This window comes from Platalea leucorodia, assembly GCF_965183815.1.
Source record: "Platalea leucorodia genome assembly, chromosome: 22".
In the NCBI taxonomy this organism is placed as follows: Eukaryota; Metazoa; Chordata; class Aves; order Pelecaniformes; family Threskiornithidae; genus Platalea; species Platalea leucorodia.
This window is the reverse complement of record NC_138844.1, coordinates 1,303,598-1,374,147: the sequence shown is the minus strand read 5'-3', so window position 1 is coordinate 1,374,147 and position 70,550 is coordinate 1,303,598. Positions and strand designations below refer to the sequence as shown.

The window sequence follows — 70,550 nt, the reverse complement described above, 5'->3', positions numbered from 1 at the left end:
GCTGTAAGATTTTTCTGATTTTTTTTTGGCCTGTAAAATGGGCATTTGGGAGGCCTATAGCCTATTCTATAGTTTTAAATTATCCTTCACATGCAGACTTGGGACTTGGACATGTTCAGTGTCTGCAAAGGTCATGACAGCTTGGACTCTGCTGTGGTTTCCTCTGTCAGTGGGAAAACAGCTGGCTGAACCACTGTCAAACCCTTGAGCTCACTAAAGCTGACGGGGCTGGCCAGTTCCTTATCCGTTGCCTTAACTGTAGGGTCTGAAGGACTTGCTAGAATCATCTCAAGAGCCTGAGAGCTGGCGTCTGATGCCCTGGTTCTCAGTGGTGTGTGTGCATGTCACATACATGCTCATCTGGCTGTACTCATGTGTTCATTCACATGTACACGTGTGTGCCTGGGGTAATGCACATGCAGGCATGACTGTGTGCAAATAGTGTGTATGTGTGTGTGTGTGTGTGTGTTTGGGCACACCTGTTCATGAGTGTGCATGTGTTTCATGCAGGTGAGTATGGATGTCCGTGACGTTGATCTGCTTATATGTAAGTGTGTGGGCATAGGGTGTGTGGATGGCTGCTTTTATGTATTATCATTTGTGTACAGAAGTGTACACATGTATCTACACAAACATATGCGTGCAGGTGCATGCACGTGTAAGCATGTGTGTTTGAGTATCTGTGCATACACATTGGTATGACGGTGTGGCTGTGCATGTGTCTGCACATGGACTTCTTTGGAAACGTGTACACAGACCTCTGTGGGTGCACACACAAAGGCTGCTCTTCAGGTGCATGTAAACGCATAGGTGTGGTTGTGCCCGTGTGCGGGACCATGTGTGTGCATGCCTGTGAGCGTGCACACCTCTGTGTGTGTGTAGGTATGCATGTGTGTGCACCCATGAGGGGGTGCATGTATGCTTTTTTTTTTTTGGTGGATGAGCCTATGAGGGTGAGTATGCAATTCCCTCCACTCATTGCATTGCATTCATTGGTCCTACTGTAATCATAGTTTATCTCGAGAGTCTAGCTCAATCTTCTCTGTGTCCTCCAGTGAAGCGGTAGTAGGCAGCAAGTACGCCTTCCCTTACTCTTCTCTTCTCCAAGATGAGCAGGCCCAGCTCTCATCCTCTCCTTGCACGTCATGACTCTGGCTACCTGACCATCTTGGTGGCCTCCACACGACTCACGCCTGTTGATCAATATCTTTCCGGGACTGCGGAGCCCCAAACCGGGTGCGCTGCTCCAGATACAGGCTCACAAGTCCCAGACAGAGGAGCAAGATCACTTCTCTGGACTTGCTGGCTACACTCTGAGTAATACAGCTCAGGATGCAGTGTACCTTCTTTGCTGCAAGAGGACACTGCTGTCTCATGTTCAGCTGGGTGCCCAGCAGGACCTCACATCTTTTTGTGCTGAGCTGCTTCCTAGGCAGCCAGCCCCCGGCCTGTACTAGTGTATGGGGTGGTTTGTGCTTGCTTGTGTTGAACTTTTTGTGGTTCTGGTCAGCCCAATTCTCCAATCTGCTCAGATCCCTCTGACTAGCAGCCCTGCCCTATATTGTATTGATGACTCCCTACAATTAGGGATCCTCCGCAAACTTGTTGAGAGTGCACTCCTCCCCACTAGTCAGGTCGTTAATGAAAATATTAAACAGTATTGGTGCCAGTATTGACGCCTGAGGGTTCCCACTGTGGTTATTGGCTGCGGCTGGGCTTTGTGCCAGTGGTCACAACTCCCTGAGCTCAGCAGGCCAGCTAATTTTCCAGCCTCCTTCTTGTCCACCTATCCAGCCCTATCCCACCTGTTTGGTGAGTAGGGTACTATAGGAAAGAGAGTCAAAAGTCGTGCTAAAACTCAAGGCACGCCACACACCCTCCGCAGTACCACTCACCTCCTTATAGAAAGCAATGAAGTCGGTCAGGCATGATTTGCCCTCAGTAGACACGTGAGCTGCTCCCAGTGGTTTTTATTGTCTTCCATGACTTTAGAAAAGGCTTCTGAGAGCTTCTTTTCAGGGACTGAGTGGAGACTGACCAGCCAGCTCCTTGAACACCCTTGGATATATCCCAGCTGGTCCCATGGACGTATCTATGTCCAATTGGTAGTAAGAGCTCCTTAATTCTTTCTTCTACTGTGGGTGCTGCGTCATTCCCAGAGAGTCTACTGGCAGGCTCAGATGATGGGCCTGAGGAGAAGCCATACCAGTAAAAACTGAGGACAAGTATCTGTAGAGCACTTCAGGCTTTTCCCTATGCCATGTTCGTTTAGTTCAGTACCTGTTTGGTCCAAGGTCTCAGCCTCTGCCTGGCACAGCACCAGGCTGATGGGCTGCAAAGGTACATCTGACATTGACTCGGACATGAGGCAGGGCTGTGTCTCACACCAGACAGCACTGACGCTGGAAGCAGATCCACTTGGGCATAGCCTGAATGAGGTTGGCAGGATTTCTCGGCCTTTGTCCCTGTCCATAAAGGAAACCCCATCCTTTTTGAACCACCTAGATCTGGGGAGAGTTGTGTCCTGAGCTGAGCCACTTCTCGGCAACAGGGCCACCAAGAGCCCCAAAGGAGTGACCCAGGCTGACATCATTTGCCTTTGCTGGACTCCTCCAGCAGGTGAGCTGAGTCCTCTGCCCACACTGCTGTGTTTTGCTCCGGAAATGCTTGGGCCTCTCATCCTGCCACGCAAAAGGTGCCTTCCCTGGGGAATGTGCCTGGCATAAAGCAGGAAATGAAAAGACAGCCATTCAGGAAGCCAGAACACAGCCCATCGCATTAGCTGGGATGCTTTGCATTCAAGATGAACTTGTCAGAAAATAATCGCGGCTGCAAGGGATGCCTCTGGCAGCCTGGGGCAGTGAAGGCCCACCATAAAAGGCAGGCCAGCTCCTCGCTCTCTCATCCACTTCTCTTGCCTCCTTCTCCTTGGGAGTCAGGTGAGTCTGAAGACCCTTCTCCTTCTCCACTTCCCTTAAAAGGAGGCCTCACCTTAATGGACCTCTCAGCTGACACCAGTTTTGTCCTATGCCAGCTCTTGAGGATGCTTGTCATGGGAGAGGGAAGTGGGGGGAAGGTTAGACATGGAGGGATGCTGGGACAGTACTGAGGTGGCTTCTGGACTCAGGAGCTAGGCAGTAGCCACATAACACCTGTTGAGTGTGAGCCACCTGAGGTGGCTGGTTTTGGGCCCTGGCAGGATGAGGCCAAGAAGCCCTCATCCATCTCTGCACAGCCTTCACCTCGTGGGCCTGCTTGTTCTTTGGCTCCCTCATGGTGTGTTGAAAGGATGCTCCTCACACATCCCCATGTTTTGCTTCCTCCCTGCCTCTCCCCCAGGTGCACCTCGGATACCAAGACATGTCCTGCTGCGACCAGTGCCTGCCCTGCCGGCCCTGCGGCCCGACCCCGCTGGCCAACAGCTGCAATGAGCCCTGTGTCAGGCAGTGCCAGAACTCCACCGTCATCATCCAGCCCTCCCCCGTGGTGGTGACCCTGCCCGGACCCATCCTCAGCTCCTTCCCGCAGAACACCGTTGTGGGATCCTCCACCTCCGCTGCCGCTGGCAGCATCCTCAGCTCTCAGGGAGTGCCCATCACCTCTGGCTGCTGTGACCTCTCCTGCATCACCAGCCGCTACTGTGGCAGCAGATGCCCCCCTTGCTAAAAGTGCTTACAACGGCCTCGGATAAGGACCCCCAGGAACTCAAAACATGATGCTGGACAGACGATCAAACTTTGTGCCGCTGTTTTAAGAGCAGCTGACCGTCTCTGGCTTGCCCTGCAAGGGCAGACTGGAAGGGACCAGCCTGGGCTCTCAGAAAACATGGCCAAGGTCTACCTTTCCTCTCTTCCACTCACCCGTCTTCTCTCTTCTCTTTGTTGTCTTGTGCTCCCCTCAAAGCGTGCTGCGAGGACCCCAGAAACCAGCCTTGAATGACCTCCTTGCCTGTCTCCCTTTGCCGGGCACGTCGACAGATGCCCTGTGGGAACCCTGCCACAGGAAAAGGGCAACAGATTCTTGGCTTCTCCTGCTCCTCCCCGCACTGGTGGCCTCCACTTGCAGTGACCTCATTTCCCTCTTTACACTCATTAAAGAATTGCTGCAACCCCGTCTTTGTCCCGTGGAGTGTCTTTCATACTGACTGCCAAGGGAGAAAGCCATTGCTTTGGGGGGAAATTAGGAGGGGGGACACAGGGGGACCCTTCATCACTCCTAGAGGCATTGGAGGGTGGGACACACTGCAGCGAGGCCTCTGAAAGAGGCACTGCCTCTTTGAAGCTGAGGAAGACATCCCGAGTTACTCCACAGCCGATGGTCGTCAGTCCTTGCCTTGCTGCGCCTCTGCTCAGAAATACTCCCTTGGCCCTGCAGCATGTCAGGAACAGGAATCCTGACAACTGCTGTCCTCCAGAGAGGAACTGTGGGCACGTTGGAGGCCCTGGGAAGGTGCAAAGAAGACTCTCCTCAGTGGCGCCCAACAACAGGACCACAGGCAATGGGCACAGGCTGAAACACACGAGGCTGTGTCTGAAACATCATGAAACACTTTTTTTTACTGTGAGTGTGACTGAGCACTGGGACAGGTTGCCCAGAGAGGCTGTGGAGTCTCCCTCCTTGGAGATATTCAAGAGCCATCAGAACATAGTTCTCGGTAACCTGCTCTAGGTGACTCTGCTTCAGAAGGGTGGTTGGAGAAGTCACTTCTAGTGGTCCCTTCCAACCTCTACCATTTGGTGATTCTCCACAAGACTTTTTACAAAATAACTTTTCCCACAGTTGCTCTGCCCTTCTGGGATAGCAGAAAAGGGGTGTTTCTAGTGCATGCCCATGATCAAAAGCCATAAAGGAGGCTTTTAAATTTTTAGTCAGTAGTCTTTTGTCATAGATTACTTCCTGCATCTTTCAAAGGGGCCTTGGTTTCTATTGTCCATATCTGCTTGTTCCTGGCGATACAACAATGTTTTATCATGGTCTTTTTAGGGTTGTCACTGTCTAGATTTACACTGTAATCCAACACGAGATCCCTCAGTGCCTCAAAATTGACCTTTTCTCTGTTTGATGCATTTAGAATGATGCCTTTAACCTCTAAATTGCACTTCTCTCTAGACTGCAAGACGCTATAGGATTTAGGGCCTGATGACACAAATGCCACGATATGCTCCTCTGACAGACACGTGCCCATCAACTCACTGAGGAGGGGGTTCCCCGTCCCCTGGATGACTCACAGATATCACGGAGCCTCTGTCAAGATAAAGGTAATGGTCTTGCAGGGCACCTGAGAGATTGTAAAGCTCTAGGTCTGAATATGTTGTGGTGAAGAAACCTATGGAAATGTTAGTATTGTACGCCAGGGTCATGTACCCTTCGGCGTGGTTCCATGAGACGGTGGCTGCATCCTCATCGATAAAAGCACAAGCTGGAGAAAAGAGGTAACTATACAACTCATCTGGTTGTCTTACAATGTTGATGTTGAGTAGGTTGTACCTCTGTCCAAATGTTCCCCACAGAGAATTTAAAAACAGTTTTGCCATTTGATGTTTCATGGAGTTTTTCTTACTGTGTTCAGGCCACAAAATGACATCTTCTTTCTGCCTGTCTGTTCAAGTTTCAATAATTTTCACGTAGCGAGTAATGCCCGATACAAATTAATAACTGTATCCTTCCAGATATTGTCTGGCTCCAAACCTCTGAACCAGCTGGTCCCACTGTGCTCCATGGAAGCCATGAGGTGGACTGCTGCTTCCTCTGCCCCTGCTGTATTTGAGGCTGGGGGCCAAAATGGACCCTTCAAACGCTCCCTCAGGACTTGGGAGGGCAGCAGGCAGCCTCCACAGTGAATCATCCTCATTGTGTTGGGAGGGAGGGATGGAAAGAGAAAGACACAGCATGTCCTCACGCATGGAAAGCCCTTGGGTGACCATCCGAGGATTGTAGGGCTGGGAGCAGCTGGGCCCCTTCCTGTCAATGTGACCCCAGGCAACCCCAGCAGTTTGCCCCAGGCCAACATCACTGCCTTGCATTGGACCCATCCAGGACTTGAGCTGCGTCTTCTGCTGACACTGAGACATTCCTGCCCCAGAAAACCTGGGGCCTCTCAAGCCCAGCACTCAGAAGAAGCCTCTGTGAGGCAACGAGTATGGCATTAGCCAGGAAATGAAAAGGGAGCATCCTGGAAAACAACCACCCTGCCTATGTCATTAGCTGGGATGCGTTCCGTTTGTCACGAGCACCTTAGAAAATTGCCACTTCCGTAGAAGCTACGTGTGGGCCTGGGGCAGGTCCGGGCCACCATAAAAGCCAGCCCAGCTCCCCACTCTCTCATCCACTTCTCTTGCCTCTTTCTCCTTGGGAACCAGGTGAGTCTGAAGCCCTTTCCTTATGTCCTTTTCTGTTCATGCAGATGTGAGGTTCTCCATCCTGTGCTAGGTCATGGTGCTGCTTCTCATGAGGGGCTGAAGACAGGTGAAGGTTTGACTCAGGGAGTGTTTGGGACTTGCCTGAGAAGGCTCTTAATTGAAGAAGTGGGCAGCAGCCTCATTGGGCCAGGTGACACTTTGCAGCACCATGCCTGGATGAGGCCCAGAAACCCTTCTGCCTCACTGCTTAGTTTCTACCTCCTGGCTCAGCAGGTGCCTTTGACACACTTGCAGTGGGGTGATGAGCTCGTGGCAGACTGCTCCTCACATGTGCCTGTGCTCTGATTCCTCTCTGCCCTCTCTCCCAGGTGCACCTCCACCCTCCAGACATGTCCTGCTACGACCAGTGCCTGCCCTGCCGGCCCTGCGGCCCGACCCCGCTGGCCAACAGCTGCAATGAGCCCTGTGTCAGGCAGTGCCAGAACTCCACCGTCGTCATCGAGCCCTCCCCCGTGGTGGTGACCCTGCCCGGACCCATCCTCAGCTCCTTCCCACAGAACACCATTGTGGGATCCTCCACCTCTGCTGCCGTTGGCAGCATCCTCAGCTCTCAGGGAGTGCCCATCACCTCTGGCTGCTGTGACCTCTCCTGCATCACCAGCCGCTACTGTGGCAGCAGATGCCCCCCCTGCTAAAGCCACTGGTGACAGCCTGGATGAGGACGCCCAGGAATGCAGGCCTAGATTCTGGACTGAGGACAGAGCTCCTGGCCATCGATTTTGGAGAGGCTGAGCATGCAGTGCTGCCCTTCCAGAGGAGGTGCAGCTGGGGCTCTCTGAAAACATGGCCAAAGTCTAATTTCCTTGCCTTCCACTCTCTCCCGTCTCTTTCTTGTCTGCTTTTCTTCTGGGCTGTAAGACCCCCCCAGAGCCAATGTGGGGGATCTGCTGACCCCTCTTCCTCCATGGTGCAGGCAGATGGATGCCCTGTGGGATATCTCCTGTGGGCAATGGGCACAGACTTTCAACAGCTGCTAGTGCTCTCCCTGCTCTCATCCCCTCCTCTAGAAGTGATCTCATCTCCTTCTTCAGAGTCATTAAACTTTTCCGCATTTCAGCCTCTGCCTCCACGTAATCCTTCTTTGGTGTCATTGTCTCTAGTTGACAAGGAAGAAAAGCATTGTCTTGGGTGGGGGGAAGTAAGGTGGGGGCACAAGTGGACATTTCATCATTCCCAAAGGAAGGAGAGGGCGGGACACAGGACAAGGAGTCCCTTCCAGTCACTGTCTCTTGGAGCTAAAGAAGACATACTCAGTTCCTCCTAAGCCAGGGGCGATCAGGCCCTGCATTCTGGCATCAGGCCTTTGACACTGTCGCCCACAACATCCTTCTGTCTAAATTGAAGAGAGGTGGCTTTGATGGGTGGACTGTTTGGTGGATGAGGAATTGGTTGGATGGTTGCATCCGGAGGGTAATGGTCAATGGCCCAATGTCCAGATGGAGACGAGTGATGAGTGGTATCCCTCAGGGGTCTGTATTGGGACCAGTACTGCTTGATATCTTCATCAATGACATAGAAAGCGGGATCGAGTGCACCCTCAGCAAGTTTGCGCACAACACCAAGCTGAGTGGTGCAGCTGACACGCCTGAGGGACAGGATGCCATCCAGAGGGACCTGGACAAGCTCGAGAAGTGGGCCCATGTGAACCTCATGAGGTTCAACACGGACAAGTGCAAGGTTCTGCACCTGGGCCGGGGCAACCCCTGGTATCAATACAGGTTGGGGGACAGAGGGATTGAGAGCAGCCTTGCAGAGAAGGACTTGAGGGTACTGGTGGATGAAAAGCTGGACACGAGCCAGCAATGTGTTCTTGCAGCCCAGAAAGCTGTTTCCCGGGCTGCATCCAAAGAAGTGTGGCCAGCAGGTTGAGGGAGGTGATTCTGCCCCTCTAGTCTTCTCTGGTGAGAACCCACCTGGAGTACTTGCATCCAGGTCTGGAGTCCTCAGCACAGGAAAGGCATGGAGCTGTTGGAGAGGGTCCAGAGGAGGGCCACAAAAATGATCAGAGGGATGGAACACCTTTCCTGTGAAGAAAGGCTGAAAGAGCTGGGGTTGCTCAGCCTGGAGAAGAGAAGGTTGCGAGGAGACCTTATTGTGGCCTTTCAGTACTTAAAGGGGACCTATAAAAAAAAAAAGGGACAAACTTTTTAGTAGGGCCTGTTGCGATAGGACAAGGGGTAATGGTTTTAAACTTAAAGAGAGTAGATTCAGTCTAGATATAAGGAACACGTTTTTCATGATGAGGGTGGTGAAACACTGGAACAGGTTACCCAGAGAGGTGGTAGATGCCCCATCCTTGGAAACATTCGAGGCCAGGCTGGATGGGGCTCTGAGCAACCTGATCTAGTTGTAGATGTCCCTGCCAATTGCAGGGGGGGATGACCTTCAGAAGTCCCTTCCATCCCAAAGCATTCTATGATTCTATGAAATCTTTCCGCATCACAGCCTCTGCCTCCACATATTCCTTTCATCGGTAGACATTGTCTCATATTGCCAAGGAAGAAAGGCATTACCTTGGCTGGCGGGGGATAAGGTGAAGGAACAAGCGAACACGGGGCAGTGGGCCCCTTCCAGTCACTGTCTCTTGGAGCTGAGGAAGACATATTCAAGCTCCTCCACAGCCAGCGGCCATCAGGCCCTGCCTTTTGGCATAGGAGCTGGGACTGGTCCCAGAACACCATTTTACTCCTAAGAAGATGACCAGGCCATCAGGGAGTGGCAAGTTCTCATGAGTTATTGCTCACCTTCCTGAGGACATCAGAGGAGATATCTAAACTCCAAAGGAGGACAGGTGGCCTCTGCCTGAGATTGAGCTGTTGGTACCACTCACTGTGGCTGCAGACCGGATGCCATCACTAGACTGGATCCAGATCCTCTCCCCTTCCTCATCGGTGAGGTGCAGAAGCAGGAAAAGCTGAGGATGCAGTATGAGCAAGGCTGAGGTCTCCCTAAAGGGGCTTAAGTCCAAGAAGCATCAGGAGAAGGGCAAAAGACAGTATCTGGGGAAGTGCAAAGGAGGGTCACAGAAGTAAAAAGCTGACCCAGGCAAGATGGGAGAAGTGTCTTGCCCCTACACAAGCAGAGCAGGGGAGGCAATTCCTTCCTGGTGATGTTCAAGGATCCTGAGCCTCCCACACTCTCCTCCACATAGCTCCTGAACTGTCAGCAAAATATTCCTGACAGCATATGCCCTGCTTGGCTGAGGCCTGTCTCTGTGCACAGAAGAGCTCCCCAAACAGTTCAGTGGAGCCTGATGTGTGCACACATGCGTTCCTGATCCTGCCAGGCTGAAAACACCAATGATGTCTGATGAACAGTTGTCCTTTGCAGACCTAAAAGGATTCAAAAGGAGGACTCCAAGTTCAGCCAGAGCTCAGGTTATCCCACACTTCTGAATTCAGCCTCCACAATCACCTGAGCAAAAATATAACTGCTGCAAGATGGATTTTCACCTGAATGCCCTCCCGTGGTCAGCCTGGACTGAGTAGAGTGGAGGAAACCGTCACAGGGCTTGTCAAATGGAAACCTTGGTTCATCCCTTGTGCTCCTTCCCACTTGGGGATTTCCACTTTCTTGGGGACTGAGGGATCCAGTTCTTGCCGAAGCTGTGTCAGCACTGCTGTCTTCTCAAGAAATGCCTACTCTGGAAAGGTCGACCCTGACGGGGTTTTGAGGAAAACCCGGAGAACACAATGAAGCTCTTTCTTTTTTTTTTTTTTTTTTTCAGAGAAAAAAAGGAACTTTTTACAAGGGACTGACTGCAAGGCTCAGGTGAGTCTCTGACTGGTTCTTTCCAGCCCTTGGGGAGGTGCAGAGTGCACAGATGAGAATGGACAAGTGCTCTCTGCACAGCAAATACTCTCTTGTCCTAGGGTATACAGTGAAACCAGTTCCAGAGCAGGGGTTCTTTCATTACTTTCTCCTTCCTCTCAAGCCACTGACACTAGCCCCTTCTGGAAGAATATAATCGCCTGCAGATCTCTGAGTGCACTGAGGAAATAGTGCACAGACACATCCCCTTCCTCCCCTGGGTTGCTGCACAGCCAAAGAAACTCGCTGCACAGCCAAAGAAACTCCCTGCACCAGGGTGTCTTGTACAGCACAGAGGTACAAGACACTGTCAGAGACCTCAACTTCCTCCAGCCGCAGGAGGCTGTATTTCTCTGTGGTGTTCAGCAATGTGGTGAGATGGCCGCTCTGCTTGGGGCCAGCTGATGCTTGCTACAAGACCAGGTGTGAGGCTTCGCCTTTCTTCTGCTGGTACCAGAACAAGCCATGCAAGTTAGAGACCTGGTAGGCACAGGTTGTTTGGAAGGCGTTTCTCTCCTCTACTGTGACTTGTCCTTCTTGCTGGGTGACAGTGGTCTGTCCCATGGTGCCTGGAAGAAAGCAAAGGTCAGCAACTGTGCAGGGAATGGCTCTGAGAGGCAAAACAAGAGGGGATGCAAAGTGTCGGAGGAGAAGGCTCCCTGGGCCTTGCTCTGCAGCCAGAGCTCCATGGATGGGAACAGCAAGGCGGTGGGTGTTTTTGGGCCTCAGCTCAGCGTGAATCCCACAGCACAATAAGGTCAATTACCTCCCACAGGGATATCCCCAGAGAGAGCCAGGTCTTCCATGCTGACTCTCATGCTACCCAGAGTCTCCAGGGAACAGCCTGCAGCGCCTGGCTCTCCTGTGCTAGTTTCATCCTACTCCTCATTCCCTGTCCTCTCAGAAGTCTCGGAGGTCATGGGAGGGCGAAGGAAGCACTGGCATTGTGGACATGCAGGAGAAATGGCTAGCCAGGGCATGCTGCACGACATGTACCAGCCAGGAGAGACACTGGGACACCCTAACACTGTGAGTGGGACGGGAGAGCTTTCATGTCCCGGCATCAGCTTTCAAAAGGCCTGTGTGCCAGGAAAATATGTAGTTCGGAGATAGAAAAGAGCTTCTGCAATGATATGTCTGAGAAACACTGGGCCCAGACAGATCACAAGAGAAAGATGGAGAGAGGTGGACAGCTGGCAAGAGAAAAGGAAGGCAAGGGGTCTAAGACGACAAGGAGAGGAGGTGTTTCTTCTCGGTCTCATCTTTTCTTCTCCATCAGTAACAGCATCTTAGAACCATAGAATGTTCTGAGTTGGAAGGGACACACAAGGATCACCGATTCCAACTCCTGTCCCTGCATAGGATAACCCCAAAATTCACACAATATGTCTGAGGGCGTTGTCCAAATGCTGCTTGAATATTGTCAGGCTTGGCGCCATGACTACCTCTCTGGGGAGCCTGTTCCAGTTCTCCACCACCCTTGGGGTGAAGAACCTTTTCCTAATATCCAACCTAAGCCTCCCCTTGAGGTTTTTACTTTCTCTATCTTGAGAAAATAGGTCCAAATCCACCCATGTAATCCGATGCCCGTAAGTCAAGAGCAGCTCCCTGCAGAGATCTGTTGAGGGGTGAGGGTCTCGTGAGAAGAAGAGGAATCATGGTTCCAGTCAAAGCCAATGCTTCCCCAGTGGTTGCCTCAGGAAGGCAGCGAGGATGAGATACCCAAGGTGCACGCTGAGACCCATCCTTCTGCATGTGTGAGAGGGAGACTCAAAAACCCCACACGTCCCCACCAAGAGCCCCGAGAGAGCAGAGCTGCTGGAAATGACTCTGCAAGGGGAACAAAGAAAGAAATGGGGAGGAGAAAATGCTTGGTCTTAGCATGCCTGAAATGCCCTTGCTGTGGTCCTCCCTCCTCCAGCAGTGACACGTGTCGTTCCTGCAGCCAACACCTTCTGCCTTTCCAAGGTGAAGGGTATAAGGGGTAAATGCTTGCACGTGGTGACCAACCTCTCTGACACATCCTCCTGTGCAATATCTTGGGAGTCTCTCCTTCTCTGATGCCTCTTCTTCCTCTCTCACCAACCACCAGCCCTCGGTGCGGTTGGCCTCTCCAAGCTCCTGCACAGTGTCTAGCCCCAAACTCCTGTCAGCATACCCCCCAAACCCTGCAGACCCTAACTGTCCCTCTCAGCTCCCTCAGGCACAGTGGACGTTCTCCCTCTCTCCAAAGGAAGGTATCTCAGGAATCAATAAATGAAGCTACCTGCCACACTGCCCAGCCAATCTCATAAACCAGCTTCTGAAAGGCTCATTGGGGGAAAACCCCCAAACAACAAAAACAACAAACAGCCTTTCCACTTGACCATAACCTTTCCATTTTCAGTTTCCTCAAAACCAGTCCTCTCCTTACTTCTAGCCTTTAACAAACAAACCTGCCATACTGTTTTCACTCTTTCCATAGCATTATTGAGGTTGGCCAGGGCTGCGTCCAGTCAATTCTTGAAAACTTCCGAGGCCAGAGACTGCACAACATCTGTGGACAGTGCATTCCAGTACGTGAGAATTTTCAGGGTCCAAAAAAAGTGAAAGCGTTTCTTATATCTAAATAGACTTTCCTAGTGTGCTGGTTTTGGCTGGGATAGAGTTAATTTTCATCATAGAAGCTAGTATGTTTTGCATTTGTGCGGAAAACAGTGTTGATAATACAAGGATGTTTTAGTTACTGCTGAGCGGTGCTTACACAAAGTCAAGGCCTTTTCTCCTCTCACACCATCCCACCAGCAAGGAGCTGGGGGTGCGCAAGAAGCTGGGAGGGGACACAGCTGGGAGAGCTGACCCCAACTGACCAAAGGGATATTCCATACCATATGATGTCTTGATCAGTATATAAATCTGGGGGGGGGAAGAAGAAGGAAGCGGTGGACGTTGTTAGGACCGATGGCGTTTGTCTTCCGAAGTAACCGTTACGCATGATGAAGCCCTGCTTTCCTGGAGATGGCTGAACACCTGCCTGCCGATGGGAAGTAGTGAATGAATTCCTTGTTTTGCTTTGCTTGTGCGCGTGGCTTTTGCTTTACCTATTACACTGTCTTTATCTCAATCCACAAGTTTTCTCACTTTTACCCTTCTGATTCTCTCCCCCATCCCACTGGGCAGGAGTGAGCAAGAGGCTGCACATGGTGCTTAATTGCCAGCTGGGGTTAAACCATGACACCCGCATTCCAAATTGTGTCCGTTGCCTCTAGTCCTACCATTGTGCACTTTGAGAAGAGCCTGGCTCCATCTCGTCCATGTCCTCAGAGCACATAGACACCCATAAGGTCTCCCTTGAGCCTTCTTCTCCTAAGGCCCTGTTCCTTCAGTCCCTCTTAGTGCATCATGCCCCTTGACTGCCTTGGTGGCTTCCACTAGACTCGCTCCCACATGTCAGTACCTTTCTTACATACCACAGGACCCCAGGCACGGTCTCATGAGCGAATCAATAGAGGAGAAGGATCACTTCCCTGGGTCTGCTGGCTGCACTTTTGCTAAGACATCGCAGAGTGCAGCTGGTCTGCCTTGCCCCGAGGGCACACTGCTGACTCCCCTTCAGCCACTGGCCACCAGGCATCCCCTGCCTTCCCAGCTCTCTCACCTATAACCTCTGCCTCCAACACGGTCCAAGCTACATCACAAGATGAAAGGTGCCTGTCCCCAGAGGAACTCGTTGCTCTTGCCTCAGGCCTTTGGAGAAAAGTCCTGTTTTCTTGTGTCCTACCTGGATGGTCACTTCTGGTGGGAACTGCAGCGCAGATTCCTTCTGCGTGTGATCTGTAGAGCCAGAAAGGTATTTCAGCTTTGCCTGCCTCCCTATCCATCTAGCCATCACTTCAGCAGCTTTCTCACTGGCCTCATTCTCCATCTCACTTTCTATAACCTCCCAAAGGCTGATCCATGTCTCTGAAGTGCAGGTTCAAGGTTCAGCCAATTCCTAGACGCAAGGCAAGAAAGGGATTTTCCCTCCTTGGGCTAATTTGGCCAGGGAATAAATAAATCACAGGAGCAATCACGTCTCCTGCCAAGAGCCATTCTCTCTGACAACAACCCCCAGTGGATGCTGAGGGAAGCATAGGAGCAAGACAAGCAGGTAGGATACTTCTGTTGAGTACCCACTCCTGTGTCCCAAGTCCCTGGGCCTGGACTTGCCTGAAAAAGTCATGCCCATACATGTCCCGAAAGTTTTTTCACTGCTGCACAGACTGGGGAGCCACAGACTGTGGCACAGATGACCTTCCCCTCTGTTTTATAGACAGGCTTCATCCAGCCCTTCAGATATGCACATGGAGAACCCCTGGCTGCTTGTGCTACCCTGAGCTCCAAGACACCATCACAGAGGCAAGCATGCAGTCTGGCCAGTTGGAAGCCCATTTGAGGAATGCCTGGAGAAGGGATCCTTTGCCAGTTCAAGGCAGGGGCTTCTGCCTTTGCAGAAACCGGGTTTCTCTCTCTGCTTCTGAAGCCCAAGAACATGGACTTCAAACAGTTGAGTGAGCTACTAGAGCCATACGGGCTTCCCTGGGGACCAGATGGACAGAGGCCTCTCCGCTCAGGGCCCTAAATGTGTCTTTACAAAGGGGATCCAAGCTGTCATCCTGTCTCCGGGACTCCTCCTGCACACCAAAAGGCTCTCCATTTGGTGTGCAGGGAAATCCTCTACAACAGCCTCATGGCCTGGAACCTATGCAGAAAACCTGAGGATTCCTGTCACCTCTACATCATTTTCTCTTGTCTGTGTTGAGCTCGAACTTCTGGCATTGTGGGATGGCCTCCAAGCACCGGAAGAGACTGCCTGGGGGCGGGGGGGGAGTGATGGAGGGGAGCCTGGGAGAAGCCCGATGCTGATTCCGATGCCGGTGCCTAGCCGTTGCCATTGTTCATGCCGATGCTAGTGACAGGTAGTGGGGGAAGCACTCCGGGGTTCGTGGGCAGGTAGGCAGGGCCAGGTGGCTCCAGCAGGCAGAGTGGCAGCGCCCCCTGTCGGGGATGGCCAGGGCTGTCATAGAATCATGGAATCACAGAATCGTAGAGTGGTTTGGTTTGGTTTAGTTTGGGAGGGACCTCGAAAGACCATCTAGTCCAACCCTCCCCCCCCCCCCCCCCCGCCATGGGCAGGGACATCTGTCGCTAGATCAGGTTGCTCAAAGCCCCATCCAACCTGACCTTGAGCACTTCTGATGATGGGACATCCACAACTTTTTTGGACAACCTGCTCCAGTGCATCACCACCCTAATCGTAAAATATTTCTTCCTTATGTCAAGCTAAATCTACTTTCTTTCAGTTTAAAACCATTACCCCTTGTCCTGTCACTACAGGCCTTACTAAAATGTCTCTCTCCATCTTTCTTTTAAGCCCACTTTAAGTATTATTACTTTGTCTTTTGAGGAGAGGGTATTTATCTTAAGGCAACTTCATCAGGCCAGCTTCCTTTCTGGCATCCCGGCCTCAGCCTTTGCAGCTGCAGGGTGTGTGGCTCACCACAGGCACACCACCCTTGGCTCCCATGTGAGCGTGTCAGGGCAGCACCTCTCCCTGCATTGAAGCTGGAACTGGTCCCAGACCGCCCTACGCTGATCACCAGGGATGGGCTGCATCTTGTCAGACTTTGGGAATTTTTTGACTTGTAAAGTGCAGAACACCTGAAGTTGCAGCAATAGAGATGGTCTCTAGCTTTGACTTTCTCTTTCATGCACAGACTTTGCAGGCTGAAATTCCAAACAAGACCCTGTGGCTTGGACCCCAGTACACCTTCTCTCTTTCCTGCAATGAGAACACAATCGATTGAAGTACTTCTGGCCAATCCCCAAAAGCCCCAAAGCCCTCTGCTGTCACTAAATCCACCATGGATGGCTGGTGCCTCCTTTACCTTCTTAGCACTGGGCTTTCAAGGACTTGTGGAAAGTTGTCAGGGGCAGAGAGGTGGCCGGTGGAGTCCTGGTTGTCAGCGTGTGGGGAGAGCCTGTGCTTCCTCATGTGCATATGCATCTGGCTGTGCCTTTGGGCGTATTCGTGCCTGCGTGCTTGCATTTGTTTGTTCATTTGCAATTGCACATGTGAGAGTGAGTGTCTGCCGGGGTGTTCGGGAACAAGTGCATTTCTGTATGCGTGTGCGCGTGAGTGCTCGTAGTAGCCACTACAGTCTCGTATCCTATTTCCTGCATGAAAATCCAGATGGCTTGATAAAACTGTACAACTGGAAGAACAGAAATCCCCACAGCACTGTCCTCCACGAAAAGGGAATTGTGGCTCATGAAGCATATCTCAGAACAAGTGAAAGAGCCTCCACACGAGGATGTCTTTGGAATCTGAATTGGTCCCACAGGGCTGAAAAGACATATCTGCTGAAGGGAGGCTCTTTCAGCCCAAACTCACTGCCCTGGAAGGGAGGACCTCACGGAACGATCTTTGTTCTCAGCAAAATTCATGGAATCGTAGATTCATAGAAGCATACGCTGCTTTGGGGTGGAAGGGACCTTGAAAGATCATCTTGTCCAACCCACCTGCCATGGGCAGGGACATCGGTCACTGCACCACGATGCTCAAAGCTCCATCCACCCTCTTCTTGAACACTTCTAATGATGAGGCATCCACAACTTCTCTGGGAAACATTTTCCAGTGTCTCACCACCCTCATTCTATAAAATGTCTTGCTTATATCTCATCTAAATCTACCCTGCTTTAGTTTAAAACCATTGTCCCTTGTCCTGCCACTACAGGCCCTGGTAAAAAGTCTCTCTCCATCTTTCTTAGAAGCCCCATATACATACTGCAAGGCCGCAAGAAGGTCTCTGCAGGGCCTTCTTTTCTCCAGGCTAAACAGCGCCAACTCTCTCAGCCTTCCTTCATCGGAGAGGTGTTCCAATCCTCTGACCACTTCATGGCCCTCCTCTGGACTCAGTCTAATGGACTCTGCAGACTCTTCCCACAGTCAGAGAAGAGACATCAGCTCACACACAGGACTTATCCCATCCCAAAGCAGATGTGCACATTAATGGGACAAATCATCTTTCTGGAGACACTGATCCTGCAAGTGACCATTTGTGGCCTTTGAGCTCCCCAGCTAGCATAAGCTTACAGCAGGGCCTGCGTAGCTGCTCACGTGTGCATGGCTTCATCATGCCATCAGAAGTGAACCCACAGGCTGTCCTACCATAAACCCCATATCCCTGTCCAGGCTGCTCTAGGAGAGATGGAGAGCAGGGAGAGGACTTCTGTGCCAGCAAATGAGCTCAACCTGGGCACATTACTCTCAGCAGCTGCATCTCCCCCTCACACCAGGTGCAGATCAGTTTTCTCTCAACCACACTGAACTCTTGGACACAGGAGTTGCAGACGATGACTCTCTCAATTCCAAAACATGTGCGGTAGCCCGTGGACAGTGCAGACCGCCTCTCTTGGGGTGTGAGTCTTCTCAACTAACTCTCGATGCCTAGAGGTCGAGATGGGTGTGCCTGTGTTGTTTAAGCTAGCTGTCTAGTTTATCTTGAGGGTCAACAGAAGAAAAATAGGTGCTTCTGAGGTATGGATTGCCTCGTTTGTGTGAGGCAGCACCTTTTGAACAGGCTGAACTGAGGCTTGACGGCACCTATCTCTCTCTGCTGACGATCAATGGAGCAAAGATGAGTAGGTCACCTGGAGACACAGCTGCTCTGGAGGCAGAGGAGATCAATTTCCCCCTACTCAAGTCTTGTCTGACTTTGCACTTAGATCTTTACTTAGATCTTCACTTCAATGAAGACTGAAGACATAGGCCTTAACTGCAGTTAGAGGCTCAGAAATGAGGTAGGTGAATCCCTTACCTTACTCTCTCTGTAGCCTTGTGTCCATGCTTGCCTTTAGTTCTCTCCCACCCTGGAGGTTTCAAGACCATGTCAGTATCCAGCACCGAATACTTGACACTTCCAGTCTCTTGGGACGTGGCTCTTTCAGACATCCTCCGCATGTCAGCAAATGGCTACACAAGAGAGCACTGGGTTCCTGACAAGGTCCACATACCACAGCTGCAGGCAGGAGGCAAACACCCAGCCTGACAGCCACTTGAGAGAATTGCATTGCTGTTCTTTAATTGGCCTGTGTGAAGAGAGAGCATTAGCTGCCTGCGACAATCCCATGAAATCCCCCAGAGATCAAACTCCCTGTGGCACACAGAGGGGAATCAGAAAACCGTCTCCTCGGCGTGGCCAGTTTGAACTTCAGTGTGTTAATGACGTGGGTGTGGGGATGATTTCCTGCTAATGATGCTGGTGACTCTCTGATGTACGCTCTCACTATATGGAGCTAAACTGCAGAGACTTTACACTGTGTGTGCACACAAAGCTCCCCTTTGTGGAAGTACAGCGGTGGCCGTGAGGGGGAAAGAAAATCGGGAGCACAAGCTGTCAATACCTACCAGGTGGATGGAGAGGAAACAGGGTCAGGCAATTGTGTACAGCTTGAAGTGAGTTGGCAAGGTGAGAGCTGCTCGTCCACGCTTCTCCTGACATCACTGCATCCAGAGTCCCTCCAATAAATCAGCCTCTTCCCAATGTTCTCCCTCAGCCAAGGGGACCATGGCTTCATCTGGAGGATGGTGCATGAAGAGATGTCATTTGGACCAGTTCCATTGGCTGAGCTGTGAGTGATGCCCAAGACACAAAGCATAGACTTGCAATGCCTTGCATGGTTAAGGAGAGATGGATTTAGGGGGATTTCTCTGCTCTTTAGCCACATGAGATTTCTGGTATGGAAATTCCTAAGGAGGAAGAAAGGAGAGAAAGGATTCATTCAGACGGTGGTCCAGCTCTCTCTGTCTCCTGTCTTAGACACCCACCTGAGGATGAGATCCATTCTCCTCTAGAGAACTGATCAAGAATCCTCCCTTGTCTGCAGGGAGAGCATAGATTATACCCTGCATTTTGCCTGGCTTCTCAGCAGAGCTGCCTTGGAGGGGATTTTTGCCTTCAAGCACTGAGGCATGGATATCTCTGCCCAAGTTGAGATGTCTGACTTATCCATCTGAGCTTCTCACTAGACTCCTGCCTTAGACCTCAGAGACAACCTGGAACTTCTAGAGGGCTTTTAGCCATGTACATACGGGAAGATGAGCCATGTCTCCCCCGTGCCTTTTCTCTGTCCATTGAGAAAGAAGGAGGGTAAGCTGAGGAGCTGAGATAGGAGTATTTCATTGTGGGTCTTTCAACTTGGTCAGCAGAAATCCTTCCCCTCACTCTGAGATGGCAAGATTTTAAAGAGGTGAACCCTAGCCCTAGGAGCTATGCTGAGAAGCAGACGTCAGTGGAGGGAATGGAGGTATTTCCCAAAGCTTCCTGTGCTGGGACTTGGAAGAAAGCAAATATACAAGACCATGAGTCCTTGAGCAATGACTGTCAGACTAGCCTGCTGCCCTGTGCCACTGCCATTTCAGTCAGAAGCTCTTGTGTTGAACTGACCTAGAAGAGGTAAGAAAATCTCTTCCAGTGCCACGTTATCATGACAGTTTTCCAATCCCTCAGTCTCATGTGCTGAAATCACAACTCCATGCCTCCTGCCCTGAAGCGTGCACGTATGTTATTCCCTTCCTCACTGCAACAGCCTTTCACGTAGCTGGGGACCCTCACACTTCAATGCGATTGGCCAAGTCCCCAAACTGCAGAGCTGTGAAATGCTGGCTGGGGAGCAAGTCTCTCTTTACACTCATTGGGAGGACATCAGCCCTTCCAAAGGGCACTTGCTTTTCCCCTTCCCATTGTCAATTCAGAACAGATGTTCTGAATCACGTTCTCCAAGCTCTTCTCTCTGCACACTGACAGTGAAGGGAGCCCACGTGACCACTTCCTAAGGAGGAGGCATCAACATGGCTGATACACTTTTATGAGCAGTGTGGGATTGATGTCAGCTGAGTGTAGAGCTCTCCAAGTGAGATGACTGAGTCCAGACTGAACGTCTACTCCTCCCTTCTGGAAGCAGTGGTGCTTCTGGAGCTCATTCACCAACCTCCTGCGTCCACCTGTGCTGGCCACTTGGCTCTTAGACCTGCAGGCAGGCCCAGGCACCAGTGCCCAAGGACAGGCTGATGCCCACCCTTGTCACCTGGCAAAACCATAAGAGCAGTTGTGCCTCCTGCCCAAGCTTTGTTCTCCAGCTGTGGCCATCAGTGGAGGCAGAGGGAAAGGGAACAAGCAGACAAGCTGATAGGTCACTTGCCCTGAGTACTCACTCCAGTGTCCCAGCTCTTTTAAGCAGAAGGCAATTACAAGGCTGGCTTGCCTTGTTTAGGGTGCAGCCACCAAGTCAGCTTTCTTGGACTCTTTTCATCATCAAAGACCCTGGATGTTAGGCGCAGCTGTAAAAGTCACGCTGGCACCTACAGAGATTGGTAGCATTCTCCCCAATACATCTAGAAGAGACGCTCCTCCTATATGCTGCATCGCTCCGTTCCCTGGCATCTTTCCCTCTTTCAGGCTTCATCTCTATTAGCAGGACATGCAGGAATGCTCAGTACTCAGGGAAATGAGGCCTCGGTGGGTGGAGTGGCGGCGCCCCTGTGTGGGCTCAGCCGGGGCTGTCCCCTCGCACCTGTTGCACACGCCCAGCTCTGCCTGCGGTGGTTTCTGCTCCTCTCCCTGTGTATCCTAGCACGCAGTAACACACCACCACTTCCCCATGTGAGTGTCAGGCAAGCCATAGGGCACTGGAACAGTGGTCTGCCACCACCAGCAGCCACTCCAGTGTTTCCAGCAGCAGTCTGGAACCTTTTAGACTGCTCACAAAGAATGCAGGGCCTCAGCCAGGGAGCAGATGGTAGGCATGGATGAACTCAGTGGACTGTATGTTGGGGTGTGAGCAGGTGATTCTGATACTGGTGCCCACGGTGGTCTCTGGTGATGGCTTCTTCTGCACCTGGGGTCCACCAGGAGCCAGTGCAGGGAAAGGAGAGGAAAATGCCAAAAATCACCAAATATCACTCAGCTCTGATGGCTTGTTTCCCAGAGAAATGGTCAGAAACAGTGGCAGTGAGATAGAGCTGGACAGGAACGGATGGGGACGCGTGCCCACAGGGACAGGGATAGAGCATGATCCTGGTGTCATTTTGTGGAGCGACGGGGAAATGGCTGGGATGGGATTTGAAATTGTTGCATGGGGAGATGACATGAGTGTCCGATGCATGGATGGCCGGATGGATGACGAGAGGAAGAGTAGAGAGGAGAGCTGCGAGTACAGTGTAGGAGAGGGTGCTGAATTCAGAACAAGAATGAATGCTGAATGCACAAGGGGATGCAGGGCTATGCGGAATAATGGAAAGGTGCAGGAAAGCAAACTTGCGCCTACAGGTATGAAGAAAGCAGAGGGAAAGATGAGAGAGGGCTCTCAGTAGGAAGAGAGGTTAGAGATGGTAGGTGCATGGAGACATGGGTCAAAAGACAGATGGGTGGGTGGATGGACGCGTGGATGAAGAAAGAGAGGACCACTGGCAGGGAAAGTGGGTGTTACAGTGAAGGACAGAGGCCTGAATGCAGGGAACTACCTTCTGAACGCACAATGGAAACAGTAGGTATATTGAAAGGCAGCTGTACATGTAAGCAAGCTCATACCAATAGAGTGGCTGGAGACAATGCAAGAATACTGAGCAGGGACTCAGTCCCCACTTTCAGAGTTGGGAAATGGGGAAGTGAGACGGCAGACAGGCAGGGAGGGTGAGAGGTGCCTTGAAGAATGAGCACAGCCCTGGCCACCCACAGCTGATGCCCGCCCTGCACACGCAGTGGCACCGCGGCCAGCCCCACCAGACCTGCACATCCCACCCTCTGCCATCCACCTCTCACTGCCCATTGCCAGCACGGGCTGTCTAATATGGCTCCAGCACCTACTCTCCGCTGCTATCGCCCACTGCCACCAGCTCTGCCCTGGGGCTGCGCCACGTGTCGGCACCGCTCTTCTCTGTCTCCTCTGAACAAGTAGTTGTAGCAAGCAAGAAGGTCTCCTCTGAGCCATCTCTTCTCCAAGATGAGCGGGCCCAGTTCTCTCAGCCTTTCCTTGCATGTCATGTTTGCCAGCCCCCTAATCAACTTGGTGGCCTCTTTTGGACTCACTTCAGTATGTCAATATCCTTCGTGGACTGGGGAGCCCCAACCTGGAAGCAGTACTCTACGTGTGGTCTCACATGGGACAGAGGGGCAACGTCACTTTCCTTGACCTGCTAGCAACACTTTTACTAGCTCAGCTCAGGATACTTTTAGCCGCCTTTGCTACAAGGGCACGCTGTGGTCTCATGTTCAGCTGTGTGTCTTCTAAAAACCACATATCTTTTTCCGTGGACCTGCTTCCTAGGCAGCCAGCCCCCAGCCTGCATGACTGCATGGGCTGGTTTCTCCCCCAGACTCAAAACCTTGCCTTGCTCTTTTTGACCCTCATGACATTCCGGTCAGCCCCTTCCTCCATGGTCACAAGTCTCCGAGCCTGGTAATCCAGCCAATCTTCCACCCACCTTATCATCCTCTAACTGAACCCATTCATCTGCAAATTTGTCATAAAGGAAGTACAGGAGAGGCTGTCAAAGGTGTTACGAAACTCTAGGTACGCACATTGCCTACCCTTCCCTTGTCCACAGTGCCCATCACCTCCGAGAAAGCAATGAGGTTGGCCCTTGTCTACACTAGAGCCTCAGCTCAGAAACAACAGCACCATGTAGAGGGAAATCTGCCCTGGCTGAGCTCTCCCAGCAGAACTCCCTGGCAGTGGTCACACCAAGGTCACTAAAGGGAAGGGGGAAACTGTTGTCTGCACTCGCTCCAAGTGGGACTTGAGCCCAGGCGGGCAAACATTGAGGCAGGGAGATGGGTTCAGGAACTCTTCACACTGTGCACTGCCCTTGTTGGAAAGAGGGTCCCTTCTGCACACCCCTGTGCAATAGCAGCAGGGTTTGTCGGTTGTGGCCTCAAATCCAATGTCCTTTCCCTCCCAGGGGCAGTTGCTGCCATCCAACCTGTCCTTGAACACTTCCAATGATACGGCATCCATAACTTCTCTGGGCAACCTGTTGATATCTCACCACTCTCACAGTAAAGAATTTCTTTCTAATATCTAATCTAAATCTACCCTCTTTCAGTTTAAAACTGTTACCCCTCATCCTATCAATACACTCCCTGATACAGAATCCCTCCTTGTCTTTCCTGTAGGTCCCCTTTAAGTACTGGAAGGCAACTATAAGGTCTTGCGGACCCTTCTCTTCTCTTTTCTCTTCTCTTCTCTTCTCTTCTCTTCTCTTCTCTTCTCTTCTCTTCTCTTCTCTTCTCTTCTCTTCTCTTCTCTTCTCTCTCTTCTCTTCTCTTCTCTTTTCTCTCTTCTCTTCTCTTCTCTTCTCTTCTCTTCTCTTCTCTTCTCTTCTCTTCTCTTCTCTTCTCTTCTCTTCTCTTCTCTTCTCTTCTCTTGGCTAAACAATCCCAACTCCTTCAGCTTGTCCTCACAGGGGAGGTGCTCCAGCTTCCTAATCATCTTTGTGGTTCTCCTCTGGACCTGCTCGAGCAGGTCCATGTCTGTCTTATGCTGGGGGCCCCAGAGCTGAACACAGTACTCCAGGTGGGGTCTCACGAGAGCAGAGCAGCGGGACGGAATCACCTCCCTTCACATGCTGCCCATGCTTCTTTTGATGGGCTTTCTGGGCTGCAAGCACACATTGCCAGCTCATACTCAGTTTTTCATCCACCAATACCCCCAAGCCCTTCTCCGCAGGCTGCTTTCAATCCACTCGTCAGCCAGGCTGTATCCATGTTTGGGATTGCACCGACCCAGGTTCAGGACCTTGCATTTGGGCTTGTTGAACTTCATGATGTTCGCATGGTCCCACCTCTCTAGACTGTCAAGGTCAAGGTTCTAGGAAAACAACCAGCTGTGGCCTCTGCTGAGGACAGCCAGGGACAACTGTGGCAGGGCTGCAGCGTTATGGGGAAGGACAAGACCCCAGGCATGTCCATGGCATTGCTCGTGTACTCACAGACTGCACAGAGCGCGGACGAGTCAAAACAGACCAGAAATTTTTCCTGAGGGCAGTGTCAGGCAGGATGGGGTCAAAACCTAGGAGCACAATGCGCGCACCTGGAAAGACAACAGCAAGCAACCATTGGGACGGGAAAGAGAAGGACAGGGACCTTCCACATGCACAGGAGAAGCTGGATGTCCAGCTGAGAATTGCTGCAGCTTCTGCCGGAGAAAGACACTTGAAGCAGCCCCACCAGAGTGACCCAGGCTGATGTCATTTGCCTGCTCTGAACCCGTCCAGCACTTGAGCTGAGTCTTCTGCCAGCACTGCTGCATTCCTGCCCTAGAAATCCTGGAGCCTTTCCTCCCAGTGCTCAGAGGAAGCCTTCATTGGGGAATGGGCATGGCCCAAATCTGGAAATGAAAAGGCAGCAGTGCTGGAAACCAAAGCACAGCCCATATCATTAGCTGCGACGGTCTGCATTGAAGATGAGCTTGTCAGAAAATTGTTACCTCTGCAAAGGGTGCCTCTGGTCCTGCAGCAATGAAGGGCAGGTATAAAAGCCAGCCCAACTCTCTGCTCTCTCATCCACTTCTCCTGCCTCCTTCTCCTTGGGAACTAGGTGAGTCTGAAACACCTTCATCCTCCTCTTCCAAAGTGAGACGGACATCTCAGTTTGATGTTGGCTCTGTCCTGTGCTGGGGCTTGGAGTGCCTTGTCATGACAGAGGGAAGCAGGGAGAAGGTCAGCTTAGAGAGAGGTTGGGACATGGATGTGGTGGCTTTTGGCTTACGCACCAGGAGAGAAGTTCCTTGGGTCAGGCTTCTGTTTTTAGGGCCCTGGCTGGCTGAGGCAATGAAGACTCTGGCTCGTGGCACAGCTCCCAGCTCCCCATTCTGTAGTGGCCTTGGTTCCTTTGTGATGGTGTAACCAGGCTGCTCCTCAGCCACCCTTGTGCTATGCTTCCTCCATGCTCTCTCTCCCAGGTGCACCTGCAACCCAGGGACATGTCCTGCTACAACCAGTGCCTGCCCTGCCGGCCCTGCGGCCCGACCCCGCTGGCCAACAGCTGCAATGAGCCCTGTGTCAGGCAGTGCCAGAACTCCACCATCGTCATTGAGCCCTCCACTGTGGTGGTGACCCTGCCTGGCCCCATCCTCAGCTCCTTCCCACAGAACACCATTGTGGGATCCTCCACCTCCGCTGCTGTTGGCAGCATCCTCAGCTCTCAGGGAGTGCCCATCACCTCTGGCTGCTGTGACCTCTCCTGCATCAGCAGCCGCTATAGTGGCAGAAGGTGCCTCCCCTGATAGAGACGCTGAGAAAGTCCCAGGGAGACACCTTGAGGAACTCAGAGCATGGTGCTGGGCAGAGGGCCATCGATTTTTGGATGTTGTTTTCAGGATAGCTGAATGGTTTTGCCTTTCTTTCCCTTTTCCTTGTTTGCCTTGGTTCACCTGGGCCCCAATGTCCCCCCAAGGCCAGCCTGGTGGGGACCATCTGTCTCCTTTCCCCCTTTTTGGGACAGGCAGACAAACGTCATCCAGGAACGTCTCCACAGCCAAGGACTGCAGACTCTCTCCTGCCCCCAGGGCTCCATGCACTGCTGACCTCCACTTGGAGTGACTTTGTTTCCCCCTTTTGGCTCATTAAAGTTCTGCTGCATTCAAGCCTGGCCTCCGTGTGCTCCTTCCCTCTCTGGACATTCCTCAGTGCCAAAGGAGAAAGGTGTTGCTCTAGAGTGGAAGGGAGTGAGGGCACAAGGCGACCCTTCTCCATTCACAGAGGCATGGGAGGTTTTCACACCCTGCAGAGGCTCCTCTTTTGGGCACCATCCCTTGGAGCTGAGGAAGACATCCCTGGCTGCTCTGCTGCGAGTGAGCACCAGTGCTGTGCCTGTCCACAAATGCCCAGAAAGGCAAGAGGCGCTGAAGGGTCAGGACCCCCATGAGGTCTTGAGGTAGGACATTCCTCTTACTATGGCTGCAGCTGAACTGGGGTGGGGGTGGGGCGGGTGTGGAGCTCTGGAATGTGATTTGCTTTGCAGAACAGCAGGAGTCATAACACAGGGAACAGCCCTTGACATGGCCCATAACTGCTACTCCACCTTCCTCTCCTCTCCACCATCCAGTCTAGGGGCCATGGCCAACAGCCATGGGCAGGAGTAGGAGAGACATGCTATTACAAGGAGTAGCTGCTGAATGTGTCGAGGCTGGAAATTGGAGCTAAGGGGCTAATGGGAGCTGAGGGCTGCCAGCACAGAAATTGGGGCAGTGAAAGGGTGTATTTCTGATGGAGATCAAATTGCTCTGATACAGAGCATGCAGGGGAACATGAAGATCAGCAAGGATGGGGGTAGTAGGTGCACTTCCCAAGAGAGCTGCAGATGGGTGCAGAGCTCTTGACTGCTTCATTGGTCTCCCCAGAGAATCTGTGGTCAGGGATTGGCTGCCATTCTGTGGGCAGAGGATGGTTTTTTACATGGAAATCCCATCCCTTCTGATTGGTTGAAATGCCTCTTGGCAGCCACTACAGTCTCATATCCTATTTCCTCCATGAAAATCCAGATGGCTTGACAAAAATGTACAAGTGAAAGAACAGAAATCCCCACACCACTGTCCTCCACCAAGAGGGAATTGTGGCTAATGAAGCCTATCTCAGAACCACTGCTATGCTACACGTGCTCTCACCACTCACTAATGTTTGCTTAAACTGCCTGTGGTGGGTTGATCTTGGCTGGCTGCCAGGTATCCACCATGTCTCTCTATCACTCTTCCTGCATCAACAAGATAAGGGGAGAAAATACGGTGAAAAGCTCCTGGGTGAAGATAAGGACACAGAGACTCATAACACATTCATAATGCTTTGTCTCTGCTGCTCCTTCCTTTTCATGCTCTTCCCCTGCTGTAGCATTGGATCCCACCCACAGTATACAGTCCTTCATGAACTTCTCCAACATGGGTCCTTCCCACAAGCTGCATTTCTTCAAGACTGTACCCATGGGGTACAGGCCTTCAGGAAGAGCCTGCTCCAGCGGGAGTCCCTCATGGGCCACAGGTCCTGCCAGAAAAACTGCTCCAGTGTGGGCTCATCTCCATGGAGTGCAGCTTCCTTCAGGACACGTCCACCTGCTCCATCTTGGGGTCCTCCATGGGCTGCAGTGTGGATAGCTAGTCCACCATGGTCTGCCATGGGCTGCAGGGAGACAATCTGCATCACCATAGTCTTCACCACAGGCTGTAGGGAATCTCTGCTCTGGCACCTGGAGCACCTTCCTCCCCCTCCTCCTTCACTGATCTTGGTGTTTCTCTCACGTTTTCTCACTCCTCTCTCACAATTGCTGTGCAGCATTTTTTACCCTTTCTTAAATATGTTTTCCCAGCGGTGCCACCAGCTTCACTGCCTGGCTCAGCTTTGGCCAGTAGTGGGTCCATCTTGGAGCTGGAAGTGGCTCTGTCTGACATGTGGGCACCTTCTGGTGTCTTCTCACAGAAGCCATTCCTGCAGACACCACCCCCCACCCCCCACCCCCCCGCCGAAAACCTTGCCACATAAACACAACACACTGTCTTTACCCTTATGATATTATGTGCAGAAACTTTGTATGTAAGAACTTTGGCTGTAGCATTAACTCAGCCATCTAGTGGTAACAGAGGAGGCTGCAGGCAGCTTCCACGTGCTACAGGCGATTAAACAACCTGCACCTGCATGCAAAACACAGAGGAAAAAAGACCAGCACATCAAATAAAGCCAGGAAAACAACATAAAAAAGGAATACATGAACATTCACAGGGTAGACAAACCATTTTTTCAACTGCTCTCTAAATTAATGTTGCTTCTGCATTTCTCTGCCTTTTGAAGAGCGGGTATTTACTCTAAAGGGAGTCCAGAGAAAGCCTCACTACTACAAATCACTTCTGATGTCCCAGACTCAGCGTCTGTAGCCCAAGGGGAATCTAGTCTGTCCCAGGCACACAACCCTGTGCTACCACGTGATTTTGTCACTGCTGATCCCTTTGCAAGGGTGGTGGCTGGTCCCAGACCCTTGAGGAGATCACTAAGACAGGTGGAAGCTTCTAAGGCTGTAAGATTTTTCTGATTTTTTTTTGGCCTGTAAAATGGGCATTTGGGAGGCCTATAGCCTATTCTATGGTTTTAAATTATCCTTCACATGCAGACTTGGGACTTGGACATGTTCAATGTCTGCAAAGGTCATGACAGCTTGGACTCTGCTGTGGTTTCCTCTGTCAGTGGGAAAACAGCTGGCTGAACCACTGTCAAACCCTTGAGCTCACTAAAGCTGACGGGGCTGGCCAGTTCCTTATCCGTTGCCTTAACTGTAGGGTCTGAAGGACTTGCTAGAATCATCTCAAGAGCCTGAGAGCTGGCGTCTGATGCCCTGGTTCTCAGTGGTGTGTGTGCATGTCACATACATGCTCATCTGGCTGTACTCATGTGTTCATTCACATGTACACGTGTGTGCCTGGGGTAATGCACATGCAGGCATGACTGTGTGCAAATAGTGTGCATGTGTGTGTGTGTGTGTGTGTGTTTGGGCACACCTGTTCATGAGTGTGCATGTGTTTCATGCAGGTGAGTATGGATGTCCGTGACGTTGATCTGCTTATATGTAAGTGTGTGGGCATAGGGTGTGTGGATGGCTGCTTTTATGTATTATCATTTGTGTACAGAAGTGTACACATGTATCTACACAAACATATGCGTGCAGGTGCATGCACGTGTAAGCATGTGTGTTTGAGTATCTGTGCATACACATTGGTATGACGGTGTGGCTGTGCATGTGTCTGCACATGGACTTCTTTGGAAACGTGTACACAGACCTCTGTGGGTGCACACACAAAGGCTGCTCTTCAGGTGCATGTAAACGCATAGGTGTGGTTGTGCCCGTGTGCGGGACCATGTGTGTGCATGCCTGTGAGCGTGCACACCTCTGTGTGTGTGTAGGTATGCATGTGTGTGCACCCATGAGGGGGTGCACGTATGCTTTTTTTTTGGTGGATGAGCCTATGAGGGTGAGTATGCAATTCCCTCCACTCATTGCATTGCATTCATTGGTCCTACTGTAATCATAGTTTATCTCGAGAGTCTAGCTCAATCTTCTCTGTGTCCTCCAGTGAAGCGGTAGTAGGCAGCAAGTACGCCTTCCCTTACTCTTCTCTTCTCCAAGATGAGCAGGCCCAGCTCTCATCCTCTCCTTGCACGTCATGACTCTGGCTACCTGACCATCTTGGTGGCCTCCACACGACTCACGCCTGTTGATCAATATCTTTCCGGGACTGCGGAGCCTCAAACCGGGTGCGCTGCTCCAGATACAGGCTCACAAGTCCCAGACAGAGGAGCAAGATCACTTCTCTGGACTTGCTGGCTACACTCTGAGTAATACAGCTCAGGATGCAGTGTACCTTCTTTGCTGCAAGAGGACACTGCTGTCTCATGTTCAGCTGGGTGCCCAGCAGGACCTCACATCTTTTTGTGCTGAGCTGCTTCCTAGGCAGCCAGCCCCCGGCCTGTACTAGTGTATGGGGTGGTTTGTGCTTGCTTGTGTTGAACTTTTTGTGGTTCTGGTCAGCCCAATTCTCCAATCTGCTCAGATCCCTCTGACTAGCAGCCCTGCCCTATATTGTATTGATGACTCCCTACAATTAGGGATCCTCCGCAAACTTGTTGAGAGTGCACTCCTCCCCACTAGTCAGGTCGTTAATGAAAATATTAAACAGTATTGGTGCCAGTATTGACGCCTGAGGGTTCCCACTGTGGTTATTGGCTGCGGCTGGGCTTTGTGCCAGTGGTCACAACTCCCTGAGCTCAGCAGGCCAGCTAATTTTCCAGCCTCCTTCTTGTCCACCTATCCAGCCCTATCCCACCTGTTTGGTGAGTAGGGTACTACAGGAAAGAGAGTCAAAAGTCGTGCTAAAACTCAAGGCACACCACACACCCTCCGCAGTACCACTCACCTCCTTATAGAAAGCAATGAAGTCGGTCAGGCATGATTTGCCCTCAGTAGACACGTGAGCTGCTCCCAGTGGTTTTTATTGTCTTCCATGACTTTAGAAAAGGCTTCTGAGAGCTTCTTTTCAGGGACTGAGTGGAGACTGACCAGCCAGCTCCTTGAACACCCTTGGATATATCCCAGCTGGTCCCATGGACGTATCTATGTCCAATTGGTAGTAAGAGCTCCTTAATTCTTTCTTCTACTGTGGGTGCTGCGTCATTCCCAGAGAGTCTACTGGCAGGCTCAGATGATGGGCCTGAGGAGAAGCCATACCAGTAAAAACTGAGGACAAGTATCTGTAGAGCACTTCAGGCTTTTCCCTATGCCATGTTCGTTTAGTTCAGTACCTGTTTGGTCCAAGGTCTCAGCCTCTGTCTGGCACAGCACCAGGCTGATGGGCTGCAAAGGTACATCTGACATTGACTCGGACATGAGGCAGGGCTGTGTCTCACACCAGACAGCACTGACGCTGGAAGCAGATCCACTTGGGCATAGCCTGAATGAGGTTGGCAGGATTTCTCGGCCTTTGTCCCTGTCCATAAAGGAAACCCCATCCTTTTTGAACCGCCTAGATCTGGGGAGAGTTGTGTCCTGGCCTGGAGAAGCAGGGAGTGGGGATTGCCAGACAAGCTGAGGCATTCCCAATACTGTTTACGCTGAATTAAACTAAGGATCCAAACTGGTGTGAAACAGTCCTTGTTGGGGCCTGGAATCAGCAGCAGCAGAGTGTGAGCTTTGGAGGAGCAGGTAAAGGAGAAATGAAGGTACAGAAGGTTGCATTTCAGTGCCTGTGCTGAGAACAAGTCTCTGCTAGGTTTGTTCTAGCTTTGTTCAGCTGCACTCGGGCTCCTTCTGACTCTGGCTGCTCTGTGGAGCTCATTGACAGAGCAGTGGAGAGTGCTGCTGCCATGAGCAGAACAATCCCTCATGAGGAGGGACACACACATTGATGCAGATCAGCATGGAATCATGCACGAATTTTTGCACCCGAGTGCATTCACACGAACACAGCTGCACACAAGTGCAGCAAGGCAAGAACACCCGTAGGAACACAACCAACTGTGGACTCTGCTGTGGACATCTGGGGATGACCGTGGCAGGGCTAGAGCATTCTGGGAAAGGACAGGGCCCCAGATATGGGGCCCACACCCTCTCTCTGGTGCAGAGAAGGAGGAGGCAAAATAGGCCAGCAGAATTTTCCTGGGAGCAGTGGTAGGTGGGATATGGTCAAACCCAGAAGCTGAGCCACTTCTCGGCAACAGGGCCACCAAGAGCCCCAAAGGAGTGACCCAGGCTGACATCATTTGCCTTTGCTGGACTCCTCCAGCAGGTGAGCTGAGTCCTCTGCCCACACTGCTGTGTTTTGCTCCGGAAATGCTTGGGCCTCTCATCCTGCCACGCAAAAGGTGCCTTCCCTGGGGAATGTGCCTGGCATAAAGCAGGAAATGAAAAGACAGCCATTCAGGAAGCCAGAACACAGCCCATCGCATTAGCTGGGATGCTTTGCATTCAAGATGAACTTGTCAGAAAATAATCGCGGCTGCAAGGGATGCCTCTGGCAGCCTGGGGCAGTGAAGGCCCACCATAAAAGGCAGGCCAGCTCCTCGCTCTCTCATCCACTTCTCTTGCCTCCTTCTCCTTGGGAGTCAGGTGAGTCTGAAGACCCTTCTCCTTCTCCACTTCCCTTAAAAGGAGGCCTCACCTTAATGGACCTCTCAGCTGACACCAGTTTTGTCCTATGCCAGCTCTTGAGGATGCTTGTCATGGGAGAGGGAAGTGGGGGGAAGGTTAGACATGGAGGGATGCTGGGACAGTACTGAGGTGGCTTCTGGACTCAGGAGCTAGGCAGTAGCCACATAACACCTGTTGAGTGTGAGCCACCTGAGGTGGCTGGTTTTGGGCCCTGGCAGGATGAGGCCAAGAAGCCCTCATCCATCTCTGCACAGCCTTCACCTCGTGGGCCTGCTTGTTCTTTGGCTCCCTCATGGTGTGTTGACAAGATGCTCCTCACACATCCCCATGTTTTGCTTCCTCCCTGCCTCTCCCCCAGGTGCACCTCGGATACCAAGACATGTCCTGCTGCGACCAGTGCCTGCCCTGCCGGCCCTGCGGCCCGACCCCGCTGGCCAACAGCTGCAATGAGCCCTGTGTCAGGCAGTGCCAGAACTCCACCGTCATCATCCAGCCCTCCCCCGTGGTGGTGACCCTGCCCGGACCCATCCTCAGCTCCTTCCCGCAGAACACCGTTGTGGGATCCTCCACCTCCGCTGCCGCTGGCAGCATCCTCAGCTCTCAGGGAGTGCCCATCACCTCTGGCTGCTGTGACCTCTCCTGCATCACCAGCCGCTACTGTGGCAGCAGATGCCCCCCTTGCTAAAAGTGCTTACAACGGCCTCGGATAAGGACCCCCAGGAACTCAAAACATGATGCTGGACAGACGATCAAACTTTGTGCCGCTGTTTTAAGAGCAGCTGACCGTCTCTGGCTTGCCCTGCAAGGGCAGACTGGAAGGGACCAGCCTGGGCTCTCAGAAAACATGGCCAAGGTCTACCTTTCCTCTCTTCCACTCACCCGTCTTCTCTCTTCTCTTTGTTGTCTTGTGCTCCCCTCAAAGCGTGCTGCGAGGACCCCAGAAACCAGCCTTGAATGACCTGCTTGCCTGTCTCCCTTTGCCGGGCACGTCGACAGATGCCCTGTGGGAACTCTGCCACAGGAAAAGGGCAACAGATTCTTGGCTTCTCCTGCTCCTCCCCGCACTGGTGGCCTCCACTTGCAGTGACCTCATTTCCCTCTTTACACTCATTAAAGAATTGCTGCAACCCCGTCTTTGTCCCGTGGAGTGTCTTTCATACTGACTGCCAAGGGAGAAAGCCATTGCTTTGGGGGGAAATTAGGAGGGGGGACACAGGGGGACCCTTCATCACTCCTAGAGGCATTGGAGGGTGGGACACACTGCAGCGAGGCCTCTGAAAGAGGCACTGCCTCTTTGAAGCTGAGGAAGACATCCCGAGTTACTCCACAGCCGATGGTCGTCAGTCCTTGCCTTGCTGCGCCTCTGCTCAGAAATACTCCCTTGGCCCTGCAGCATGTCAGGAACAGGAATCCTGACAACTGCTGTCCTCCAGAGAGGAACTGTGGGCACGTTGGAGGCCCTGGGAAGGTGCAAAGAAGACTCTCCTCAGTGGCGCCCAACAACAGGACCACAGGCAATGGGCACAGGCTGAAACACACGAGGCTGTGTCTGAAACATCATGAAACACTTTTTTTTACTGTGAGTGTGACTGAGCACTGGGACAGGTTGCCCAGAGAGGCTGTGGAGTCTCCCTCCTTGGAGATATTCAAGAGCCATCAGAACATAGTTCTTGGTAACCTGCTCTAGGTGACTCTGCTTCAGAAGGGTGGTTGGAGAAGTCACTTCTAGTGGTCCCTTCCAACCTCTACCATTTGGTGATTCTCCACAAGACTTTTTACAAAATAACTTTTCCCACAGTTGCTCTGCCCTTCTGGGATAGCAGAAAAGGGGTGTTTCTAGTGCATGCCCATGATCAAAAGCCATAAAGGAGGCTTTTAAATTTTTAGTCAGTAGTCTTTTGTCATAGATTACTTCCTGCATCTTTCAAAGGGGCCTTGGTTTCTATTGTCCATATCTGCTTGTTCCTGGCGATACAACAATGTTTTATCATGATCTTTTCAGGGTTGTCACTGTCTAGATTTACACTGTAATCCAACACGAGATCCCTCAGTGCCTCAAAATTGACCTTTTCTCTGTTTGATGCATTTAGAATGATGCTTTTAACCTCTAAATTGCACTTCTCTCTAGACTGCAAGACGCTATAGGATTTAGGGCCTGATGACACAAACGCCACGATATGCTCCTCTGACAGACACGTGCCCATCAACTCACTGAGGAGGGGGTTCCCCGTCCCCTGGATGACTCACAGATATCACGGAGCCTCTGTCAAGATAAAGGTAATGGTCTTGCAGGGCACCTGAGAGATTGTAAAGCTCTAGGTCTGAATATGTTGCGGTGAAGAAACCTATGGAAATGTTAGTATTGTACGCCAGGGTCATGTACCCTTCGGCGTGGTTCCATGAGACGGTGGCTGCATCCTCATCGATAAAAGCACAAGCTGGAGAAAAGAGGTAACTATACAACTCATCTGGTTGTCTTACAATGTTGATGTTGAGTAGGTTGTACCTCTGTCCAAATGTTCCCCACAGAGAATTTAAAAACAGTTTTGCCATTTGATGTTTCATGGAGTTTTTCTTACTGTGTTCAGGCCACAAAATGACATCTTCTTTCTGCCTGTCTGTTCAAGTTTCAATAATTTTCACGTAGCGAGTAATGCCCGATATAAATTAATAACTGTATCCTTCCAGATATTGTCTGGCTCCAAACCTCTGAACCAGCTGGTCCCACTGTGCTCCATGGAAGCCATGAGGTGGACTGCTGCTTCCTCTGCCCCTGCTGTATTTGAGGCTGGGGGCCAAAATGGACCCTTCAAACGCTCCCTCAGGACTTGGGAGGGCAGCAGGCAGCCTCCACAGTGAATCATCCTCATTGTGTTGGGAGGGAGGGATGGAAAGAGAAAGACACAGCATGTCCTCACGCATGGAAAGCCCTTGGGTGACCATCCGAGGATTGTAGGGCTGGGAGCAGCTGGGCCCCTTCCTGTCAATGTGACCCCAGGCAACCCCAGCAGTTTGCCCCAGGCCAACATCACTGCCTTGCATTGGACCCATCCAGGACTTGAGCTGCGTCTTCTGCTGACACTGAGACATTCCTGCCCCAGAAAACCTGGGGCCTCTCAAGCCCAGCACTCAGAAGAAGCCTCTGTGAGGCAACGAGTATGGCATTAGCCAGGAAATGAAAAGGGAGCATCCTGGAAAACAACCACCCTGCCTATGTCATTAGCTGGGATGCGTTCCGTTTGTCACGAGCACCTTAGAAAATTGCCACTTCCGTAGAAGCTACGTGTGGGCCTGGGGCAGGTCCGGGCCACCATAAAAGCCAGCCCAGCTCCCCACTCTCTCATCCACTTCTCTTGCCTCTTTCTCCTTGGGAACCAGGTGAGTCTGAAGCCCTTTCCTTATGTCCTTTTCTGTTCATGCAGATGTGAGGTTCTCCATCCTGTGCTAGGTCATGGTGCTGCTTCTCATGAGGGGCTGAAGACAGGTGAAGGTTTGACTCAGGGAGTGTTTGGGACTTGCCTGAGAAGGCTCTTAATTGAAGAAGTGGGCAGCAGCCTCATTGGGCCAGGTGACACTTTGCAGCACCATGCCTGGATGAGGCCCAGAAACCCTTCTGCCTCACTGCTTAGTTTCTACCTCCTGGCTCAGCAGGTGCCTTTGACACACTTGCAGTGGGGTGATGAGCTCGTGGCAGACTGCTCCTCACATGTGCCTGTGCTCTGATTCCTCTCTGCCCTCTCTCCCAGGTGCACCTCCACCCTCCAGACATGTCCTGCTACGACCAGTGCCTGCCCTGCCGGCCCTGCGGCCCGACCCCGCTGGCCAACAGCTGCAATGAGCCCTGTGTCAGGCAGTGCCAGAACTCCACCGTCGTCATCGAGCCCTCCCCCGTGGTGGTGACCCTGCCCGGACCCATCCTCAGCTCCTTCCCGCAGAACACCGTTGTGGGATCCTCCACCTCTGCTGCCGTTGGCAGCATCCTCAGCTCTCAGGGAGTGCCCATCACCTCTGGCTGCTGTGACCTCTCCTGCATCACCAGCCGCTACTGTGGCAGCAGATGCCCCCCCTGCTAAAGCCACTGGTGACAGCCTGGATGAGGACGCCCAGGAATGCAGGCCTAGATTCTGGACTGAGGACAGAGCTCCTGGCCATCGATTTTGGAGAGGCTGAGCATGCAGTGCTGCCCTTCCAGAGGAGGTGCAGCTGGGGCTCTCTGAAAACATGGCCAAAGTCTAATTTCCTTGCCTTCCACTCTCTCCCGTCTCTTTCTTGTCTGCTTTTCTTCTGGGCTGTAAGACCCCCCCAGAGCCAATGTGGGGGATCTGCTGACCCCTCTTCCTCCGTGGTGCAGGCAGATGGATGCCCTGTGGGATATCTCCTGTGGGCAATGGGCACAGACTTTCAACAGCTGCTAGTGCTCTCCCTGCTCTCATCCCCTCTTCTAGAAGTGATCTCATCTCCTTCTTCAGAGTCATTAAACTTTTCCGCATTTCAGCCTCTGCCTCCACGTAATCCTTCTTTGGTGTCATTGTCTCTAGTTGACAAGGAAGAAAAGCATTGTCTTGGATGGGGGGAAGTAAGGTGGGGGCACAAGTGGACATTTCATCATTCCCAAAGGAAGGAGAGGGCGGGACACAGGACAAGGAGTCCCTTCCAGTCACTGTCTCTTGGAGCTAAAGAAGACATACTCAGTTCCTCCTAAGCCAGGGGCGATCAGGCCCTGCATTCTGGCATCAGGCCTTTGACACTGTCGCCCACAACATCCTTCTGTCTGAATTGAAGAGAGGTGGCTTGGATGGGTGGACTGTTTGGTGGATGAGGAATTGGTTGGATGGTTGCATCCGGAGGGTAATGGTCAATGGCCCAATGTCCAGATGGAGACGACTGATGAGTGGTATCCCTCAGGGGTCTGTATTGGGACCAGTACTGCTTGATATCTTCATCAATGACATAGAAAGCGGGATCGAGTGCACCCTCAGCAAGTTTGCGCACAACACCAAGCTGAGTGGTGCAGCTGACACGCCTGAGGGACAGGATGCCATCCAGAGGGACCTGGACAAGCTCGAGAAGTGGGCCCATGTGAACCTCACGAGGTTCAACACGGACAAGTGCAAGGTTCTGCACCTGGGCCGGGGCAACCCCTGGTATCAATACAGGTTGGGGGACAGAGGGATTGAGAGCAGCCTTGCAGAGAAGGACTTGAGGGTACTGGTGGATGAAAAGCTGGACACGAGCCAGCAATGTGTTCTTGCAGCCCAGAAAGCTGTTTCCCGGGCTGCATCCAAAGAAGTGTGGCCAGCAGGTTGAGGGAGGTGATTCTGCCCCTCTAGTCTTCTCTGGTGAGAACCCACCTGGAGTACTTGCATCCAGGTCTGGAGTCCTCAGCACAGGAAAGGCATGGAGCTGTTGGAGAGGGTCCAGAGGAGGGCCACAAAAATGATCAGAGGGATGGAACACCTTTCCTGTGAAGAAAGGCTGAAAGAGCTGGGGTTGCTCAGCCTGGAGAAGAGAAGGTTGCGAGGAGACCTTATTGTGGCCTTTCAGTACTTAAAGGGGACCTATAAAAAAAAAAAGGGACAAACTTTTTAGTAGGGCCTGTTGCGATAGGACAAGGGGTAATGGTTTTAAACTTAAAGAGAGTAGATTCAGTCTAGATATAAGGAACACGTTTTTCATGATGAGGGTGGTGAAACACTGGAACAGGTTACCCAGAGAGGTGGTAGATGCCCCATCCTTGGAAACATTCGAGGCCAGGCTGGATGGGGCTCTGAGCAACCTGATCTAGTTGTAGATGTCCCTGCCAATTGCAGGGGGGGATGACCTTCAGAAGTCCCTTCCATCCCAAAGCATTCTATGATTCTATGAAATCTTTCCGCATCACAGCCTCTGCCTCCACATATTCCTTTCATCGGTAGACATTGTCTCATATTGCCAAGGAAGAAAGGCATTACCTTGGCTGGCGGGGGATAAGGTGAAGGAACAAGCGAACACGGGGCAGTGGGCCCCTTCCAGTCACTGTCTCTTGGAGCTGAGGAAGACATATTCAAGCTCCTCCACAGCCAGCGGCCATCAGGCCCTGCCTTTTGGCATAGGAGCTGGGACTGGTCCCAGAACACCATTTTACTCCTAAGAAGATGACCAGGCCATCAGGGAGTGGCAAGTTCTCATGAGTTATTGCTCACCTTCCTGAGGACATCAGAGGAGATATCTAAACTCCAAAGGAGGACAGGTGGCCTCTGCCTGAGATTGAGCTGTTGGTACCACTCACTGTGGCTGCAGACCGGATGCCATCACTAGACTGGATCCAGATCCTCTCCCCTTCCTCATCGGTGAGGTGCAGAAGCAGGAAAAGCTGAGGATGCAGTATGAGCAAGGCTGAGGTCTCCCTAAAGGGGCTTAAGTCCAAGAAGCATCAGGAGAAGGGCAAAAGACAGTATCTGGGGAAGTGCAAAGGAGGGTCACAGAAGTAAAAAGCTGACCCAGGCAAGATGGGAGAAGTGTCTTGCCCCTACACAAGCAGAGCAGGGGAGGCAATTCCTTCCTGGTGATGTTCAAGGATCCTGAGCCTCCCACACTCTCCTCCACATAGCTCCTGAACTGTCAGCAAAATATTCCTGACAGCATATGCCCTGCTTGGCTGAGGCCTGTCCCTGTGCACAGAAGAGCTCCCCAAACAGTTCAGTGGAGCCTGATGTGTGCACACATGCGTTCCTGATCCTGCCAGGCTGAAAACACCAATGATGTCTGATGAACAGTTGTCCTTTGCAGACCTAAAAGGATTCAAAAGGAGGACTCCAAGTTCAGCCAGAGCTCAGGTTATCCCACACTTCTGAATTCAGCCTCCACAATCACCTGAGCAAAAATATAACTGCTGCAAGATGGATTTTCACCTGAATGCCCTCCCGTGGTCAGCCTGGACTGAGTAGAGTGGAGGAAACCGTCACAGGGCTTGTCAAATGGAAACCTTGGTTCATCCCTTGTGCTCCTTCCCACTTGGGGATTTCCACTTTCTTGGGGACTGAGGGATCCAGTTCTTGCCGAAGCTGTGTCAGCACTGCTGTCTTCTCAAGAAATGCCTACTCTGGAAAGGTCGACCCTGACGGGGTTTTGAGGAAAACCCGGAGAACACAATGAAGCTCTTTCTTTTTTTTTTTTTTTTTTCAGAGAAAAAAAGGAACTTTTTACAAGGGACTGACTGCAAGGCTCAGGTGAGTCTCTGACTGGTTCTTTCCAGCCCTTGGGGAGGTGCAGAGTGCACAGATGAGAATGGACAAGTGCTCTCTGCACAGCAAATACTCTCTTGTCCTAGGGTATACAGTGAAACCAGTTCCAGAGCAGGGGTTCTTTCATTACTTTCTCCTTCCTCTCAAGCCACTGACACTAGCCCCTTCTGGAAGAATATAATCGCCTGCAGATCTCTGAGTGCACTGAGGAAATAGTGCACAGACACATCCCCTTCCTCCCCTGGGTTGCTGCACAGCCAAAGAAACTCGCTGCACAGCCAAAGAAACTCCCTGCACCAGGGTGTCTTGTACAGCGCAGAGGTACAAGACACTGTCAGAGACCTCAACTTCCTCCAGCCGCAGGAGGCTGTATTTCTCTGTGGTGTTCAGCAATGTGGTGAGATGGCCGCTCTGCTTGGGGCCAGCTGATGCTTGCTACAAGACCAGGTGTGAGGCTTCGCCTTTCTTCTGCTGGTACCAGAACAAGCCATGCAAGTTAGAGACCTGGTAGGCACAGGTTGTTTGGAAGGCGTTTCTCTCCTCTACTGTGACTTGTCCTTCTTGCTGGGTGACAGTGGTCTGTCCCATGGTGCCTGGAAGAAAGCAAAGGTCAGCAACTGTGCAGGGAATGGCTCTGAGAGGCAAAACAAGAGGGGATGCAAAGCGTCGGAGGAGAAGGCTCCCTGGGCCTTGCTCTGCAGCCAGAGCTCCATGGATGGGAACAGCAAGGCGGTGGGTGTTTTTGGGCCTCAGCTCAGCGTGAATCCCACAGCACAATAAGGTCAATTACCTCCCACAGGGATATCCCCAGAGAGAGCCAGGTCTTCCATGCTGACTCTCATGCTACCCAGAGTCTCCAGGGAACAGCCTGTAGCGCCTGGCTCTCCTGTGCTAGTTTCATCCTACTCCTCATTCCCTGTCCTCTCAGAAGTCTCGGAGGTCATGGGAGGGCGAAGGAAGCACTGGCATTGTGGACATGCAGGAGAAATGGCTAGCCAGGGCATGCTGCACGACATGTACCAGCCAGGAGAGACACTGGGACACCCTAACACTGTGAGTGGGACGGGAGAGCTTTCATGTCCCAGCATCAGCTTTCAAAAGGCCTGTGTGCCAGAAAAATATGTAGTTCGGAGATAGAAAAGAGCTTCTGCAATGATATGTCTGAGAAACACTGGGCCCAGACAGATCACAAGAGAAAGATGGAGAGAGGTGGACAGCTGGCAAGAGAAAAGGAAGGCAAGGGGTCTAAGACGACAAGGAGAGGAGGTGTTTCTTCTCGGTCTCATCTTTTCTTCTCCATCAGTAACAGCATCTTAGAACCATAGAATGTTCTGAGTTGGAAGGGACACACAAGGATCACCGATTCCAACTCCTGTCCCTGCATAGGATAACCCCAAAATTCACACAATATGTCTGAGGGCGTTGTCCAAATGCTGCTTGAATATTGTCAGGCTTGGCGCCATGACTACCTCTCTGGGGAGCCTGTTCCAGTTCTCCACCACCCTTGGGGTGAAGAACCTTTTCCTAATATCCAACCTAAGCCTCCCCTTGAGGTTTTTACTTTCTCTATCTTGAGAAAATAGGTCCAAATCCACCCATGTAATCCGATGCCCGTAAGTCAAGAGCAGCTCCCTGCAGAGATCTGTTGAGGGGTGAGGGTCTCGTGAGAAGAAGAGGAATCATGGTTCCAGTCAAAGCCAATGCTTCCCCAGTGGTTGCCTCAGGAAGGCAGCGAGGATGAGATACCCAAGGTGCACGCTGAGACCCATCCTTCTGCATGTGTGAGAGGGAGACTCAAAAACCCCACACGTCCCCACCAAGAGCCCCGAGAGAGCAGAGCTGCTGGAAATGACTCTGCAAGGGGAACAAAGAAAGAAATGGGGAGGAGAAAATGCTTGGTCTTAGCATGCCTGAAATGCCCTTGCTGTGGTCCTCCCTCCTCCAGCAGTGACACGTGTCGTTCCTGCAGCCAACACCTTCTGCCTTTCCAAGGTGAAGGGTATAAGGGGTAAATGCTTGCACGTGGTGACCAACCTCTCTGACGCATCCTCCTGTGCAATATCTTGGGAGTCTCTCCTCTGATGCCTCTTCTTCCTCTCTCACCAACCACCAGCCCTCGGTGCGGTTGGCCTCTCCAAGCTCCTGCACAGTGTCTAGCCCCAAACTCCTGTCAGCATACCCCCCAAACCCTGCAGACCCTAACTGTCCCTCTCAGCTCCCTCAGGCACAGTGGACGTTCTCCCTCTCTCCAAAGGAAGGTATCTCAGGAATCAATAAATGAAGCTACCTGCCACACTGCCCAGCCAATCTCATAAACCAGCTTCTGAAAGGCTCATTGGGGGAAAACCCCCAAACAACAAAAACAACAAACAGCCTTTCCACTTGACCATAACCTTTCCATTTTCAGTTTCCTCAAAACCAGTCCTCTCCTTACTTCTAGCCTTTAACAAACAAACCTGCCATACTGTTTTCACTCTTTCCATAGCATTATTGAGGTTGGCCAGGGCTGCGTCCAGTCAATTCTTGAAAACTTCCGAGGCCAGAGACTGCACAACATCTGTGGACAGTGCATTCCAGTACGTGAGAATTTTCAGGGTCCAAAAAAAGTGAAAGCGTTTCTTATATCTAAATAGACTTTCCTAGTGTCCTGGTTTTGGCTGGGATAGAGTTAATTTTCATCATAGAAGCTAGTATGAGGCTATGTTTTGCATTTGTGCTGAAAACAGTGTTGATAATACAAGGATGTTTCAGTTACTGCTGAGCAGTGCTTACACAAAGTCAAGGCCTTTTCTCCTCTCACACCATCCCACCAGCAAGGAGCTGGGGGTGCGCAAGAAGCTGGGAGGGGACACAGCTGGGAGAGCTGACCCCAACTGACCAAAGGGATATTCCATACCATATGATGTCTTGATCAGTATATAAATCTGGGGGGGGGAAGAAGAAGGAAGCGGTGGACGTTGTTAGGACCGATGGCGTTTGTCTTCCGAAGTAACCGTTACGCATGATGAAGCCCTGCTTTCCTGGAGATGGCTGAACACCTGCCTGCCGATGGGAAGTAGTGAATGAATTCCTTGTTTTGCTTTGCTTGTGCGCGTGGCTTTTGCTTTACCTATTACACTGTCTTTATCTCAATCCACAAGTTTTCTCACTTTTACCCTTCTGATTCTCTCCCCCATCCCACTGGGCAGGAGTGAGCAAGAGGCTGCACATGGTGCTTAATTGCCAGCTGGGGTTAAACCATGACACCCGCATTCCAAATTGTGTCCGTTGCCTCTAGTCCTACCATTGTGCACTTTGAGAAGAGCCTGGCTCCATCTCGTCCATGTCCTCAGAGCACATAGACACCCATAAGGTCTCCCTTGAGCCTTCTTCTCCTAAGGCCCTGTTCCTTCAGTCCCTCTTAGTGCATCATGCCCCTTGACTGCCTTGGTGGCTTCCACTAGACTCGCTCCCACATGTCAGTACCTTTCTTACATACCACAGGACCCCAGGCACGGTCTCATGAGCGAATCAATAGAGGAGAAGGATCACTTCCCTGGGTCTGCTGGCTGCACTTTTGCTAAGACATCGCAGAGTGCAGCTGGTCTGCCTTGCCCCGAGGGCACACTGCTGACTCCCCTTCAGCCACTGGCCACCAGGCATCCCCTGCCTTCCCAGCTCTCTCACCTATAACCTCTGCCTCCAACACGGTCCAAGCTACATCACAAGATGAAAGGTGCCTGTCCCCAGAGGAACTCGTTGCTCTTGCCTCAGGCCTTTGGAGAAAAGTCCTGTTTTCTTGTGTCCTACCTGGATGGTCACTTCTGGTGGGAACTGCAGCGCAGATTCCTTCTGCGTGTGATCTGTAGAGCCAGAAAGGTATTTCAGCTTTGCCTGCCTCCCTATCCATCTAGCCATCACTTCAGCAGCTTTCTCACTGGCCTCATTCTCCATCTCACTTTCTATAACCTCCCAAAGGCTGATCCATGTCTCTGAAGTGCAGGTTCAAGGTTCAGCCAATTCCTAGACGCAAGGCAAGAAAGGGATTTTCCCTCCTTGGGCTAATTTGGCCAGGGAATAAATAAATCACAGGAGCAATCACGTCTCCTGCCAAGAGCCATTCTCTCTGACAACAACCCCCAGTGGATGCTGAGGGAAGCATAGGAGCAAGACAAGCAGGTAGGATACTTCTGTTGAGTACCCACTCCTGTGTCCCAAGTCCCTGGGCCTGGACTTGCCTGAAAAAGTCATGCCCATACATGTCCCGAAAGTTTTTTCACTGCTGCACAGACTGGGGAGCCACAGACTGTGGCACAGATGACCTTCCCCTCTGTTTTATAGACAGGCTTCATCCAGCCCTTCAGATATGCACATGGAGAACCCCTGGCTGCTTGTGCTACCCTGAGCTCCAAGACACCATCACAGAGGCAAGCATGCAGTCTGGCCAGTTGGAAGCCCATTTGAGGAATGCCTGGAGAAGGGATCCTTTGCCAGTTCAAGGCAGGGGCTTCTGCCTTTGCAGAAACCGGGTTTCTCTCTCTGCTTCTGAAGCCCAAGAACATGGACTTCAAACAGTTGAGTGAGCTACTAGAGCCATACGGGCTTCCCTGGGGACCAGATGGACAGAGGCCTCTCCGCTCAGGGCCCTAAATGTGTCTTTACAAAGGGGATCCAAGCTGTCATCCTGTCTCCGGGACTCCTCCTGCACACCAAAAGGCTCTCCATTTGGTGTGCAGGGAAATCCTCTACAACAGCCTCATGGCCTGGAACCTATGCAGAAAACCTGAGGATTCCTGTCACCTCTACATCATTTTCTCTTGTCTGTGTTGAGCTCGAACTTCTGGCATTGTGGGATGGCCTCCAAGCACCGGAAGAGACCGCCTGGGGGCGGGGGGGGAGTGATGGAGGGGAGCCTGGGAGAAGCCCGATGCTGATTCCGATGCCGGTGCCTAGCCGTTGCCATTGTTCATGCCGATGCTAGTGACAGGTAGTGGGGGAAGCACTCCGGGGTTCGTGGGCAGGTAGGCAGGGCCAGGTGGCTCCAGCAGGCAGAGTGGCAGCGCCCCCTGTCGGGGATGGCCAGGGCTGTCATAGAATCATGGAATCACAGAATCGTAGAGTGGTTTGGTTTGGTTTAGTTTGGGAGGGACCTCGAAAGACCATCTAGTCCAACCCTCCCCCCCCCCCCCCCCCCCCCGCCATGGGCAGGGACATCTGTCGCTAGATCAGGTTGCTCAAAGCCCCATCCAACCTGACCTTGAGCACTTCTGATGATGGGACATCCACAACTTTTTTGGACAACCTGCTCCAGTGCATCACCACCCTAATCGTAAAATATTTCTTCCTTATGTCAAGCTAAATCTACTTTCTTTCAGTTTAAAACCATTACCCCTTGTCCTGTCACTACAGGCCTTACTAAAATGTCTCTCTCCATCTTTCTTTTAAGCCCACTTTAAGTATTATTACTTTGTCTTTTGAAGAGAGGGTATTTATCTTAAGGCAACTTCATCAGGCCAGCTTCCTTTCTGGCATCCCGGCCTCAGCCTTTGCAGCTGCAGGGTGTGTGGCTCACCACAGGCACACCACCCTTGGCTCCCATGTGAGCGTGTCAGGGCAGCACCTCTCCCTGCATTGAAGCTGGAACTGGTCCCAGACCGCCCTACGCTGATCACCAGGGATGGGCTGCATCTTGTCAGACTTTGGGAATTTTTTGACTTGTAAAGTGCAGAACACCTGAAGTTGCAGCAATAGAGATGGTCTCTAGCTTTGACTTTCTCTTTCATGCACAGACTTTGCAGGCTGAAATTCCAAACAAGACCCTGTGGCTTGGACCCCAGTACACCTTCTCTCTTTCCTGCAATGAGAACACAATCGATTGAAGTACTTCTGGCCAATCCCCAAAAGCCCCAAAGCCCTCTGCTGTCACTAAATCCACCATGGATGGCTGGTGCCTCCTTTACCTTCTTAGCACTGGGCTTTCAAGGACTTGTGGAAAGTTGTCAGGGGCAGAGAGGTGGCCGGTGGAGTCCTGGTTGTCAGCGTGTGGGGAGAGCCTGTGCTTCCTCATGTGCATATGTATCTGGCTGTGCCTTTGGGCGTATTCGTGCCTGCGTGCTTGCATTTGTTTGTTCATTTGCAATTGCACATGTGAGAGTGAGTGTCTGCCGGGGTGTTCGGGAACAAGTGCATTTCTGTATGCGTGTGCGCGTGAGTGCTCGTAGTAGCCACTACAGTCTCGTATCCTATTTCCTGCATGAAAATCCAGATGGCTTGATAAAACTGTACAACTGGAAGAACAGAAATCCCCACAGCACTGTCCTCCACGAAAAGGGAATTGTGGCTCATGAAGCATATCTCAGAACAAGTGAAAGAGCCTCCACACGAGGATGTCTTTGGAATCTGAATTGGTCCCACAGGGCTGAAAAGACATATCTGCTGAAGGGAGGCTCTTTCAGCCCAAACTCACTGCCCTGGAAGGGAGGACCTCACGGAACGATCTTTGTTCTCAGCAAAATTCATGGAATCGTAGATTCATAGAAGCATACGCTGCTTTGGGGTGGAAGGGACCTTGAAAGATCATCTTGTCCAACCCACCTGCCATGGGCAGGGACATCGGTCACTGCACCACGATGCTCAAAGCTCCATCCACCCTCTTCTTGAACACTTCTAATGATGAGGCATCCACAACTTCTCTGGGAAACATTTTCCAGTGTCTCACCACCCTCATTCTATAAAATGTCTTGCTTATATCTCATCTAAATCTACCCTGCTTTAGTTTAAAACCATTGTCCCTTGTCCTGCCACTACAGGCCCTGGTAAAAAGTCTCTCTCCATCTTTCTTAGAAGCCCCATATACATACTGCAAGGCCGCAAGAAGGTCTCTGCAGGGCCTTCTTTTCTCCAGGCTAAACAGCGCCAACTCTCTCAGCCTTCCTTCATCGGAGAGGTGTTCCAATCCTCTGACCACTTCATGGCCCTCCTCTGGACTCAGTCTAATGGACTCTGCAGACTCTTCCCACAGTCAGAGAAGAGACATCAGCTCACACACAGGACTTATCCCATCCCAAAGCAGATGTGCACATTAATGGGACAAATCATCTTTCTGGAGACACTGATCCTGCAAGTGACCATTTGTGGCCTTTGAGCTCCCCAGCTAGCATAAGCTTACAGCAGGGCCTGCGTAGCTGCTCACGTGTGCATGGCTTCATCATGCCATCAGAAGTGAACCCACAGGCTGTCCTACCATAAACCCCATATCCCTGTCCAGGCTGCTCTAGGAGAGATGGAGAGCAGGGAGAGGACTTCTGTGCCAGCAAATGAGCTCAACCTGGGCACATTACTCTCAGCAGCTGCATCTCCCCCTCACACCAGGTGCAGATCAGTTTTCTCTCAACCACACTGAACTCTTGGACACAGGAGTTGCAGACGATGACTCTCTCAATTCCAAAACATGTGCGGTAGCCGTGGACAGTGCAGACCGCCTCTCTTGGGGTGTGAGTCTTCTCAACTAACTCTCGATGCCTAGAGGTCGAGATGGGTGTGCCTGTGTTGTTTAAGCTAGCTGTCTAGTTTATCTTGAGGGTCAACAGAAGAAAAATAGGTGCTTCTGAGGTATGGATTGCCTCGTTTGTGTGAGGCAGCACCTTTTGAACAGGCTGAACTGAGGCTTGACGGCACCTATCTCTCTCTGCTGACGATCAATGGAGCAAAGATGAGTAGGTCACCTGGAGACACAGCTGCTCTGGAGGCAGAGGAGATCAATTTCCCCCTACTCAAGTCTTGTCTGACTTTGCACTTAGATCTTTACTTAGATCTTCACTTCAATGAAGACTGAAGACATAGGCCTTAACTGCAGTTAGAGGCTCAGAAATGAGGTAGGTGAATCCCTTACCTTACTCTCTCTGTAGCCTTGTGTCCATGCTTGCCTTTAGTTCTCTCCCACCCTGGAGGTTTCAAGACCATGTCAGTATCCAGCACCGAATACTTGACACTTCCAGTCTCTTGGGACGTGGCTCTTTCAGACATCCTCCGCATGTCAGCAAATGGCTACACAAGAGAGCACTGGGTTCCTGACAAGGTCCACATACCACAGCTGCAGGCAGGAGGCAAACACCCAGCCTGACAGCCACTTGAGAGAATTGCATTGCTGTTCTTTAATTGGCCTGTGTGAAGAGAGAGCATTAGCTGCCTGCGACAATCCCATGAAATCCCCCAGAGATCAAACTCCCTGTGGCACACAGAGGGGAATCAGAAAACCGTCTCCTCGGCGTGGCCAGTTTGAACTTCAGTGTGTTAATGACGTGGGTGTGGGGATGATTTCCTGCTAATGATGCTGGTGACTCTCTGATGTACGCTCTCACTATATGGAGCTAAACTGCAGAGACTTTACACTGTGTGTGCACACAAAGCTCCCCTTTGTGGAAGTACAGCGGTGGCCGTGAGGGGGAAAGAAAATCGGGAGCACAAGCTGTCAATACCTACCAGGTGGATGGAGAGGAAACAGGGTCAGGCAATTGTGTACAGCTTGAAGTGAGTTGGCAAGGTGAGAGCTGCTCGTCCACGCTTCTCCTGACATCACTGCATCCAGAGTCCCTCCAATAAATCAGCCTCTTCCCAATGTTCTCCCTCAGCCAAGGGGACCATGGCTTCATCTGGAGGATGGTGCATGAAGAGATGTCATTTGGACCAGTTCCATTGGCTGAGCTGTGAGTGATGCCCAAGACACAAAGCATAGACTTGCAATGCCTTGCATGGTTAAGGAGAGATGGATTTAGGGGGATTTCTCTGCTCTTTAGCCACATGAGATTTCTGGTATGGAAATTCCTAAGGAGGAAGAAAGGAGAGAAAGGGTTCATTCAGACGGTGGTCCAGCTCTCTCTGTCTCCTGTCTTAGACACCCACCTGAGGATGAGATCCATTCTCCTCTAGAGAACTGATCAAGAATCCTCCCTTGTCTGCAGGGAGAGCATAGATTATACCCTGCATTTTGCCTGGCTTCTCAGCAGAGCTGCCTTGGAGGGGATTTTTGCCTTCAAGCACTGAGGCATGGATATCTCTGCCCAAGTTGAGATGTCTGACTTATCCATCTGAGCTTCTCACTAGACTCCTGCCTTAGACCTCAGAGACAACCTGGAACTTCTAGAGGGCTTTTAGCCATGTACATACGGGAAGATGAGCCATGTCTCCCCCGTGCCTTTTCTCTGTCCATTGAGAAAGAAGGAGGGTAAGCTGAGGAGCTGAGATAGGAGTATTTCATTGTGGGTCTTTCAACTTGGTCAGCAGAAATCCTTCCCCTCACTCTGAGATGGCAAGATTTTAAAGAGGTGAACCCTAGCCCTAGGAGCTATGCTGAGAAGCAGACGTCAGTGGAGGGAATGGAGGTATTTCCCAAAGCTTCCTGTGCTGGGACTTGGAAGAAAGCAAATATACAAGACCATGAGTCCTTGAGCAATGACTGTCAGACTAGCCTGCTGCCCTGTGCCACTGCCATTTCAGTCAGAAGCTCTTGTGTTGAACTGACCTAGAAGAGGTAAGAAAATCTCTTCCAGTGCCACGTTATCATGACAGTTTTCCAATCCCTCAGTCTCATGTGCTGAAATCACAACTCCATGCCTCCTGCCCTGAAGCGTGCACGTATGTTATTCCCTTCCTCACTGCAACAGCCTTTCACGTAGCTGGAGACCCTCACACTTCAATGCGATTGGCCAAGTCCCCAAACTGCAGAGCTGTGAAATGCTGGCTGGGGAGCAAGTCTCTCTTTACACTCATTGGGAGGACATCAGCCCTTCCAAAGGGCACTTGCTTTTCCCCTTCCCATTGTCAATTCAGAACAGATGTTCTGAATCACGTTCTCCAAGCTCTTCTCTCTGCACACTGACAGTGAAGGGAGCCCACGTGACCACTTCCTAAGGAGGAGGCATCAACATGGCTGATACACTTTTATGAGCAGTGTGGGATTGATGTCAGCTGAGTGTAGAGCTCTCCAAGTGAGATGACTGAGTCCAGACTGAACGTCTACTCCTCCCTTCTGGAAGCAGTGGTGCTTCTGGAGCTCATTCACCAACCTCCTGCGTCCACCTGTGCTGGCCACTTGGCTCTTAGACCTGCAGGCAGGCCCAGGCACCAGTGCCCAAGGACAGGCTGATGCCCACCCTTGTCACCTGGCAAAACCATAAGAGCAGTTGTGCCTCCTGCCCAAGCTTTGTTCTCCAGCTGTGGCCATCAGTGGAGGCAGAGGGAAAGGGAACAAGCAGACAAGCTGATAGGTCACTTGCCCTGAGTACTCACTCCAGTGTCCCAGCTCTTTTAAGCAGAAGGCAATTACAAGGCTGGCTTGCCTTGTTTAGGGTGCAGCCACCAAGTCAGCTTTCTTGGACTCTTTTCATCATCAAAGACCCTGGATGTTAGGCGCAGCTGTAAAAGTCACGCTGGCACCTACAGAGATTGGTAGCATTCTCCCCAATACATCTAGAAGAGACGCTCCTCCTATATGCTGCATCGCTCCGTTCCCTGGCATCTTTCCCTCTTTCAGGCTTCATCTCTATTAGCAGGACATGCAGGAATGCTCAGTACTCAGGGAAATGAGGCCTCGGTGGGTGGAGTGGCGGCGCCCCTGTGTGGGCTCAGCCGGGGCTGTCCCCTCGCACCTGTTGCACACGCCCAGCTCTGCCTGCGGTGGTTTCTGCTCCTCTCCCTGTGTATCCTAGCACGCAGTAACACACCACCACTTCCCCATGTGAGTGTCAGGCAAGCCATAGGGCACTGGAACAGTGGTCTGCCACCACCAGCAGCCACTCCAGTGTTTCCAGCAGCAGTCTGGAACCTTTTAGACTGCTCACAAAGAATGCAGGGCCTCAGCCAGGGAGCAGATGGTAGGCATGGATGAACTCAGTGGACTGTATGTTGGGGTGTGAGCAGGTGATTCTGATACTGGTGCCCACGGTGGTCTCTGGTGATGGCTTCTTCTGCACCTGGGGTCCACCAGGAGCCAGTGCAGGGAAAGGAGAGGAAAATGCCAAAAATCACCAAATATCACTCAGCTCTGATGGCTTGTTTCCCAGAGAAATGGTCAGAAACAGTGGCAGTGAGATAGAGCTGGACAGGAACGGATGGGGACGCGTGCCCACAGGGACAGGGATAGAGCATGATCCTGGTGTCATTTTGTGGAGCGACGGGGAAATGGCTGGGATGGGATTTGAAATTGTTGCATGGGGAGATGACATGAGTGTCCGATGCATGGATGGCCGGATGGATGACGAGAGGAAGAGTAGAGAGGAGAGCTGCGAGTACAGTGTAGGAGAGGGTGCTGAATTCAGAACAAGAATGAATGCTGAATGCACAAGGGGATGCAGGGCTATGCGGAATAATGGAAAGGTGCAGGAAAGCAAACTTGCGCCTACAGGTATGAAGAAAGCCGAGGGAAAGATGAGAGAGGGCTCTCAGTAGGAAGAGAGGTTAGAGATGGTAGGTGCATGGAGACATGGGTCAAAAGACGGGTGGGTGGGTGGGTGGACGCGTGGATGAAGAAAGAGAGGACCACTGGCAGGGAAAGTGGGTGTTACAGTGAAGGACAGAGGCCTGAATGCAGGGAACTACCTTCTGAACGCACAATGGAAACAGTAGGTATATTGAAAGGCAGCTGTACATGTAAGCAAGCTCATACCAATAGAGTGGCTGGAGACAATGCAAGAATACTGAGCGGGGACTCAGTCCCCACTTTCAGAGTTGGGAAATGGGGAAGTGAGACGGCAGACAGGCAGGGAGGGTGAGAGGTGCCTTGAAGAATGAGCACAGCCCTGGCCACCCACAGCTGATGCCCGCCCTGCACACGCAGTGGCACCGCGGCCAGCCCCACCAGACCTGCACATCCCACCCTCTGCCATCCACCTCTCACTGCCCATTGCCAGCGCGGGCTGTCTAATATGGCTCCAGCACCTACTCTCCGCTGCTATCGCCCACTGCCACCAGCTCTGCCCTGGGGCTGCGCCACGTGTCGGCACCGCTCTTCTCTGTCTCCTCTGAACAAGTAGTTGTAGCAAGCAAGAAGGTCTCCTCTGAGCCATCTCTTCTCCAAGATGAGCGGGCCCAGTTCTCTCAGCCTTTCCTTGCATGTCATGTTTGCCAGCCCCCTAATCAACTTGGTGGCCTTTTTTGGACTCACTTCAGTATGTCAATATCCTTCGTGGACTGGGGAGCCCCAACCTGGAAGCAGTACTCTACGTGTGGTCTCACATGGGACAGAGGGGCAACGTCACTTTCCTTGACCTGCTAGCAACACTTTTACTAGCTCAGCTCAGGATACTTTTAGCCGCCTTTGCTACAAGGGCACGCTGTGGTCTCATGTTCAGCCGTGTGTCTTCTAAAAACCACATATCTTTTTCTGTGGACCTGCTTCCTAGGCAGCCAGCCCCCAGCCTGCATGACTGCATGGGCTGGTTTCTCCCCCAGACTCAAAACCTTGCCTTGCTCTTTTTGACCCTCATGACATTCCGGTCAGCCCTTTCCTCCATGGTCACAAGTCTCCGAGCCTGGTAATCCAGCCAATCTTCCACCCACCTTATCATCCTCTAACTGAACCCATTCATCTGCAAATTTGTCATAAAGGAAGTACAGGAGAGGCTGTCAAAGGTGTTACGAAACTCTAGGTACGCACATTGCCTACCCTTCCCTTGTCCACAGTGCCCATCACCTCCGAGAAAGCAATGAGGTTGGCCCTTGTCTACACTAGAGCCTCAGCTCAGAAACAACAGCACCATGTAGAGGGAAATCTGCCCTGGCTGAGCTCTCCCAGCAGAACTCCCTGGCAGTGGTCACACCAAGGTCACTAAAGGGAAGGGGGAAACTGTTGTCTGCGCTCGCTCCAAGTGGGACTTGAGCCCAGGCGGGCAAACATTGAGGCAGGGAGATGGGTTCAGGAACTCTTCACACTGTGCACTGCCCTTGTTGGAAAGAGGGTCCCTTCTGCACACCCCTGTGCAATAGCAGCAGGGTTTGTCGGTTGTGGCCTCAAATCCAATGTCCTTTCCCTCCCAGGGGCAGTTGCTGCCATGCAACCTGTCCTTGAACACTTCCAATGATACGGCATCCATAACTTCTCTGGGCAACCTGTTGATATCTCACCACTCTCACGGTAAAGAATTTCTTTCTAATATTTAATCTAAATCTACCCTCTTTCAGTTTAAAACTGTTACCCCTCATCCTATCAATACACTCCCTGATACAGAATCCCTCCTTGTCTTTCCTGTAGGTCCCCTTTAAGTACTGGAAGGCAACTATAAGGTCTTGCGGACCCTTCTCTTCTCTCTTCTCTTCTCTTCTCTTCTCTTCTCTTCTCTTCTCTTCTCTTCTCTTCTCTTCTCTTCTCTTCTCTTCTCTTTTCTCTCTTCTCTTTTCTCTTCTCTTCTCTTCTCTTCTCTTCTCTTCTCTTCTCTTCTCTTCTCTTCTCTTCTCTTCTCTTCTCTTCTCTTCTCTTCTCTTCTCTTCTCTTCGCTAAACAATCCCAACTCCTTCAGCTTGTCCTCACAGGGGAGGTGCTCCAGCTTCCTAATCATCTTTGTGGTTCTCCTCTGGACCTGCTCGAGCAGGTCCATGTCTGTCTTATGCTGGGGGCCCCAGAGCTGAACACAGTACTCCAGGTGGGGTCTCACGAGAGCAGAGCAGCGGGACGGAATCACCTCCCTTCACATGCTGCCCATGCTTCTTTTGATGGGCTTTCTGGGCTGCAAGCACACATTGCCAGCTCATACTCAGTTTTTCATCCACCAATACCCCCAAGCCCTTCTCCGCAGGCTGCTTTCAATCCACTCGTCAGCCAGGCTGTATCCATGTTTGGGATTGCACCGACCCAGGTTCAGGACCTTGCATTTGGGCTTGTTGAACTTCATGATGTTCGCATGGTCCCACCTCTCTAGACTGTCAAGGTCAAGGTTCTAGGAAAACAACCAGCTGTGGCCTCTGCTGAGGACAGCCAGGGACAACTGTGGCAGGGCTGCAGCGTTATGGGGAAGGACAAGACCCCAGGCATGTCCATGGCATTGCTCGTGTACTCACAGACTGCACAGAGCGCGGACGAGTCAAAACAGACCAGAAATTTTTCCTGAGGGCAGTGTCAGGCAGGATGGGGTCAAAACCTAGGAGCACAATGCGCGCACCTGGAAAGACAACAGCAAGCAACCATTGGGACGGGAAAGAGAAGGACAGGGACCTTCCACATGCACAGGAGAAGCTGGATGTCCAGCTGAGAATTGCTGCAGCTTCTGCCGGAGAAAGACACTTGAAGCAGCCCCACCAGAGTGACCCAGGCTGATGTCATTTGCCTGCCCTGAACCCGTCCAGCACTTGAGCTGAGTCTTCTGCCAGCACTGCTGCATTCCTGCCCTAGAAATCCTGGAGCCTTTCCTCCCAGTGCTCAGAGGAAGCCTTCATTGGGGAATGGGCATGGCCCAAATCTGGAAATGAAAAGGCAGCAGTGCTGGAAACCAAAGCACGGCCCATATCATTAGCTGCGACGGTCTGCATTGAAGATGAGCTTGTCAGAAAATTGTTACCTCTGCAAAGGGTGCCTCTGGTCCTGCAGCAATGAAGGGCAGGTATAAAAGCCAGCCCAACTCTCTGCTCTCTCATCCACTTCTCCTGCCTCCTTCTCCTTGGGAACTAGGTGAGTCTGAAACACCTTCATCCTCCTCTTCCAAAGTGAGACGGACATCTCAGTTTGATGTTGGCTCTGTCCTGTGCTGGGGCTTGGAGTGCCTTGTCATGACAGAGGGAAGCAGGGAGAAGGTCAGCTTAGAGAGAGGTTGGGACATGGATGTGGTGGCTTTTGGCTTACGCACCAGGAGAGAAGTTCCTTGGGTCAGGCTTCTGTTTTTAGGGCCCTGGCTGGCTGAGGCAATGAAGACTCTGGCTCGTGGCACAGCTCCCTATTCTGTAGTGGCCTTGGTTCCTTTGTGATGGTGTAACCAGGCTGCTCCTCAGCCACCCTTGTGCTATGCTTCCTCCATGCTCTCTCTCCCAGGTGCACCTGCAACCCAGGGACATGTCCTGCTACAACCAGTGCCTGCCCTGCCGGCCCTGCGGCCCGACCCCGCTGGCCAACAGCTGCAATGAGCCCTGTGTCAGGCAGTGCCAGAACTCCACCATCGTCATTGAGCCCTCCACTGTGGTGGTGACCCTGCCTGGCCCCATCCTCAGCTCCTTCCCACAGAACACCATTGTGGGATCCTCCACCTCCGCTGCTGTTGGCAGCATCCTCAGCTCTCAGGGAGTGCCCATCACCTCTGGCTGCTGTGACCTCTCCTGCATCAGCAGCCGCTATAGTGGCAGAAGGTGCCTCCCCTGATAGAGACGCTGAGAAAGTCCCAGGGAGACACCTTGAGGAACTCAGAGCATGGTGCTGGGCAGAGGGCCATCGATTTTTGGATGTTGTTTTCAGGATAGCTGAATGGTTTTGCCTTTCTTTCCCTTTTCCTTGTTTGCCTTGGTTCACCTGGGCCCCAATGTCCCCCCAAGGCCAGCCTGGTGGGGACCATCTGTCTCCTTTCCCCCTTTTTGGGACAGGCAGACAAACGTCATCCAGGAACGTCTCCACAGCCAAGGACTGCAGACTCTCTCCTGCCCCCAGGGCTCCATGCACTGCTGACCTCCACTTGGAGTGACTTTGTTTCCCCCTTTTGGCTCATTAAAGTTCTGCTGCATTCAAGCCTGGCCTCCATGTGCTCCTTCCCTCTCTGGACATTCCTCAGTGCCAAAGGAGAAAGGTGTTGCTCTAGAGTGGAAGGGAGTGAGGGCACAAGGCGACCCTTCTCCATTCACAGAGGCATGGGAGGTTTTCACACCCTGCAGAGGCTCCTCTTTTGGGCACCATCCCTTGGAGCTGAGGAAGACATCCCTGGCTGCTCTGCTGCGAGTGAGCACCAGTGCTGTGCCTGTCCACAAATGCCCAGAAAGGCAAGAGGCGCTGAAGGGTCAGGACCCCCATGAGGTCTTGAGGTAGGACATTCCTCTTACTATGGCTGCAGCTGAACTGGGGTGGGGGTGGGGCGGGTGTGGAGCTCTGGAATGTGATTTGCTTTGCAGAACAGCAGGAGTCGTAACACAGGGAACAGCCCTTGACATGGCCCATAACTGCTACTCCACCTTCCTGTCCTCTCCACCATCCAGTCTAGGGGCCATGGCCAACAGCCATGGGCAGGAGTAGGAGAGACATGCTATTACAAGGAGTAGCTGCTGAATGTGTCGAGGCTGGAAATTGGAGCTAAGGGGCTAATGGGAGCTGAGGGCTGCCAGCACAGAAATTGGGGCAGTGAAAGGGTGTATTTCTGATGGAGATCAAATTGCTCTGATACAGAGCATGCAGGAGAACATGAAGATCAGCAAGGATGGGGGTAGTAGGTGCACTTCCCAAGAGAGCTGCAGATGGGTGCAGAGCTCTTGACTGCTTCATTGGTCTCCCCAGAGAATCTGTGGTCAGGGATTGGCTGCCATTCTGTGGGCAGAGGATGGTTTTTTACATGGAAATCCCATCCCTTCTGATTGGTTGAAATGCCTCTTGGCAGCCACTACAGTCTCATATCCTATTTCCTCCATGAAAATCCAGATGGCTTGACAAAAATGTACAAGTGAAAGAACAGAAATCCCCACACCACTGTCCTCCACCAAGAGGGAATTGTGGCTAATGAAGCCTATCTCAGAACCACTGCTACGCTACACGTGCTCTCACCACTCACTAATGTTTGCTTAAACTGCCTGTGGTGGGTTGATCTTGGCTGGCTGCCAGGTATCCACCATGTCTCTCTATCACTCTTCCTGCATCAACAAGATAAGGGGAGAAAATACGGTGAAAAGCTCCTGGGTGAAGATAAGGACACAGAGACTCATAACACATTCATAATGCTTTGTCTCTGCTGCTCCTTCCTTTTCATGCTCTTCCCCTGCTGTAGCATTGGATCCCACCCACAGTATACAGTCCTTCATGAACTTCTCCAACATGGGTCCTTCCCACAAGCTGCATTTCTTCAAGACTGTACCCATGGGGTACAGGCCTTCAGGAAGAGCCTGCTCCAGCGGGAGTCCCTCATGGGCCACAGGTCCTGCCAGAAAAACTGCTCCAGTGTGGGCTCATCTCCATGGAGTGCAGCTTCCTTCAGGACACGTCCACCTGCTCCATCTTGGGGTCCTCCATGGGCTGCAGTGTGGATAGCTAGTCCACCATGGTCTGCCATGGGCTGCAGGGAGACAATCTGCATCACCATAGTCTTCACCACAGGCTGTAGGGAATCTCTGCTCTGGCACCTGGAGCACCTTCCTCCCCCTCCTCCTTCACTGATCTTGGTGTTTCTCTCACGTTTTCTCACTCCTCTCTCACAATTGCTGTGCAGCATTTTTTACCCTTTCTTAAATATGTTTTCCCAGCGGTGCCACCAGCTTCACTGCTTGGCTCAGCTTTGGCCAGTAGTGGGTCCATCTTGGAGCTGGAAGTGGCTCTGTCTGACATGTGGGCACCTTCTGGTGTCTTCTCACAGAAGCCATTCCTGCAGACACCACCCCCCGCCGAAAACCTTGCCACATAAACACAACACACTGTCTTTACCCTTATGATATTATGTGCAGAAACTTTGTATGTAAGAACTTTGGCTGTAGCATTAACTCAGCCATCTAGTGGTAACAGAGGAGGCTGCAGGCAGCTTCCACGTGCTACAGGCGATTAAACAACCTGCACCTGCATGCAAAACACAGAGGAAAAAAGACCAGCACATCAAATAAAGCCAGGAAAACAACATAAAAAAGGAATACATGAACATTCACAGGGTAGACAAACCATTTTTTCAACTGCTCTCTAAATTAATGTTGCTTCTGCATTTCTCTGCCTTTTGAAGAGCGGGTATTTACTCTAAAGGGAGTCCAGAGAAAGCCTCACTACTACAAATCACTTCTGATGTCCCAGACTCAGCGTCTGTAGCCCAAGGGGAATCTAGTCTGTCCCAGGCACACAACCCTGTGCTACCACGTGATTTTGTCACTGCTGATCCCTTTGCAAGGGTGGTGGCTGGTCCCAGACCCTTGAGGAGATCACTAAGACAGGTGGAAGCTTCTAAGGCTGTAAGATTTTTCTGATTTTTTTTTGGCCTGTAAAATGGGCATTTGGGAGGCCTATAGCCTATTCTATGGTTTTAAATTATCCTTCACATGCAGACTTGGGACTTGGACATGTTCAATGTCTGCAAAGGTCATGACAGCTTGGACTCTGCTGTGGTTTCCTCTGTCAGTGGGAAAACAGCTGGCTGAACCACTGTCAAACCCTTGAGCTCACTAAAGCTGACGGGGCTGGCCAGTTCCTTATCCGTTGCCTTAACTGTAGGGTCTGAAGGACTTGCTAGAATCATCTCAAGAGCCTGAGAGCTGGCGTCTGATGCCCTGGTTCTCAGTGGTGTGTGTGCATGTCACATACATGCTCATCTGGCTGTACTCATGTGTTCATTCACATGTACACGTGTGTGCCTGGGGTAATGCACATGCAGGCATGACTGTGTGCAAATAGTGTGTATGTGTGTGTGTGTGTGTGTGTTTGGGCACACCTGTTCATGAGTGTGCATGTGTTTCATGCAGGTGAGTATGGATGTCCGTGACGTTGATCTGCTTATATGTAAGTGTGTGGGCATAGGGTGTGTGGATGGCTGCTTTTATGTATTATCATTTGTGTACAGAAGTGTACACATGTATCTACACAAACATATGCGTGCAGGTGCATGCACGTGTAAGCATGTGTGTTTGAGTATCTGTGCATACACATTGGTATGACGGTGTGGCTGTGCATGTGTCTGCACATGGACTTCTTTGGAAACGTGTACACAGACCTCTGTGGGTGCACACACAAAGGCTGCTCTTCAGGTGCATGTAAACGCATAGGTGTGGTTGTGCCCGTGTGCGGGACCATGTGTGTGCATGCCTGTGAGCGTGCACACCTCTGTGTGTGTGTAGGTATGCATGTGTGTGCACCCATGAGGGGGTGCACGTATGCTTTTTTTTTGGTGGATGAGCCTATGAGGGTGAGTATGCAATTCCCTCCACTCATTGCATTGCATTCATTGGTCCTACTGTAATCATAGTTTATCTCGAGAGTCTAGCTCAATCTTCTCTGTGTCCTCCAGTGAAGCGGTAGTAGGCAGCAAGTACGCCTTCCCTTACTCTTCTCTTCTCCAAGATGAGCAGGCCCAGCTCTCATCCTCTCCTTGCACGTCATGACTCTGGCTACCTGACCATCTTGGTGGCCTCCACACGACTCACGCCTGTTGATCACTATCTTTCCGGGACTGCGGAGCCCCAAACCGGGTGCGCTGCTCCAGATACAGGCTCACAAGTCCCAGACAGAGGAGCAAGATCACTTCTCTGGACTTGCTGGCTACACTCTGAGTAATACAGCTCAGGATGCAGTGTACCTTCTTTGCTGCAAGAGGACACTGCTGTCTCATGTTCAGCTGGGTGCCCAGCAGGACCTCACATCTTTTTGTGCTGAGCTGCTTCCTAGGCAGCCAGCCCCCGGCCTGTACTAGTGTATGGGGTGGTTTGTGCTTGCTTGTGTTGAACTTTTTGTGGTTCTGGTCAGCCCAATTCTCCAATCTGCTCAGATCCCTCTGACTAGCAGCCCTGCCCTATATTGTATTGATGACTCCCTACAATTAGGGATCCTCCGCAAACTTGTTGAGAGTGCACTCCTCCCCACTAGTCAGGTCGTTAATGAAAATATTAAACAGTATTGGTGCCAGTATTGACGCCTGAGGGTTCCCACTGTGGTTATTGGCTGCGGCTGGGCTTTGTGCCAGTGGTCACAACTCCCTGAGCTCAGCAGGCCAGCTAATTTTCCAGCCTCCTTCTTGTCCACCTATCCAGCCCTATCCCACCTGTTTGGTGAGTAGGGTACTATAGGAAAGAGAGTCAAAAGTCGTGCTAAAACTCAAGGCACACCACACACCCTCCGCAGTACCACTCACCTCCTTATAGAAAGCAATGAAGTCGGTCAGGCATGATTTGCCCTCAGTAGACACGTGAGCTGCTCCCAGTGGTTTTTATTGTCTTCCATAACTTTAGAAAAGGCTTCTGAGAGCTTCTTTTCAGGGACTGAGTGGAGACTGACCAGCCAGCTCCTTGAACACCCTTGGATATATCCCAGCTGGTCCCATGGACGTATCTATGTCCAATTGGTAGTAAGAGCTCCTTAATTCTTTCTTCTACTGTGGGTGCTGCGTCATTCCCAGAGAGTCTACTGGCAGGCTCAGATGATGGGCCTGAGGAGAAGCCATACCAGTAAAAACTGAGGACAAGTATCTGTAGAGCACTTCAGGCTTTTCCCTATGCCATGTTCGTTTAGTTCAGTACCTGTTTGGTCCAAGGTCTCAGCCTCTGTCTGGCACAGCACCAGGCTGATGGGCTGCAAAGGTACATCTGACATTGACTCGGACATGAGGCAGGGCTGTGTCTCACACCAGACAGCACTGACGCTGGAAGCAGATCCACTTGGGCATAGCCTGAATGAGGTTGGCAGGATTTCTCGGCCTTTGTCCCTGTCCATAAAGGAAACCCCATCCTTTTTGAACCACCTAGATCTGGGGAGAGTTGTGTCCTGGCCTGGAGAAGCAGGGAGTGGGGATTGCCAGACAAGCTGAGGCATTCCCAATACTGTTTACGCTGAATTAAACTAAGGATCCAAACTGGTGTGAAACAGTCCTTGTTGGGGCCTGGAATCAGCAGCAGCAGAGTGTGAGCTTTGGAGGAGCAGGTAAAGGAGAAATGAAGGTACAGAAGGTTGCATTTCAGTGCCTGTGCTGAGAACAAGTCTCTGCTAGGTTTGTTCTAGCTTTGTTCAGCTGCACTCGGGCTCCTTCTGACTCTGGCTGCTCTGTGGAGCTCATTGACAGAGCAGTGGAGAGTGCTGCTGCCATGAGCAGAACAATCCCTCATGAGGAGGGACACACACATTGATGCAGATCAGCATGGAATCATGCACGAATTTTTGCACCCGAGTGCATTCACACGAACACAGCTGCACACAAGTGCAGCAAGGCAAGAACACCCGTAGGAACACAACCAACTGTGGACTCTGCTGTGGACATCTGGGGATGACCGTGGCAGGGCTAGAGCATTCTGGGAAAGGACAGGGCCCCAGATATGGGGCCCACACCCTCTCTCTGGTGCAGAGAAGGAGGAGGCAAAATAGGCCAGCAGAATTTTCCTGGGAGCAGTGGTAGGTGGGATATGGTCAAACCCAGAAGCTGAGCCACTTCTCGGCAACAGGGCCACCAAGAGCCCCAAAGGAGTGACCCAGGCTGACATCATTTGCCTTTGCTGGACTCCTCCAGCAGGTGAGCTGAGTCCTCTGCCCACACTGCTGTGTTTTGCTCCGGAAATGCTTGGGCCTCTCATCCTGCCACGCAAAAGGTGCCTTCCCTGGGGAATGTGCCTGGCATAAAGCAGGAAATGAAAAGACAGCCATTCAGGAAGCCAGAACACAGCCCATCGCATTAGCTGGGATGCTTTGCATTCAAGATGAACTTGTCAGAAAATAATCGCGGCTGCAAGGGATGCCTCTGGCAGCCTGGGGCAGTGAAGGCCCACCATAAAAGGCAGGCCAGCTCCTCGCTCTCTCATCCACTTCTCTTGCCTCCTTCTCCTTGGGAGTCAGGTGAGTCTGAAGACCCTTCTCCTTCTCCACTTCCCTTAAAAGGAGGCCTCACCTTAATGGACCTCTCAGCTGACACCAGTTTTGTCCTATGCCAGCTCTTGAGGATGCTTGTCATGGGAGAGGGAAGTGGGGGGAAGGTTAGACATGGAGGGATGCTGGGACAGTACTGAGGTGGCTTCTGGACTCAGGAGCTAGGCAGTAGCCACATAACACCTGTTGAGTGTGAGCCACCTGAGGTGGCTGGTTTTGGGCCCTGGCAGGATGAGGCCAAGAAGCCCTCATCCATCTCTGCACAGCCTTCACCTCGTGGGCCTGCTTGTTCTTTGGCTCCCTCATGGTGTGTTGACAAGATGCTCCTCACACATCCCCATGTTTTGCTTCCTCCCTGCCTCTCCCCCAGGTGCACCTCGGATACCAAGACATGTCCTGCTGCGACCAGTGCCTGCCCTGCCGGCCCTGCGGCCCGACCCCGCTGGCCAACAGCTGCAATGAGCCCTGTGTCAGGCAGTGCCAGAACTCCACCGTCGTCATTGAGCCCTCCACTGTGGTGGTGACCCTGCCTGGCCCCATCCTCAGCTCCTTCCCGCAGAACACCGTTGTGGGATCCTCCACCTCCGCTGCCGCTGGCAGCATCCTCAGCTCTCAGGGAGTGCCCATCACCTCTGGCTGCTGTGACCTCTCCTGCATCACCAGCCGCTACTGTGGCAGCAGATGCCCCCCTTGCTAAAAGTGCTTACAACGGCCTTGGATAAAGACCCCCAGGAACTCAAAACATGATGCTGGACAGACGATCAAACTTTGTGCCGCTGTTTTAAGAGCAGCTGACCGTCTCTGGCTTGCCCTGCAAGGGCAGACTGGAAGGGACCAGCCTGGGCTCTCAGAAAACATGGCCAAGGTCTACCTTTCCTCTCTTCCACTCACCCGTCTTCTCTCTTCTCTTTGTTGTCTTGTGCTCCCCTCAAAGCGTGCTGCGAGGACCCCAGAAACCAGCCTTGAATGACCTGCTTGCCTGTCTCCCTTTGCCGGGCACGTCGACAGATGCCCTGTGGGAACTCTGCCACAGGAAAAGGGCAACAGATTCTTGGCTTCTCCTGCTCCTCCCCGCACTGGTGGCCTCCACTTGCAGTGACCTCATTTCCCTCTTTACACTCATTAAAGAATTGCTGCAACCCCGTCTTTGTCCCGTGGAGTGTCTTTCATACTGACTGCCAAGGGAGAAAGCCATTGCTTTGGGGGGAAATTAGGAGGGGGGACACAGGGGGACCCTTCATCACTCCTAGAGGCATTGGAGGGTGGGACACACTGCAGCGAGGCCTCTGAAAGAGGCACTGCCTCTTTGAAGCTGAGGAAGACATCCCGAGTTACTCCACAGCCGATGGTCGTCAGTCCTTGCCTTGCTGCGCCTCTGCTCAGAAATACTCCCTTGGCCCTGCAGCATGTCAGGAACAGGAATCCTGACAACTGCTGTCCTCCAGAGAGGAACTGTGGGCACGTTGGAGGCCCTGGGAAGGTGCAAAGAAGACTCTCCTCAGTGGCGCCCAACAACAGGACCACAGGCAATGGGCACAGGCTGAAACACACGAGGCTGTGTCTGAAACATCATGAAACACTTTTTTTTACTGTGAGTGTGACTGAGCACTGGGACAGGTTGCCCAGAGAGGCTGTGGAGTCTCCCTCCTTGGAGATATTCAAGAGCCATCAGAACATAGTTCTCGGTAACCTGCTCTAGGTGACTCTGCTTCAGAAGGGTGGTTGGAGAAGTCACTTCTAGTGGTCCCTTCCAACCTCTACCATTTGGTGATTCTCCACAAGACTTTTTACAAAATAACTTTTCCCACAGTTGCTCTGCCCTTCTGGGATAGCAGAAAAGGGGTGTTTCTAGTGCATGCCCATGATCAAAAGCCATAAAGGAGGCTTTTAAATTTTTAGTCAGTAGTCTTTTGTCATAGATTACTTCCTGCATCTTTCAAAGGGGCCTTGGTTTCTATTGTCCATATCTGCTTGTTCCTGGCGATACAACAATGTTTTATCATGGTCTTTTTAGGGTTGTCACTGTCTAGATTTACACTGTAATCCAACACGAGATCCCTCAGTGCCTCAAAATTGACCTTTTCTCTGTTTGATGCATTTAGAATGATGCCTTTAACCTCTAAATTGCACTTCTCTCTAGACTGCAAGACGCTATAGGATTTAGGGCCTGATGACACAAACGCCACGATATGCTCCTCTGACAGACACGTGCCCATCAACTCACTGAGGAGGGGGTTCCCCGTCCCCTGGATGACTCACAGATATCACGGAGCCTCTGTCAAGATAAAGGTAATGGTCTTGCAGGGCACCTGAGAGATTGTAAAGCTCTAGGTCTGAATATGTTGTGGTGAAGAAACCTATGGAAATGTTAGTATTGTACGCCAGGGTCATGTACCCTTCGGCGTGGTTCCATGAGACGGTGGCTGCATCCTCATCGATAAAAGCACAAGCTGGAGAAAAGAGGTAACTATACAACTCATCTGGTTGTCTTACAATGTTGATGTTGAGTAGGTTGTACCTCTGTCCAAATGTTCCCCACAGAGAATTTAAAAACAGTTTTGCCATTTGATGTTTCATGGAGTTTTTCTTACTGTGTTCAGGCCACAAAATGACATCTTCTTTCTGCCTGTCTGTTCAAGTTTCAATAATTTTCACGTAGCGAGTAATGCCCGATATAAATTAATAACTGTATCCTTCCAGATATTGTCTGGCTCCAAACCTCTGAACCAGCTGGTCCCACTGTGCTCCATGGAAGCCATGAGGTGGACTGCTGCTTCCTCTGCCCCTGCTGTATTTGAGGCTGGGGGCCAAAATGGACCCTTCAAACGCTCCCTCAGGACTTGGGAGGGCAGCAGGCAGCCTCCACAGTGAATCATCCTCATTGTGTTGGGAGGGAGGGATGGAAAGAGAAAGACACAGCATGTCCTCACGCATGGAAAGCCCTTGGGTGACCATCCGAGGATTGTAGGGCTGGGAGCAGCTGGGCCCCTTCCTGTCAATGTGACCCCAGGCAACCCCAGCAGTTTGCCCCAGGCCAACATCACTGCCTTGCATTGGACCCATCCAGGACTTGAGCTGCGTCTTCTGCTGACACTGAGACATTCCTGCCCCAGAAAACCTGGGGCCTCTCAAGCCCAGCACTCAGAAGAAGCCTCTGTGAGGCAACGAGTATGGCATTAGCCAGGAAATGAAAAGGGAGCATCCTGGAAAACAACCACCCTGCCTATGTCATTAGCTGGGATGCGTTCCGTTTGTCACGAGCACCTTAGAAAATTGCCACTTCCGTAGAAGCTACGTGTGGGCCTGGGGCAGGTCCGGGCCACCATAAAAGCCAGCCCAGCTCCCCACTCTCTCATCCACTTCTCTTGCCTCTTTCTCCTTGGGAACCAGGTGAGTCTGAAGCCCTTTCCTTATGTCCTTTTCTGTTCATGCAGATGTGAGGTTCTCCATCCTGTGCTAGGTCATGGTGCTGCTTCTCATGAGGGGCTGAAGACAGGTGAAGGTTTGACTCAGGGAGTGTTTGGGACTTGCCTGAGAAGGCTCTTAATTGAAGAAGTGGGCAGCAGCCTCATTGGGCCAGGTGACACTTTGCAGCACCATGCCTGGATGAGGCCCAGAAACCCTTCTGCCTCACTGCTTAGTTTCTACCTCCTGGCTCAGCAGGTGCCTTTGACACACTTGCAGTGGGGTGATGAGCTCGTGGCAGACTGCTCCTCACATGTGCCTGTGCTCTGATTCCTCTCTGCCCTCTCTCCCAGGTGCACCTCCACCCTCCAGACATGTCCTGCTACGACCAGTGCCTGCCCTGCCGGCCCTGCGGCCCGACCCCGCTGGCCAACAGCTGCAATGAGCCCTGTGTCAGGCAGTGCCAGAACTCCACCGTCGTCATCGAGCCCTCCCCCGTGGTGGTGACCCTGCCCGGACCCATCCTCAGCTCCTTCCCGCAGAACACCGTTGTGGGATCCTCCACCTCTGCTGCCGTTGGCAGCATCCTCAGCTCTCAGGGAGTGCCCATCACCTCTGGCTGCTGTGACCTCTCCTGCATCACCAGCCGCTACTGTGGCAGCAGATGCCCCCCCTGCTAAAGCCACTGGTGACAGCCTGGATGAGGACGCCCAGGAATGCAGGCCTAGATTCTGGACTGAGGACAGAGCTCCTGGCCATCGATTTTGGAGAGGCTGAGCATGCAGTGCTGCCCTTCCAGAGGAGGTGCAGCTGGGGCTCTCTGAAAACATGGCCAAAGTCTAATTTCCTTGCCTTCCACTCTCTCCCGTCTCTTTCTTGTCTGCTTTTCTTCTGGGCTGTAAGACCCCCCCCAGAGCCAATGTGGGGGATCTGCTGACCCCTCTTCCTCTGTGGTGCAGGCAGATGGATGCCCTGTGGGATATCTCCTGTGGGCAATGGGCACAGACTTTCAACAGCTGCTAGTGCTCTCCCTGCTCTCATCCCCTCCTCTAGAAGTGATCTCATCTCCTTCTTCAGAGTCATTAAACTTTTCCGCATTTCAGCCTCTGCCTCCACGTAATCCTTCTTTGGTGTCATTGTCTCTAGTTGACAAGGAAGAAAAGCATTGTCTTGGGTGGGGGGAAGTAAGGTGGGGGCACAAGTGGACATTTCATCATTCCCAAAGGAAGGAGAGGGCGGGACACAGGACAAGGAGTCCCTTCCAGTCACTGTCTCTTGGAGCTAAAGAAGACATACTCAGTTCCTCCTAAGCCAGGGGCGATCAGGCCCTGCATTCTGGCATCAGGCCTTTGACACTGTCGCCCACAACATCCTTCTGTCTGAATTGAAGAGAGGTGGCTCTGATGGGTGGACTGTTTGGTGGATGAGGAATTGGTTGGATGGTTGCATCCATGTCCAGATGGAGACGAGTGACGAGTGGTATCCCTCAGGGGTCTGTATTGGGACCAGTACTGCTTGATATCTTCATCAATGACATAGAAAGCGGGATCGAGTGCACCCTCAGCAAGTTTGCGCACAACACCAAGCTGAGTGGTGCAGCTGACACGCCTGAGGGACAGGATGCCATCCAGAGGGACCTGGACAAGCTCGAGAAGTGGGCCCATGTGAACCTCATGAGGTTCAACACGGACAAGTGCAAGGTTCTGCACCTGGGCCGGGGCAACCCCTGGTATCAATACAGGTTGGGGGACAGAGGGATTGAGAGCAGCCTTGCAGAGAAGGACTTGAGGGTACTGGTGGATGAAAAGCTGGACACGAGCCAGCAATGTGTTCTTGCAGCCCAGAAAGCTGTTTCCCGGGCTGCATCCAAAGAAGTGTGGCCAGCAGGTTGAGGGAGGTGATTCTGCCCCTCTAGTCTTCTCTGGTGAGAACCCACCTGGAGTACTTGCATCCAGGTCTGGAGTCCTCAGCACAGGAAAGGCATGGAGCTGTTGGAGAGGGTCCAGAGGAGGGCCACAAAAATGATCAGAGGGATGGAACACCTTTCCTGTGAAGAAAGGCTGAAAGAGCTGGGGTTGCTCAGCCTGGAGAAGAGGTTGCGAGGAGACCTTATTGTGGCCTTTCAGTACTTAAAGGGGACCTATAAAAAAAAAAAAAGGGACAAACTTTTTAGTAGGGCCTGTTGCGATAGGACAAGGGGTAATGGTTTTAAACTTAAAGAGAGTAGATTCAGTCTAGATATAAGGAACACGTTTTTCATGATGAGGTTGGTGAAACACTGGAACAGGTTACCCAGAGAGGTGGTAGATGCCCCATCCTTGGAAACATTCGAGGCCAGGCTGGATGGGGCTCTGAGCAACCTGATCTAGTTGTAGATGTCCCTGCCAATTGCAGGGGGGGATGACCTTCAGAAGTCCCTTCCATCCCAAAGCATTCTATGATTCTATGAAATCTTTCCGCATCACAGCCTCTGCCTCCACATATTCCTTTCATCGGTAGACATTGTCTCATATTGCCAAGGAAGAAAGGCATTACCTTGGCTGGCGGGGGATAAGGTGAAGGAACAAGCGAACACGGGGCAGTGGGCCCCTTCCAGTCACTGTCTCTTGGAGCTGAGGAAGACATATTCAAGCTCCTCCACAGCCAGCGGCCATCAGGCCCTGCCTTTTGGCATAGGAGCTGGGACTGGTCCCAGAACACCATTTTACTCCTAAGAAGATGACCAGGCCATCAGGGAGTGGCAAGTTCTCATGAGTTATTGCTCACCTTCCTGAGGACATCAGAGGAGATATCTAAACTCCAAAGGAGGACAGGTGGCCTCTGCCTGAGATTGAGCTGTTGGTACCACTCACTGTGGCTGCAGACCGGATGCCATCACTAGACTGGATCCAGATCCTCTCCCCTTCCTCATCGGTGAGGTGCAGAAGCAGGAAAAGCTGAGGATGCAGTATGAGCAAGACTGAGGTCTCCCTAAAGGGGCTTAAGTCCAAGAAGCATCAGGAGAAGGGCAAAAGACAGTATCTGGGGAAGTGCAAAGGAGGGTCACAGAAGTAAAAAGCTGACCCAGGCAAGATGGGAGAAGTGTCTTGCCCCTACACAAGCAGAGCAGGGGAGGCAATTCCTTCCTGGTGATGTTCAAGGATCCTGAGCCTCCCACACTCTCCTCCACATAGCTCCTGAACTGTCAGCAAAATATTCCTGACAGCATATGCCCTGCTTGGCTGAGGCCTGTCCCTGTGCACAGAAGAGCTCCCCAAACAGTTCAGTGAAGCCTGATGTGTGCACACATGCGTTCCTGATCCTGCCAGGCTGAAAACACCAATGATGTCTGATGAACAGTTGTCCTTTGCAGACCTAAAAGGATTCAAAAGGAGGACTCCAAGTTCAGCCAGAGCTCAGGTTATCCCACACTTCTGAATTCAGCCTCCACAATCACCTGAGCAAAAATATAACTGCTGCAAGATGGATTTTCACCTGAATGCCCTCCCGTGGTCAGCCTGGACTGAGTAGAGTGGAGGAAACCGTCACAGGGCTTGTCAAATGGAAACCTTGGTTCATCCCTTGTGCTCCTTCCCACTTGGGGATTTCCACTTTCTTGGGGACTGAGGGATCCAGTTCTTGCCGAAGCTGTGTCAGCACTGCTGTCTTCTCAAGAAATGCCTACTCTGGAAAGGTCGACCCTGACGGGGTTTTGAGGAAAACCCGGAGAACACAATGAAGCTCTTTCTTTTTTTTTTTTTTTTTTCAGAGAAAAAAAGGAACTTTTTACAAGGGACTGACTGCAAGGCTCAGGTGAGTCTCTGACTGGTTCTTTCCAGCTCTTGGGGAGGTGCAGAGTGCACAGATGAGAATGGACAAGTGCTCTCTGCACAGCAAATACTCTCTTGTCCTAGGGTATACAGTGAAACCAGTTCCAGAGCAGGGGTTCTTTCATTACTTTCTCCTTCCTCTCAAGCCACTGACACTAGCCCCTTCTGGAAGAATATAATCGCCTGCAGATCTCTGAGTGCACTGAGGAAATAGTGCACAGACACATCCCCTTCCTCCCCTGGGTTGCTGCACAGCCAAAGAAACTCGCTGCACAGCCAAAGAAACTCCCTGCACCAGGGTGTCTTGTACAGCGCAGAGGTACAAGACACTGTCAGAGACCTCAACTTCCTCCAGCCGCAGGAGGCTGTATTTCTCTGTGGTGTTCAGCAATGTGGTGAGATGGCCGCTCTGCTTGGGGCCAGCTGATGCTTGCTACAAGACCAGGTGTGAGGCTTCGCCTTTCTTCTGCTGGTACCAGAACAAGCCATGCAAGTTAGAGACCTGGTAGGCACAGGTTGTTTGGAAGGCGTTTCTCTCCTCTACTGTGACTTGTCCTTCTTGCTGGGTGACAGTGGTCTGTCCCATGGTGCCTGGAAGAAAGCAAAGGTCAGCAACTGTGCAGGGAATGGCTCTGAGAGGCAAAACAAGAGGGGATGCAAAGCGTCGGAGGAGAAGGCTCCCTGGGCCTTGCTCTGCAGCCAGAGCTCCATGGATGGGAACAGCAAGGCGGTGGGTGTTTTTGGGCCTCAGCTCAGCGTGAATCCCACAGCACAATAAGGTCAATTACCTCCCACAGGGATATCCCCAGAGAGAGCCAGGTCTTCCATGCTGACTCTCATGCTACCCAGAGTCTCCAGGGAACAGCCTGTAGCGCCTGGCTCTCCTGTGCTAGTTTCATCCTACTCCTCATTCCCTGTCCTCTCAGAAGTCTCGGAGGTCATGGGAGGGCGAAGGAAGCACTGGCATTGTGGACATGCAGGAGAAATGGCTAGCCAGGGCATGCTGCACGACATGTACCAGCCAGGAGAGACACTGGGACACCCTAACACTGTGAGTGGGACGGGAGAGCTTTCATGTCCCGGCATCAGCTTTCAAAAGGCCTGTGTGCCAGGAAAATATGTAGTTCGGAGATAGAAAAGAGCTTCTGCAATGATATGTCTGAGAAACACTGGGCCCAGACAGATCACAAGAGAAAGATGGAGAGAGGTGGACAGCTGGCAAGAGAAAAGGAAGGCAAGGGGTCTAAGATGACAAGGAGAGGAGGTGTTTCTTCTCGGTCTCATCTTTTCTTCTCCATCAGTAACAGCATCTTAGAACCATAGAATGTTCTGAGTTGGAAGGGACACACAAGGATCACCGATTCCAACTCCTGTCCCTGCATAGGATAACCCCAAAATTCACACAATATGTCTGAGGGCGTTGTCCAAATGCTGCTTGAATATTGTCAGGCTTGGCGCCATGACTACCTCTCTGGGGAGCCTGTTCCAGTTCTCCACCACCCTTGGGGTGAAGAACCTTTTCCTAATATCCAACCTAAGCCTCCCCTTGAGGTTTTTACTTTCTCTATCTTGAGAAAATAGGTCCAAATCCACCCATGTAATCCGATGCCCGTAAGTCAAGAGCAGCTCCCTGCAGAGATCTGTTGAGGGGTGAGGGTCTCGTGAGAAGAAGAGGAATCATGGTTCCAGTCAAAGCCAATGCTTCCCCAGTGGTTGCCTCAGGAAGGCAGCGAGGATGAGATACCCAAGGTGCACGCTGAGACCCATCCTTCTGCATGTGTGAGAGGGAGACTCAAAAACCCCACACGTCCCCACCAAGAGCCCCGAGAGAGCAGAGCTGCTGGAAATGACTCTGCAAGGGGAACAAAGAAAGAAATGGGGAGGAGAAAATGCTTGGTCTTAGCATGCCTGAAATGCCCTTGCTGTGGTCCTCCCTCCTCCAGCAGTGACACGTGTCGTTCCTGCAGCCAACACCTTCTGCCTTTCCAAGGTGAAGGGTATAAGGGGTAAATGCTTGCACGTGGTGACCAACCTCTCTGACACATCCTCCTGTGCAATATCTTGGGAGTCTCTCCTTCTCTGATGCCTCTTCTTCCTCTCTCACCAACCACCAGCCCTCGGTGCGGTTGGCCTCTCCAAGCTCCTGCACAGTGTCTAGCCCCAAACTCCTGTCAGCATACCCCCCAAACCCTGCAGACCCTAACTGTCCCTCTCAGCTCCCTCAGGCACAGTGGACGTTCTCCCTCTCTCCAAAGGAAGGTATCTCAGGAATCAATAAATGAAGCTACCTGCCACACTGCCCAGCCAATCTCATAAACCAGCTTCTGAAAGGCTCATTGGGGGAAAACCCCCAAACAACAAAAACAACAAACAGCCTTTCCACTTGACCATAACCTTTCCATTTTCAGTTTCCTCAAAACCAGTCCTCTCCTTACTTCTAGCCTTTAACAAACAAACCTGCCATACTGTTTTCACTCTTTCCATAGCATTATTGAGGTTGGCCA

At 51.8% G+C, this 70,550-nt stretch overlaps 4 protein-coding genes across 4 annotated transcripts in view; all 4 read left to right on the top strand.

The window, feature by feature from the left end:
• The window catches only part of LOC309600150 (feather keratin Cos2-3-like), a gene marked incomplete at both ends in the record, with an annotated part of 10,591 nt that extends 3,537 nt beyond the window's left edge, over positions 1-7,054 (top strand). The window contains one exon of the mRNA XM_082332224.1: positions 6,747-7,054. Coding sequence (XP_082188350.1) covers positions 6,747-7,054 — 308 coding nt within the window. The remainder of the gene's footprint in view (positions 1-6,746) is intronic.
• Positions 7,055-25,229: 18,175 nt separating this feature from the next.
• Positions 25,230-25,532, top strand: LOC309599847 (feather keratin Cos2-3-like; the record flags this gene model as incomplete). Its single annotated transcript, XM_082331703.1, has 1 exon — positions 25,230-25,532. The coding sequence occupies one exon, from the start codon at positions 25,230-25,232 to the stop codon at positions 25,530-25,532; it is 303 nt and encodes a 100-aa protein (XP_082187829.1).
• A 10,162-nt stretch (positions 25,533-35,694) lies between these two features.
• Positions 35,695-36,000, top strand: LOC309599806 (feather keratin Cos2-3; the record flags this gene model as incomplete). Its single annotated transcript, XM_082331637.1, has 1 exon — positions 35,695-36,000. One exon carries the CDS (start codon positions 35,695-35,697, stop codon positions 35,998-36,000), a length of 306 nt encoding a protein of 101 aa, XP_082187763.1.
• Positions 36,001-53,706: 17,706 nt separating this feature from the next.
• LOC309599921 (feather keratin Cos2-3-like) lies at positions 53,707-64,917 on the top strand (the record flags this gene model as incomplete). The annotated part of the gene is made up of 2 exons (XM_082331824.1): positions 53,707-53,785; positions 64,610-64,917. The coding sequence occupies 2 exons, from the start codon at positions 53,707-53,709 to the stop codon at positions 64,915-64,917; spliced, it is 387 nt and encodes a 128-aa protein (XP_082187950.1).
• Between the last annotated feature and the right edge of the window lie 5,633 nt (positions 64,918-70,550).